This window comes from Mauremys mutica, chromosome 4, assembly GCF_020497125.1.
Source record: "Mauremys mutica isolate MM-2020 ecotype Southern chromosome 4, ASM2049712v1, whole genome shotgun sequence".
Lineage (NCBI taxonomy): Eukaryota > Metazoa > Chordata > Testudines > Geoemydidae > Mauremys > Mauremys mutica.
The window spans coordinates 146,116,432-146,188,225 of NC_059075.1; the positions used below are offsets into that span (position 1 = coordinate 146,116,432).

Below are 71,794 nucleotides of genomic sequence, written 5' to 3' on the forward strand. Positions count from 1 at the left end.
GCACTGGTGAGGTTTCAAAAATTTAAAGTCCCGTTTCTAACGGCATGACTTCAATGGAAAGGAAAACAGAAACACAAAGTTAGGCACCTGCTTAAATGTTATGTTGAACAAGGATCTCCTGATGAGTCGGGGTTTTAGTAATATGCCTGACATCTAGGAACTTACATAATTCAATGTACCTAAGGCACTGAATAGGGACATCCAAAAAATACATACTCTGGGTGATACTTTTCACCTCTTTGTGGAAATGCCCTGGTTTCACATTCCATGGCTCTAGTGAGATTCCTCTTTTCAACCACCCTTCCCTACTGGTTACTCTGAATTACACTATGATAGGAATTCACGGAGTAAACATTTTTCTCTCTATCATTTTCCTTACAGCACATTTCACCTCCTTGTTTCTCAGGCTGTAGATCAGGGGGTTCAACATGGGGATCACCACTGTGTAGAACACTGAGGCCATTTTATCTGTATCCAGCGAGTAGCTGGAACTGGGTCGGAAATACATGAAGAGAATCGTCCCGTGGAATATGGCGACAGCTGTCAGATGGGAGGCACAGGTGGAGAAGGCTTTGCGCCTGCCCTCGGCAGAGCGGATCCTCAGCACGGCTACGATGATGAGAATGTATGAGACAATGATGATCAGAAAAGTGCTTATTTCAAACAAACTGCCAAAGACGAAAACCAGCATCACATTCATATGGATGTTGCTGCAGGAGAGTTTCAGGAGAGGGGTGAGATCGCAGAAAAAGTGATTAATGATATTGGAGTCACAAAAGGATAATCTCAACAACCCACTTGTGTGTATCAAAGAGTTCACAAAGCCCCAGAAATACGACCCAATGACCAGCATCAGGCAGACCTTCTTGGTCATAGTGACTGTGTAGAGTAGTGGGTTACAGATGGCCACATAGCGATCATATGCCATAGCGGCTAGGAGGAAAATCTCAGTGGTGGCAAATATGGCAAAAAAGCCATATTGGATAATACACCCGCTATAAGAAATGGCTTTGCGCTCCACTAAGAAATTGACCAGCATATTGGGAGCAATGGTGGAGGAATAGCAGGCATCTAAGAAGGACAAGTTGCTGAGGAAGAAGTACATGGGAGTGTGGAGTTGGGGGTTGATCTGAATGACCAAGATCATCCCTAAATTCCCCAGCAGGGTGATAAAATAGATTAGTGAAAACACTACAAAAAGCGGGACCTGAAGCTCTGGACGATCTGTTAATCCGATGAGAATGAACCTAGTCACCGTTGTGTCATTGTTTCCAGCCATTGGCTTAGCTTGATTCTTAGCTGCTGGGATAATAAATATGATTATGTAATATTTGTATTGCATTAGCACCTAGGACCTGATGGCGCTAGGTGCTGTGCAAACACAGAACAAAAGGACAGTCCTGAAGAGCTTACAATGTATTTATAAGACAAGAGACAACAAATGTTTATAAAAAGATAGATCAGGGGAGCACAAGCAAACAATGATATATTGGTCTGCATGATAGGCAGTGGACACAGTATGTCACTCTCCTGACCTTACAATAACTGATGTTTGTTTACATAGTACTGTGGGCTGGTGGCAAACTCCATTCAGCTGGTGACCTCTCTCTAGGAGTTGGCAATGCCTTCATAATTGAGTCAGCAGCTGCACAGAGTGTAGAATAACTTCTGGGCATTTATTAAAGGAACAAACTAAAGATTAAAACTGGTGTATGTCTTTTTAAGTTCCATACACCCAACAGTGCATCACTTACCCCTAATCCACATCATCTGTAAACAGCCCAGGGGACCTTCAGCTGTGCCCATTTGTTAGGTGACATTTTATTTACACCTGTGGAGTTATGCAGAGCTCCATTTACTTGAACTTGTCCAACTAGAATTATACCGATTGCTTTCAAAACAGCAGAGTGCAAGGGTCAATTCTGTGTACAAGCTCTCCCCAGTTTAGCAGTAGAAATTAAGTCCATTAATCAGGAAACATAAGCGACAAAAGTTATGCAGACTGAAAAATAGAGGATAGTTTTTCTGCATCGGGACCTGATCCAAAGTATATTTAAGTCAGTAGGTAGATGCCAATTGACTTCAGGAGGTTTTGAATCAAGCACCTCCAACTCTCATTGTGCTCAATGGGTCAATGATGGTAATGGTTAGAGCTGTTCAGGCAGGACCGGCTCCAGACCCCAGTGCGCCAAGCGCGCGCTTGGAGCGGCGTCCCGCTGGAGGGTGGCAGGCGGCTCCGGTGGACCTCCTGCAGGCATGCCTGCAGAAGGTCCGCTGGTCCCGCAGCTCCGGTGCACCTCCTGCAGACGTGCCTGTGGAGGGTCCGCTGGTCCCGCGGCGTCGGTGGAGCATCTGCAGGCATGCCTGCGGGAGGTCCACCAGAGCTGCGGGACCAGCGGACCCTCCGCAGGCATGTCTGCAGGAGGTCCACCAGAGCCGCGGGACCGGCGACTGCCAGAGCGCCCCCCGCGGCATGCCACCGTGCTTGGGGTGGCGCAAATTCTAGAGCCGCCCCTGTATTCAGGCATTTTTCAGCAAACCATTTTTCTTCAAAAAATATCAATTTGTCAAAACCAAAGTTTTTGTCAGTGTCAGGTTCAACACATTTCCTGATTCAAAAACACCAAGACAAAAAAGTTTAGATGTTGTTCAAACATCTGGCTTTGACATTTTCAGAATGAAAAATTCTGATTTTTCTGGTTTGAAATGACATTTTGTTTCAAAATCAAAGCTAATTAGACTGAATAAAGGTTATTTTTAAAGGTTAACATCAAAATTAAATGCTTTAAAATTATTGTTATTGTTCTGAAATGAAAAAAAAGAAACAATTTTTTAAAAAGAGGGTTTTTCAGTTCAGAATTATTTTCAAGATTTCAACTTTTTATCCTGAGTTGAGATGGGAAAACATTTAGAACTCTCAAAAATATCCACAGAATGGGATCATACTTCTCCATCTGGCATTATAGCAGTGCCATTGACCCTCAAATTATATTAGTCCATTATAAGAACATGGAACGTACGTGTGTGTGTGTGTGTGTGTGTGTGTGTGTGTGTGTGTGTGTGTGTGTGTGTAAAGAAGAGGCTGAACATGTCTATCCAAAACTGTAGAAAGTGGTATGATATTCATACAATAAAACATCAATCTAGTATTACAAAATACGGTATTTTTTGAGAAATAGCAATAGTTGACACAAGAACAGATGGCTATAAACTGGCCATCAATGAGTTAGGTTTGAAATTAGATGAAGGTTTCTAACCATCAGAGGAGTGAAGTTCTGGAACAGCCTTCCAAGGGGAGCAGTGGGGGCAAAAAACCTAACTAGCTTCAAGACTGCACTTGATAAGTTTAGGGAGGAGATGGTATGATGGGGCTGACTACAATGGCATGTAGCCAATCAGTGATTGCTAGCAACAAATATCTCCAGTGGCTGGCGATAGGACATTGGGGAGGGCTCTGGGTTACGACAGAGAATTATTTCTTAGGTGTCTGGCTGACATGCTCAGGGTCCAATTGATTTCCATATTTGGGATCAGATTGGCAGAGACCCTGGGGTTTTTTGCCTTCCTTTGCAGCATGGGGCCACTTGCTGGTTTAAACTAGTGTAAATGGTGGATTCTCTGTAACTTGAAGACCTTAAATAATTATTTGAGGACTTCAGTAACTCAGCCAGAGGTTATGAGTCTATTATAGGAGTGGATGGGGGAGGTTCTGTGGTCTGTGATGTCCGGGAAGTCAGACTAACGAGGTGATCATGATGGTCCCTTCTGGCCTTAAAATCTATGAGTCTATGAATTAAAAATGTAATTGTAATGCTCTTGTGACAAGAGGCAGTGTTAAAGTTGTGTGTGCAACCTAGCGTTGGCATTTCCTGACAACTGAGTGCTTAACTATGCCCAACATTAATATTCATTTACTATGGTTTTTTTTTTAAATGAAACTTCCTAGAATTTTAAAAAGAAAAAAAAGGAGGGAGGGGATCCATCCAATTCCATGCAATTTATGAAATCCTCTCCTCTTCCATGCACCTTAACTGCTAGACCATCTGTTTTTTCTCTCTGTTGGTTTTCTTGTTGCCTCCTTCCTGTTGCATTTTTATCTTCTTCCCCCGCCATTTTTCCGATAGCTATCTGTCCTTGCCCTTGTCATTACCCAAGCAGAGTTGAATGGGATGCCCACAAAAGCCTTCTGACACTAAGCTTTTGTTTGGTCATTCCAAGGAAAGGTGGCCACAGCTTACAAAACTGACTAATGGCTTAGGTGCCTTGACTTTTATGTGCAGCTTTAACTTGTGACAATTTAAAAGGGAGGGATATTCAGAAAGTGCCGAGTATCTGCACTTTGAATATCAGATTTCTTTAAGGTGTTTCAAGGTGTGCGCCCCAAAATGGAGACATTTAAAATAACTTTTGAAAATCTAGATTGTTATATTGGTCTCCAAGCTCACCAAGAGCTGAACATTTGCCTCTACAGCACAATCCTAACTGCTGCAAAGCCCTGGGAGTGAGAGGTTGGTATTAGCTGTCAAACCCAGGCCAGCTTCATCAGCTGTGTGGGATACTGTCCCTAAATCACTGGATCATCCAGCAGTCTCCTGGTCACCATCCATCTCGGTAGGGAAAGCAGCACCATCATTTAGTTGAGGCTAAATGGATACATTACTCAAGAGCTAATGTTGTGATGTGTCTCTTATAATCATACTGTATCATCAAAACATCACACAGATCTCACAGTATCCAGAAGAAAGGGGCTGTAAAAGGCCTAGAGAGCTCATTTACTCACATAGGGTCGCTTTGTTCTCCTTTTATTCACTTCGAGTAGTACTTTATGAAAACGGCCTTTTAGCGTCAATGGAATTCTTCAGAAAGACTCCAAATCAGGAAGATACTTAAGCATGAGCCTTACTTTAAACACACGCGTAGTCCCAAATTAATGAGATTATTCAGGTGCTTAGCAGCAGGATCACAGTAAAATATCACTCAAATTTTAAAAAAGGGTGTCACTATGTAACCCACTATTATTATTATTATTTATTTATTGTATTATTCTAGCACCAAGATTCCAATCATGGATTAGGCCCCAATTGTGGTAGGCACTATACAAACACAGAACAAAATGCTTATCAAATAATACAAGAAAAGAGTTTGCTAGTGGATACAGAGAGAGAAATGGAGGAGCACAAGGAAACAATGAGACCGTAGTTGTCATTTTCTGAGGCTAAATATTACAGGTGGAAGATTCTGTAGGTTAGACGTATACACATTAAGTTGTGATAATTTATGGCCTGGCGCACTCACAGATCCATGGATACGTTATTCTGTAAAAATATTTCTCCCATGTCACTAGTTTTACACGATCATTTAGAATTATTTTTTTTATCCTAACGTAGCACTACTTACTTCAAACTTTTCGGATCACATTAACAATAATTACTTTTCACATTCTTTCTTCCAAACTAAAATAAAATATAAAATTAAGATACTTCAGGCCAGTGATCCAGCCGATGTAAATCGGCATTGCACCACTGGAAAACATCAGCTAAGAATCTGGCCCTAAATATTTCCACCTGAGGAAAACAGATATTTATCTCATTATATATCCCAGTTTAGTCCATACTAGAGCTAGTAAGAATGTTTTTCACCTAAATATTTTTGTTCACCAGAGAATGTCATTGACACAGAAATGTTTCATGGAGATGTGTTGATTCTGGTGGAGTTTTCAGCCAGAAGTTTTCTGAGGTTTAAGCTGCACTTTCTGATCAATTCCCGAGAGAGAAGGAGAGGGGAGAATTGAAAACCTGACCTTTTTGATCATCAAATGGACATTTTGACAAAATTCCATTTTGTGAAGCCTTTCGAAAGGTTGTATTTTCATTCCAATATGGAACGAAGACAAATTTTGAAACCTTGAAGATTGTCACAAAACATTCTCTGGCTGTCTCTAGTCCATATATAGTGCTATGAACCCTACCTGCAGGAAAAACAGACCAACTTACTGAATGACTCCAGAGGATCCACATTAAAGAAATGGTAAGATAAAAAACTGCTTATATATATATGGCTTATATTTGTCTTTCAAGGCAAGTCACTTGAAATCTCCAAACATCCCTCCTACTCCCAAACTTCCTCAAACTAAGCAATTAAGACTCCCATCCTAGATCTTTGTTTTGGCTGCAGAATAATTGCCCTCAGAAGAATTGTGCCACGAGAAAAAGAAACGATGCTGATCCATTATTTCTATTGTGTAGTGAGCTAGAGGACTCTTTCCACAGAGACCCAGCTGGGACGGTTGTAACCATGGTGATATAACCTAAAGCATATATCCCTCAAGTCTTTTGTGGCCACAGACTTGAGCTATGGGTGGTGCTCTACCACCTCTCATTGGTCACAGGGCTTTGGGAGCTGTAAGCAGGGAGAAGCCAAGCAGCCACACAGCCAGGGAGCATCAGGGAGACTCAAGGCCTCCGAGCCACAGAATAAAGGGCAAGGTGTAGATCCAGCAGTTACAGGCCCCCCTGTGCCAGATATACAGGAATCTTGTGTTGTAGTTAAGAAGGGTAGAGATGGACCCACTCGGCCCCACCGTACACATCATTATCGCTTCCTCCCACCCTGCTCTGCGTCATGCTGTTTCCACATCAAACTGCAAATAATCCTGCTGCCTTCATATCCTCATGTGCCATGGGATGAGTTGATGATGAAGGATCCCTATCCATCTTGTATGTCCCCCTGAGTCCTCTTGGAGAGGGGAGGGCACCCACATGAGTGCTTCCACCAGTGGTGGTGGGGAGCCACAGTTCCACAGATCAGCTGCAGCTCTGTGGGCGCTGGCCCTACCCCTGGGGTCCTGATTGTATGGGGATGGGCAGACAGATGAAGCTGGCCTCTCTGCACATCCCTCCAAAAATCCCAGCTTGGCTTGACAGCTGGCAAGAAATCCCTTCCTTATATCCCTGCTCTCTTCTGACTGGGACAGCCATTTGAGAAAGGACTGCATGGTCTGCTGCAGAAGGCAGGTGTTACCATTGCTGTGACACAGCAAGCCCAAAGGGACATTCCTACCACACAAGACATCTGTGGCATGGGATACAGAGGGAGGTGGAACTGCCTCCTCTGGATCTTTCCTTACCAGGGGACAGGCTTATCGCAAGTGCCACTGGAGCCCTTCCACAGCTAGTCATCTGAGCAGTTCCTTGCCCTCTCTCTTAGAATCATAGAATATCAGGGTTGGAAGGGACCTCAGGAGGTCATCTAGTCCAACCCCTGTTCAAAGCAGGGCCAATCCCCAGACAGATTTTTACCCCAGTTCCCTAAATGGCCCCCACAAGGATTGAACTCACAACCCTTGGTTTAGCAGGCCAATGCTCAAACCACTGAGCTATCCCTCCCCCCATAAATATAAACCTACCACTACCAGTAGTCAGTGCTTTGGTGACATGAGGACCTTATACAGAAGCAGGTTACAGATGGCTACATAACGGTCATACGCCATTACTGCCAGCAGAAGGCATTCAGAGATGACAAACAATATGAAGCTAAAATACTGGATGATGCAGCCTATATAGGAAATAGCTTTCCTCTGTGCTAAGAAGCTCATCAGCATCTTGGGAGTGATAACTGTGGAGTAACAGATATTCACGAGAGACAAATTCTTGAGAAAGAAGTACATGGAGGTGTGAAGTCGGGTGTCAATCCTGATTAAAACCATCATCCTCAGATTTTACGCCAGGATGATAACATACGGTAGATGACTAGAAACACCACGAAGAGGGGGACCTGCATCTCTGGACGATCTGTCAGTCCTGTCAGAATGAACTCAGTCACTGCTGTACAATTTCCTCCAGCCATTCATTCAGCTTTATGTGCTGGCTGTGGGATCAACCATAAAGGAAGACATTAGTTTTTAGAAACATGTATGCTAATATAAGGAACTGTGATCATATGTGCAGAGACTGCTGAGTCATGGAATGGAACCTGGAACATTTGACTGGAAAACCCAGAACTCCATCATTTCTTCTGAAGGAAAAAAAAATCCATCATCTGTCAGAAAGTTCATTATCCTGCCATTTAATCTGATTTACATGTTTAGACCCTGATTCAGCTGACATTTTAATTTCACTCTTCAGTGTAGTCTCTCAGGCCTGGTCTACACTGTGGGGAGGGATCGATCTAAGATACGCAACTTCAGCTACTGGAATAGCGTAGCTGAAGTCGACGTAGCTTAGATCGACTTAGAATTACTTACTTGGCATCCCTGCGGTGCAGGATCGACGGCTGCAGCTCCCCCGTCGACTTTGCTTCCACCTCTCGCCGAGCTGGAGTTCAGCAGTTGATGGGAGAGCGATCAGGGATCAATTTATCGCATCTACACTACACGCGATAAATCGATCCCTGATAGATCGATCGCTACCTGCCGATCTGGCGGGTAGTGTAGACATATCCTCAGACTCAATGGAATGCCTCAGATGAATAAAATTAAGGAATATGTGCAAGTTTGAGGGACTGGGGCCTAGTTAGACAGTGGTAGGATCAGTGGAGCTCCATTATACCTGGAACAATAACATGGATAGGAGGAACGCACAGTTTCCATCACACTCTCTTGTTATTAGGTGACAGTTTCCCCCACCGAAATATGCTTCCATGTTTTTAAATTATCAGCTACCAGGTAGGTTGGGGTTGATCCTGCTTTGAGCAGGAGGTTGGACTAGATGACATCCTGAGGTCTCTTTCAACCCTAATCTTCTATGATTCTACAATTCTATGTGGTACACATTATACACATACATTCATTGAGGAAATGTTTCAAAACTTGAGCTTCCAAATTAACCCCTTCTGGACACTACAGCCATGCTACCTTCTGACTAACTCCTGCAGCTTCTTGATCTTTAGCCATAGAAAAATTACAACACATATATTTCTTAAGGTGAGACTAAAAGTGTATACCCAGGGCAGGGCCGGCTCCAGACCCCAGCGCGCCAAGCGCGCGCTTGGGGCGGCGTCCCAGCGGGAGGGCAGCAGGCAGCTCCGGCGGACCTCCCACAGGCATGCCTGCGGAAGGTCCGCTGGGACCACGGCTCCGGTAGACCTCCCGCAGACGTGCCTGCGGAGGGGCCGCTGGTCCTGCGGCTCCGGTGGAGCATCCGCAAGCATGCCTGCGGGAGGTCCACCGGAGCCGCGGGGCCAGCGGACCCTCCACTGGCACGTCTGCAGGAGGTCCACCAGAGCCACGGGACCGGCGACCGCTAGAGCGCCCCCCGCGGCATGCCGCCCTGCTTGGGGCGGCGGAAATCCTAGAGCCGCCCCTGACCCAGGGGTGGATATTTCTGAGAAAATAAACAACAGTGAACATATTGTTAGAAACATATATTTATAATTATAAAAAAAATATTCTCTGACTAGATTGATCTTTTAACCCGTCTTTATAGAAATAATAAATAATAATAATAATATTTTATTATGATTAGTGGGTTGGGATCAAACTCCCTGTAAATGTTTCATCATATGTCAATATCCTCAATGCAGCTCTTTCCTCACCACATGTCACAACAGTGATTGCCAGATCATATAATCGTTAATTGTATTTAGCTCATGTCGCACATTCCAGTTTGTGAAATGATGAGGTTGGCTTGGTTTTCATTCATAACACCCTGTCAATGTAAAAGGTTATATAGAGCGAACTTCTACTCTGATCAGGAGATATATATGCATTGTATGTTTTCTGTGGCCAAAGATCAAGAAGATATGTGTGTGTGTGGGTACATATTCATACCCATACCGTATATACACACATGTATAATTTATTTCTTTACTCACTCTTTGGTTTTAGCCAAATAGCATCTCAGTCAGTCAGTAGTCAGATAAATATTACAAATAAGCCAAAAATGCTTATTCAACTTCAAAGACAGCTTGCTTAATGTGCAGAACTACAGAAGTTACCAAGGAAGAAGGACTTGACTTCTTTCATCAAATGCATCCACGCAAATAATGATAGGTCATTTCGGGCTTGATCCTGCATGGATCTGAGCATTCTTGCATCAGTCCAGCAGAACATTTAAGGAGCTGCATAGTTTTTCAAAGAATCATAGAAATGTAGGTCTTGAAGTGGTCACCTAGGCCATCTCCCATGCTGAGGCAGGACCAAATAAACCTAGACTATCCCGGAGAGAAGCTTGTCTTATCAGTTCTTAAAAAAAACTCCAGTGACAGGCATCCCTTGGTAACCAATGCTTAATTATCCTTATAGTTAGAAAGTTTTTTCCAACTTAAATCTCCCTTGCTGCAGATTAAGGATACTCTTCTGCTCCCTGCTGCTCAGTAAGGGAATCAGCTGATCCCAGCTCAGGTGTGCCTTCTTAGCAACCAGAGCTGACTGGGCCCAGGCCTCACAGGCAACTTGAGGGGTCAGCAAACGTGCACTGTGTTGAAAAGAAATCTGGCTTTCCCAGTGTTCCTGTTTTCCCAAGTTTCCTAAAGAAACCAACAATATACCAATGCAGAATATACATTAGTGACCATTCCTCACACATATTAATTAGTAGCTGAAATTCAGTTCAAATTCCTCATGGCATGTTTAGAAAAAATGGGTTCCAAATAGGCGAGACCTTGTAAAACAGAAAATTCTGCTGCCCTGGTCTATTTGAGATTATGTTAAAATTGTAAGCTGTGTCTTTAAATTTCAGGGGGAGTTACTGGACCCTGTTTGCATGCTAGGGGGCTCAGTATGGAAGCACACAATAGGGGCCTGGCAGCAATCAGTGAACAGGCACATAGCCTAGAGTAAGCTGGGGTGAGTCGTGCCTTTCTGTTATAGAGAGCAGCCTGCTTTCTCTCCCTCTGTTTTTTGGGTTCTTGTGTGCTATTGATCTGGAACTTAAGAAATAAAGTAGTGTGATATTGCAAACTTCCAGGAAGAATATTTTATGTTTTTCTCTAACTTCTCTGCTTGTTGGCTGTGAAATGTAAAAGATGCTACCTCAACTGTAGTCTCACTACTGTGAGATCATATCATCTAAAATAAACTCTGAAGCCAAAAGTCATTTTGAAACAAAAAAATGAAACATTTCTTTTCAGTAAGTTTGATCTTATTTAAACACTTTATTTCATTCTCTTTCCCAAAACCAAATGTCATTGAAATTGAAATGTTCACAAGGAATGCTAAAATTTCAAAAAATCAGCATTTCCCAACAGAGAAAATGTTCTGCTGGAAAATTTTCAACCAGTTTTAGTTTACCAGTTTGCAATTATTGCTCTTTGCTATGGCACCACTGCACGGTGCATTCATTTAATTTCACACAATTAATGAGAATGTGGTTTATGAAACTGAATAATATTTATCCCTTTAGTTTGTTAAACTATTTCCACTGCACCCCCCTGCCCCTCAAATTCTTGTTTATTGGGCCTGGTGCTGTGATTCCTCCTGCGGTTATATTTTTCTATTGTCCAATAAATTAGTAAATAAATGCATAGATTCATAGATTTTAAGATCAGAAGGGGCCATTTAATCATCTAATGCGACCTCCTGTATAACAAAGGCATATAATTTCATCCAGTTTATTCCAAAGATATGTACATATAAGCAAAGAAATTTCTGGAGACCTTCATTATAGGCCTGATCCAATGTCCATCAATGAGAGACTTTCCATTGACTTCAAAGAGCACTGGATCTGCTCCTTTGGTCTCACACACTGATTACACCACTATCAAAAAGGGGAACCAAGGCGATCTCATGCTTGGGATGGGGATCAAGGAAATTAAATAAATCCTGACACAATATAAGGGACTGACCATCCCACTGGGGTCCTTCCCAACCCATATGAGCCATTAGTCCTGCATATTTAAATATATGTCATCACAGTTTCTATACACAGACAAGCTATGTGGCTTGGGTTCATCTTTAAAACCTCTTGTGACTTTGCTGTGTGACGCACCAGGGACATCACTGTCCCTTTTCCTTCCCAATCATGTCACTGGGAAAACTGTTTTCTTTCTAAAATTCTCATCAGGGCGTCCTTCACTTCCTTGTTCCTTAGGCTGTAGATCAGAGGGTTCAGCGTTGGAAAGACCACAGTGTAAAACACAGAAACCACTTTGTCTGCATCCAGAGAGTAACTGGAGCTGGGCCGTAAATACATGAATAGAAGAGTCCCATAGAATAAGGCCACAGCGATCAGGTGAGAGGTGCAGGTGTTGAAGGCTTTGTGCCTGCCCTCGGTGGAGTGGATCCTCAGGATGGCGGCAAGGACATAGGCGTAGGAGACGAGGATGACCAAAAAGGTGCTGGTCTGGATAAAGCCACACAAGGCGAAGAGGAGGATTTCATTGATGTGAGTGTCAGAGCAGGAGAGCGCTAGCAGTGGGGGGATATCACAGAAGAAATGATTGATGACATTGGAGCCACAGAATGACAGACTGAATGTCAAAGAAGTATGGACCAGTGAGCTCACACTGCCACTGATATATGCCCCTGCTATTAGAGAAACACAGACTCTACGGGACATGATGGGCATATAGAGCAGCGGGTTACAGATGGCCACATAACGGTCATATGCCATTGCAGCCAATATGAGGCACTCGGCATCTGCAAAAGCAGCAAAGAGATACATTTGCATTGCACAGCCAGCAAAGGAAATGGTCTTGCTTTGTGCTAGGAAGTTCACCAGCATTTTGGGAGCAATGGCAGAGGAGTAGCTAAGGTCTAGGAAGGCCAGGTTGCTGAGAAAAAAGTACATGGGGGTCTGAAGGCAGGAATTGATATAAATTAGCATGATGATGCCAATGTTCCCCACCAAAGTGGTGACATAGATGGCTAGAAACAGAACGAACAGGACCACCTCCACCTCCGGACAATGGGTGAGGCCAAAGAGGACAAACTCAGTCACTGTAGTGTGGTTTCCCCTGGGCATTGCCTCAGCACATGCATTGTCTGTTGCCAGCTCAGCACAAGGAAAATCAGGGAGATAGGATGATCTTGGTGGATGAGTGAAACAAGAACAAATTTCATCCCTCTCCTATAAACACAATAAAGACAAAGTTACTATAGGCATTAGCATCTCACCAGACATCACTGCTCACAGAACGAAATACAAAGACCTAGCTCATGTCTGTGCAGAAGGAAAGGTTGGGGGGGCATTCAAAGATTGATAGTATGAATGTAATTCAAGATGTAGAGTTCCTCTTTCTCAAACAGATATATAAAATGATGCCTGAATTAAATGTGGCCTCATGCAGCATTTTTTCCAAAAAGCAGCAGGAATGGTGACAGAATTGGAATGTCCATCTTTGACCCATATATGTCATATCACTCTGAAAGCCATGCCACTTACCATATAAAAGCTGGCCCATACATATCCCACTAATTCAGTCTAGAGTAGAGAACTCAGACACATCTTCCTAAAAATAGCACCATTGCGTCAGATAGATATGCACCCCCGCCCCAGAACTAGTGCCTACTGTGGGTGGCATAGACACATCTTGCTCACCCCTGAGCTAAAGTCATCTACTAAAGGAAAGGTAGATACTATCCAGGAAAGTAATCCTTCAAATGTCTGTGCTTCTTCGACAAATGGAAAAGACATCAATAAATACAAGGAAGATGCTGCTCCATTAACACAGAGCTTTGAATTAGGTTCATTAATCAGCATCTTTAACTCATAAAGGTGGTTTCATATATTAAAGTACAATTATTTTATCGCATCTGTGAATGAAGACATCAGACTTCGCAACAATGCAAATTATTGAAATAATAGAAGCTAGTAGATTCTATTAATTGAAAATTAGTAACAGTCTGACAAATCTGCAGAAACATTGCACCCTTTTTGGAAATGTAAAACACAAGGCAGAGATCATTAATGCACCATGCTTAAATCTCAGACCTAGGGCCAGATTAACTGGAAAGCATTCATAAACATAGTTTGATAAGTTTATGGCTGCTTTACAACACCAGAACATTGTGAGAAAGCCAGCGCATGCCAATGATTTTCTTCTTTTATAGCCAATCTAGGCATATATTAATAGGGCTGGCTGGAAAACAACAATTCCATTTTGTGAAACATTTCAGGGTTTCAAAATTTGTTTTCATTTTGGCGCAGAATAAAAACAAGACTTTTTTAAATTTTGAGATGAAAAGCAAAGCAAGAAAGAGAAAAAGCCCCCACAGAAAGTTAGGACAGCCACCTAGGTCGTGGGAGATGCCCTGTCCCTAGCCCTCAATTTGAATCAAAATATTTCCATCTACTGATTGCTGCACAGAGAAGGAACAATGTTATTATTTATACTGCAGTATTGCCTTGTATCCCCAATCAAGTTGGAGATCCATTGTCCCAAGCCCTGTGCAAACACATCTGAAGTGATTACAATGAAGGTTTAATTGGTTTTAAACAACATCTTGAGCTCCACTCAAAAATTCTAAGCCAGGGGTGGCCAACCTGTGGCTCTTCAGAAGTTAATATGCGGCTCCTTGTACAGGCACCAACTCTGGGGCGGGAGCTACAGGCGCCAACTTTCCAATGTGCCGAGGGGTGCTCACTGCTCAAACCGTGGCTCTGCCACAGGCCCTGCCCTCACTCCACCCCTTCCTGCCCCTGAGCCTGCCATGCCCTCGCTTCTTCACCTTCCCCCCAGAGCCTCCTGCACGCCACAAACCAGCTGATCGAGAGGGGAGGGGAGGGAGCGGGAGGCGTTGACCAGCGGGGCTCCTGGTGGGCGGACGGTGCTGGGAGCAGGAGGATGGAGCTGATGGGGGCTGCTGATCATAGAATCATAGAATCTCAGGGTTGGAAGGGACCTCAGGAAGTCATCTAGTCCCACCCCCTGCTCAAAGCAGGACCAATTCCCAACTAAATCATCCCAGCCAGGGTTTGTCAAGCCTGACCTTAAAAACCTCTAAGGAAGGAGATTCCACCATCTCCCTAGGTAACCCATTCCAGTGCTTCACCACTCTCCTAGTGAAAAAGTTTTTCCTAATATCCAACCTAAACCTCCCGCTCTGCAACTTGAGACCATTACTCCTTGTTCTGTCATCTTCTACCATTGAGAACAGTCTAGATCCATCCTCTTTGGAACCCCCTTTCAGGTAGTTGAAAGCAGCTATCAAATCCCCCCTCATTCTTCTCTTCTGCAGACTAAACAATCCCAGTTCCCTCAGCCTATCTTCATAAGTCATGTACTCCAGCCCCCTAATACTATTTGTTGCCCTCCGCTGGACTCTTTCCAATTTTTCCACATCCTTCTTGTACTGTGGGGCCCAAAACTGGACGCAGTACTCCAGATGAGGCCTCACCAATGTTGAATAGAGGGGAATGATCACGTCCCTCGATCTGCTGGCAATACCCCTACTTATACAGCCCAAAATGCAATTAACCTTCTTGGCAACAAGGGCACACTGTTGATTCATATCCAGCTTCTCATCCACTGTAACCCCTAGGTCCTTTTCTGCAGAACTGCTGTCTAGCCATTCGGTCCCTAGTCTGTAACAGTGAATGGGATTCTTCCGTCCTAAGTGCAGGACTCTGCACTTGTCCTTGTTGAACCTCATAAGGTTTCTTTTGGCCCAATCCTCTAATTTGTCTAGGTCCCTCTGTATCCTATCCCTACCTTCCAGCGTATCTACCACTCCTCCCAGTTTAGTGTCATCTGCAAACTTGCTGAGAGTGCAGTCCACGCCATCCTCCAGATCATTAATGAAGAATTGAACAAAACCGGCCCCAGGACCGACCCTTGGGGCACTCCGCTTGAAACCAGCTGCCAACTAGACATGGAGCCATTGATCACTACCTGTTGAGCCCGATAATCTAGCCAGCTTTCTAGGCACCTTATAGTCCATTCATCCAGCCCATACTTCTTTAACTTGCTGGCAAGAATACTGTGGGAGACCGTATCAAAAGCTTTGCTAAAGTCAAGGATGTATTACTGTGACTCTCTGGGAATGTACATGGGTAAAGTCTGGCTCCTTCTCAGGCTCAGGTTGACCACCTCTGTTCTAAGCAGATAACGATGATCATGGAGCAGTGATGTTCTGTACACCCTGCACAACAAAAATTAATTATTTAAGGGCAGGAAGGATGGTCCAGTGACTGGTTATGGTGGTATCTGCAGATTCAGAAAGTCGGGGCCCACTTCCTGGCTATGCTGCCAATACTCTCTGTTACATTGGGAAAATTGGGTTGTAATTTTCAAAAGTGCCTAGGTTTCTTAGGAGCCTAACTCACATTTTCAAAGTTACTTTCAGTGAGATTTAGGTATATAAAATATTAAGCCACTTTTGAAATTAGGATGTAGGCCCAGATTTTTAATGGTTTTTAAGTGCCTAACTCCCATTGATTTCAGTGGAAGTTATTTCGTAAAGGGAGCACTCCATGCAACAAAAATAACACTTTACTCACAAGACTGAAGGCTGGGGAACTTGCTTCCTTATTCAACTGAGCGAGATATGTTGTGGGCTTCTAAAGTGCTATTGTGGTTGCATTGCCAGAACAATGATACATACATTGGATTCCACGAGCAAATGGAGAAAAAAATCTTGCTTTGTGTAACTTTTTAAAAGGAGGAAGGGTCATCAAGGAAACTTGAAAATATTTGAAACTATTTGGCAAATTTGTGTCAAATTCAGCAAAGGTCACAAGCCTAGGCTTAACTTTAAACATATGAATAGTTCCAGTGAAGTCAGCGGGACTACTTACATACTTAAAGTTAAGCACAGGCTGGATTTGGACTATAGTTTTGCTGGACTAGGATTATAGTCTGAAATGTGACTGCAAAATTGTCATTCTGGGGTACAACATTTCCATATTGCATTGGCTGATCGATAGATAAAGGATCAGATTCTCCACTGGTGCAAATAGGCATTGACCTCTTGCTTTCAAAGCAGCTGCACCAGTTTACACCAGCTAAGGATCTGGCCCATGCTGTCTGCTCTGCAAATTCTGCCTTGTCACACCTGTATTATTTTCTCGCTCATATAAAAGCACCCGGCAATAGATGTAAGTTAGCCAGCAAACCATTGATGATTCATGAAGAGAAACTAGCTCTCCGACCAATTGCAGCATTGGCTCTGTAAGGCTAGCATGTATGAAAAAAGTACGAGTTTTAGCTGTCATTGAGGTCAGCTGATCTCACTCTGTTATACAGAGGGAGCAGAACCAGAGAGAGTACAAAAGATACCATGAATACCTGGTAATTCTTTTAAACCATAACTGTGCTTAAAATATGTCTTTCACTGCATCTGAGGGTAAAAAGAGAATGATTTTGTCCTACAAAACCCAGAGCAATTATGAAAAATCAGGTGGCTTTCTCCTATCTGTAGCTGGGTTGACAGGTAGCATAAGATAAGTCACAATAAAATCATAGAAGATTAGGGTTGGACAAGACCTCAGGAGGTCATCTACTCCAACCCTCTGCTCAAAGCAGGACCAACCCCAACTAAATCATCCCAGCCAAGGCTTTGTCAATATGGGCTTTAAAAACCTCTAAGGGTGGAGATTCCACCACCTCCCTAGGTAACCCATTCCATAAAGAATCAAACATCCCCTAAATCTCATTGGAGTTTTTGGCTGAAATTAACAAAGGTATGTAAAGGAAATCGGGGCCCAAATTAGGCTCTTTTGTAGCTCAAACCCAGCTTTCATTTTGAAACTTAACTTCTAAACATTTCCTTTCATTATCCGTATTTCATCAAATAAACAGTTTCACTCCAAGCTCACCTGGATCATGGCCAGTTAATAGCTCATCCCACTTGGAGCCATTTCTGCTTAGCCCATCAAATGGACATGAATTGTTTCTCATCTATATTTATTCAAACTTACTTGCTGAGGAAAGTCATTCTTTCCCTCAGTGCAGAAGATGCTGCTGTGTGGCATGCAGGAGATTTTGCAATCACATTTATGACATGTGGGACACAGTCCCTAAAGCATTTTGAGGCTGTTGATCTCATGAGGTGGAGGAGTAGAACAAACAATTAAAATGTTCTTGTCATTTCAGTAGGGGGTAAATATGCATGATGAAATGTGAGCTGTCACGGAGTTGCTGTTTTTTATTTTCCCTTTGACTATGAACTGATTAATGGTGGTTTTAAAGCTCATCGGCTATTTTTTAAAAAGACCATCCGCAATTTGGGTGGAAGTGACTATGAAATGATAGATTTCATTGTTCTAAGGAAAGACAATGAAGGCAGCAGAATAAGGACAATTGACTTCAAAAAAGCAAATGTTAAACTCAGAGAACTGGTAGGTAAGGTCCCATGGGAAGAAATTCTAAGGGGAAAAGGAGCTCTGGAGAGATGCTTAACATTGTAGTTACGTTCCTGAAAAATGCTACTTTAAGCTAAACGATGTGAAGCAAATCCAATTTCCCCATAAGAATTAATGTAAATAGGGGGGTTAAGACTATATATATAGTATAAGTTTTAAACAATTTAATACTGTATACAGCAATAATGATTGTGATTCTTGGTTGAGGTGGTGAAGTCAAAGGGTGGGATATTTCCCAGGGAATGCCTTACTGCTAAATGATGAACTAGCACTCAGTTGAGCCCTCAAGGATTAACACATTGTTGTTAATGTAGCCTCACACTCTACAAGGCAGCACGAATGGAGGGAGGAGACACAGCATGGTAGTGGCTGCAAACATTACCTGTGGAAACTGAATGTGATGATGAACCCACGCTATCCCACTGGAGCACCCCACTCCCTCCACTTTCCAAAGGGCTGGGGGGATGTGCATGTGTGTGTGAGACAGACACACACCCCGTGTGTGTGTGTGTGTATGAGAGAGAGAGAGAGAGAGAGAGAGTGTGTGTATGTGTGAGAAAGAGAGAGAGACAGAGGCCTGGTCTACACTAGGACTTTAATTCGAATTTAGCAGCGTTAATTCGAATTAACCGCACACCCGTCCACACCAGGAAGCCATTTAATTCGACATAGAGGGCTCTTTAGTTCGAATTCTGTACTCCTCCCCGACGAGGGGAGTAGTGCTAAATTTGACATGGCCATGTCGAATTAGGCTAGGTGTGGATGCAAATCGAACTTAGTAGCTCCGGGAGCTATCCCACACTGCACCACTCTGTTGACGCTCTGGACAGCAGTACGAGCTTGGATGCTCTGACCAGCCACACAGGAAACGACCCGGGAAAATTTGAATTCCTTTTCCTGTCTGGGCACTTTGAATCTCATGTCCTGGTTGGACATCGGGGCGAGCTCAGCAGCACCGGCAATGATGCAGAGCTCTCCAGCAGAGGAGTCCAGGCAATCCCAGAATAGAAAGAGGTCCCCAGCATGGACTGACCGGGAAGTCTTGGATCTGATCGGTGTGTGGGGTGATGAGTCTGTGCTTTCGGAGCTGCGCTCCAACAAACGGAATGCGAAGACCTACGAGAAGGTCTCCAAAGCCATGACAGACAGAGGATACAGCCGGGATGCAATGCAATGCCGCGTGAAAGTCAAGGAGCTGAGACAAGGCTACCATAAAATCAAAGTGGCAAACGGACGCTCCGGAGCCCAGCCCCAGACATGCCGCTTCTACGAGGCACTGCATGCCATTCTCGGTGGGTCTGCCACCACTGCCCCACCAGTGTGCGTGGACTCTGACGAAGGGATAGTGTCGACGGCCAGTTCCTCGTCGACGTTCGCAGATGGGGAAGATGAGGAAGGAGATGAGGAGGGGGAGGCAGTCGACAGCGCTTACAATGCTGATTTCCCCGACAGCCAGGATCTCTTCATCACCCTCACTGAGATCCCCTACCAACCCTCCGCAGCCGTTACCACGGACCCTGAATCAGGAGAAGGATCAGTCAGTAAGTGCTTTAAACATGTAAACTTTTATTATTAATGGAACAGGAAAATAGACTAGGCGAACAGAAGGTCTACATGCAGGGGAATGGAACAGGAATCTTCTGCGGAGATCTCCACGAAGCTCTCCTGGAGGTAGTCGAAAAGCCTATGGAGGAGGTTCCTGGGGAGAGCTGGCTTATTGGGTGCTCCGAGGTAGCACACTTTTCCGCGCCACGCTCTCAGCTGGTACTCCGGGACCAGTGCCTTGACGAGCATCGCAGCATAGGGCCCTGGCTTGTGCTGGCTTTCATTCAGCATGCGCTCCCTGTCTCTCCGTGACACCCTCCTCAGGGTGATCTCGCGCGCAGACTCCTGCATGGAAGTAGAGTGATTTGTGTACTATTACTATTGGTAGTGCTTCACTGTTCCTTAAAACAACAAGAAGCGTCACTTTAGAGCCACGTGCTGGAGGCTACAGAGTGGCAGCATACAGGGATCTTTTCCAAGGGACAACCGCGAGGGGGTGGAACAGGGGCAGAGTTTATGCTTTCAGGATTGCCTGCAGCAAGAGGACAGAGCTGGACATTGACTTTTAAGCAGCCAAAAGCCTTTGGCTTACCATGCCTGGCTGCTCCATGGATTCAGCTTTCCTGCCCCGCTTGTCTGGTCTGCAGTGCAATACCCCAGGCAATGAAAGCGAATGCAGATAAATCGAACTTTCCCTGAGTGAGTGCTCAGGAGATAGGTGCCGTCCATGGTCTGGTTCACAGGCAATGAGTAGACTATGTTTCATTTTTAAGAAAAGGCATCTTTGTAAGCAATTCACTCCCTTTTCCCCCTCACACAGCTGCAACAGTATCCCGACCTGCTCCACCATGCCCCTCACAGAGGCTGGCACAGATTAGGCATCGTAAGAAAAGGACCCGGGACGAGATGTTTGCAGAACTTATGGGCTGCTCCAGAGCAGAAGCGGACCAGCAGAGCCACTGGAGGGAGAACCTCACACAGCAGCAGCGCTCACACAGCGAACGGGAGGACAGATGGCGTCAGGAGGACCAGCAAGCGACTCAAACGCTGCTTGGACTACTGAGGGAGCAAACGGACACGCTCAGGCGCCTTGTCGATGTTCTGCAGGACCGCAGGCAGGAGAACAGAGCCCCCCTGCACTGTTTCTGCAACCGCCCTCCCCCGCCACACACTCCAATACCCACCTCTCCCAGAATAACAAGAAGGAGGGGTACCAAGGGCCGTGAAAACTGTCACTGCACCACAGCGGACTGCTAAATTACCCCAAAGTTCTCAGTCCCTAGATTTTGAAAAGTTCTCACCTTTACTGTGTTGTCGAGTATTAAAAGTAGTTTGCTATTAATTACTGTTTCTGTCATGTTTGTTTGCTGAAGACTTTCTGTGAAGGGGGAGAGGGGTTTGGTAATTGCATAGGACAGTCACCATGAACAGGGTACAGACATGGGGGCAGGATCAACAGCAGGTTACTCACTGAGTGCAGTCACTAGGCACCCTGGTCAGTCTGTGAGGTGTTTTTAATGTTCTGTTCATAGGCGGCAGGTGCCCTGCTCCAGGTATACTTGGAGGTGGGTCTCTCCCCCGGCCCAGCCTGGATCGGGCCCTGGCCCACGCGGGTCTCCCCCCGCCCCGTCACTTCCCTGCCTGGAGCAGGTCCCAGCGCCCACCTGCCACCCCTCCCCCAGCGTGTCGTCTCCCCCCCTCCCGCGCTGCGTCCCTACCTGACAGTAGAGCGGCTACCGGCACAAATGCTGTCTGCTGCCCCAGGGTACTAGCGCCTGCCATCCACAAATGGCAAGGCAGGTTGCCATCACCCTGCCCTTCTACCGTTGCCCTGAGCCTCCACAATGCCCCAAACCCTCAGCCCCAGCCACAGCCCGCAACCCCCTATGCCTCCTCCCCCTTCCCACACACTCCTCACCCCTTCCTACGCCCCCACCCCCAGCCCTGAGGCTGCACCCAAACTCCGTCCCAAAGCCTACACCCCTCACCCCTTCCTGCACACCCACCTGTAACCATCCTCCCCCCAGAGACCCCTGTAGGAGCAGTAGCCTATCATTCCTAGAGTCTAGAAGCGGTCTCTACATCACTGCACACCCTACCCACCACAGTCCGCGTCCCTGTTTCAACCCTTTGACGCGAAATCATTATTAAAGAAAAGGTTTTTAAATAACTATGCTCCATTACCTTTATTTTTACACGTGTGTTGGAAGGGGGCAAACGGGGTATGAGACTGCAGAGGAGAGTCAACAGTAAATGGGTAAAGAAACAGGGGCAGGTTCAGCTTCTCTGTAAAGCAACTGGACAGTCATAGGTTACCCTGCTCTCTGAGGAACCTAGCTTTCAAAGCCTCCCGGATGCACAGCGCTTCCCGCTGGGATCTTCTAATGGCACGGGTGTCTGGCTGAGCGTAATCTGCAGCCAGGTGATTTGCCTCAACCTCCCATCCCACCATAAAGGTCTCCCCCTTGCTCTCACAGAGATTGTGGAGCACACAGCAAGCTGCAATAACAATGGGGATATTGTTTTCACTGAGATCCGAGCGAGTCAGTAAGCTCCGCCATCTCCCCTTGAGACGTCCGAAAGCACACTCCACCACCATTCTGCACTTGCTCAGCCGGTAGTTGAAGAGTTCCTTCTAACTGTCCAAGGCGCCTGTATAGGGCTTCATGAGCCAGGGCATTAGCGGGTAGGCTGGGTCCCCGAGGATCACTGTAGGCATCTGCACATCCCCAACAGTTATTTTGTGGTCCGGGAAGAAACTACCTGCCTGGAGGCGTTTAAACAGACCAGAGTTCCTGAACATACGCGCGTCATGAACCTTGCCCGGCCACCTGACGTTGATGTTGGTAAAGCGTCCCCTATGGTCCACCTGTGCTTGCAGCACCATTGAAAAGTAGCCCTTTCGGTTAATGTACTGGCTGGCCTGGTGGTCCGGTCCCAGGATAGGGATGTGAGTCCTATCTATAGCCCCACCGCAGTTTGGGAATCCCATCGCGGCAAAGCCAGCTATGACGACCTGGACGTTTCCCAGGGTCACTACCTTCGAGAGCAGGAGTTCAACGATTGCGTTGGCTACTTGCATCACAGCAACCCCCACGGTAGATTTGCCCACGCCAAAGTGGTTCGCTACTGACCGGTAGCTGTCTGGCGTGGCAAGTTTCCAGAGGGCTATGGCCCACTCACTTCTGCACTGTCAGGGCTGTTCGCATCCTGGTGTCCTTGCGCTTCAGGGCAGGGGACAGCAAGTCACACAGTTCAAGGAAAGTGCCCTTACGCATCCTGAAGTTTAGCAGCCACTGTGATTCATCCCAGACCTGCAGCACTATGCGGTCCCACCAGTCCGTGCTTGTTTCCCGGGCCCAGAATTGCCGTCCCATAGCATGAACATGACCCAGTGCCACCATGATCTCCACGGCGCGGCGTCCCGTGCTTTCTGACAGGTCTGTGCCAGTCTGAGACTTCATGTCCTCCCCGCGCTGCCGTTGCCTCCTCGCCTGATTTCTCAGCATCTGACTGTTGAAGAGGTGTACGATAAGGTGCGAGGAGTTGACAATGGCCATAAGTGCAGCGATGATCGCAGCGGGCTCCATGATCGCAGTGGAGTGCTGTGGCGTCCGCGCTGTCACTTATAACAGGAAAAGTGCGCGAACTGATTTCCCGCCGGTGGGAGTGACGGTTGAATGCTGACAGTTACCAAGGACCACCCTCGACACAGTTTTCCCCCCCAGCATGCATTGAGGGGAAATCCCAGAATTCCAATGGGCAGCGGGGAGTGCGGGAACTGTGGGATAGCTTCCCACAGTGCACCGCTTCCAAAGTCAACGTTTGCCCCGTTACTGTGGACTCACACAGTCGAATTAGTGTATTTAGTGTGGATACACAAATTCGACTTCATAAGGTCGATTCCACAAATTCGACTTAAGTTGATTCGAAATAGTCTTGTAGTGTAGACATACCCCAGAGACACACACCATGTGTGTGAGAGAGATGTGCATTGCCCCTTTAAGTACGCTGAACCCTGTGGAAGCAGGGAAAGAATTAACAAGGATTTGAAGGGAATTTTAATGCATGTCAGACAGTTAGCAAGAGTTAGGCTAGCTGTGACCCTAATGATGTGAGATTTGTAGAAGCAAGGATAGTGTGAGACATAGGGAAAGAACTGTGTACAAAGTTATTACGACCTTGTAACTGATAACCAAATATGCAGTCTTGCTTTTTCTTAGGAGTGAGACAAACAAGATAGCAGAATGGCTTATGTATAAACAAAATGTAGTTGTTGCTCTCTATTGTCTGCATTATTGCTAGTTATTGTCTGTAACAAAGGTATAAAGGCTTGCTGTAATTGTTTACCAGTTGAGAGACCTGTCCAGGACTGAGGCGACCCTGTGTCCTATGGCACTCTCTCCCTCCATGGTAATTACTGGAGAAATAATAAAGTATTTGATTTTGCTGCACCCAAACGAAAAAGCGAGAACTGAGTTTTTCTCCGACAACCCACTCTAAGTACACTGCCTTTTTAAGTAGATCAGCAAGTTGAGAAAGCAGCTGCAGCCAGCAAGTTCCCTTCGTCCTGAGCCCTGTCCTGTCTCCCTGCCCCACCACCCCATCCGCCGCTCTGTGAAGTTGGGGTACAGGAGCAGGGGGCAGAAGCGGGGAAGGGGGACACCCTGACATCAGCACCTCTCTTCCCCCGAACCCTGCAGGACCAGCTCCAAGGCAGAGGGCAGGAGCAGCACACAGCAGTGAGGGGAGGGACAGTTGAACTGCCTGGAAATTGATAGCCTGCTGGGCGGCTGCTGCACAGGGAACTTAGGGAAGCTGATATGGGGGCTGCCGGTCCACGCTGGTTCCAAGCCCCCACCAGCTAGTTCCAATGGGCTGCTCTTTCTGCAAGCAGTGGACAAAGCAGGCAGCTGCCAAACAGCGTTATAAGGGAGCATTGCACAACTTTAAATGAGCATGTTCTCTAACTGACCAGTGACGTAACAATGAAACAACATTAACTGGGACAACATTAAGTGAGGCGTTACTGTGCTTCAGAGGGAATGAACAAAATAGGGAAATTATCAAGTGATCCATCCCCTGTCATCCAGTCCCAGCTTCTGGCAATCAGAGGTTTGCATCCCTTACCATCTTGGCTAATAGCCATTTTTGGACCTATCCTCCATGAACTTATCTAATTCTTTTTTGAACCAAGTTATACTTTTGGCCTTTACAACCTCCAATGGCAATGAGTTGCACAGGTTGACTGTGCGTGGTATGAAGAAGTACCTCGTTATGTTTATTTTAAACCTGTAGCCTATGAATTTCATTGTGTAACTGCTGGTTCTTGTGCTATGTGAAGGGCTAAATAACATTTTTCTATACATTTTCTCTACACCATCATGATTTTATAAATCTCTATTTCTTTTCTAAGTTTAACAGTCCCACTCTTTTTTCTCTCTCCTCATATGGAAGATGTTTCATCTACCTAATCATTTTTGTTGTCCTTCTCTGTACTTTTTCCAGTTCTAATATCTTTTTATTTTTATTTTTTTTTAGATGGGGTGACCAGAAATGCATGCAGTATTCTAGGTGTGGACATACCATGGATTTATATAGTGACAATATGATATTTTCTGTTTTATCATCTATCCCTTTCCTAATGGTTCTCAACATTGTTAGCTTTTTTGACTGCCAGTTCACCTTGACCAAATGTTTTCAGAGAACTATCCATGATGACTCCAAGATGTCTTTTTTGAGTGGTAACAGCTAATTTAGACCCCATCATTTTGTATGTATAGTTGGGGTTGTGTTTTCCAATGTGCATTACTTTATACTTATCAATTCAATTTCATCTGCCCAGTCACCCAGTTTTGAGACATCCCTTTATAACTCTTCACTATCAGCTTTGAATGTAACTATCTTGAGTAATTGTCTATCATTTGCAAATTTTGCCACCTTGCTTTTCCAGATCATTTAAGAATATGTTGAACAGCACAGGTCCCAGTGCAGATCCTTGGGGGACCCTGCTATTTACCTCTCTCTATTGTGAAAATTGCCCATTTATTCCTCTGTTTCCTACCTTTTAACCAGAGACTGACACATGAGAGGTCCTTCGCACTTATTCCATGACTGCTTACTTTGCTTAAGAGCCTTTGGGGAGGGACCTTGTCAAAGGCTTTCTGAAAATCTAAATACACTATATCCACTGGCTCCCCCTTGTCCACATGCTTGTTCACATCCTCTAAGAATTCTAATAGATTGGTGAGGCCTGATTTCCCTTTGCAAATGCCATGTTGACTCTCCTCCAACATATTGTGTTCATCTATGTGTCTGATAATTCTACTCTTTACTATAGTTCAACCAGTTGGCCTGGTACTAAAGTTAGGCATACCAGTGTGAAAGTTAATGGTAACCCCCCTTAACAACTATTCAGGCCGCCACTAGGGGAAAGCAGAAGCCTCACGTACACAGTAACCTGAACTTTTGAACTGTCTCTTCTCCTCTGCCTTGAAGCAGAAGAAACCAGCTCCAAACTGGTTTTCACTGACCAGATAACGGTTTCACGGGGTCTGGCAACCACCAATGAAGTATTAATACGGCATGGTCTTTGTCTGAAAGTGTATAAAAAGTTTGTGAAATTTGTGTGCAGCAGAGTTCTTTGTACCTGAGTACAGAATTCTCCTTTTTTCTGCAGAATAAAGCAAACTTTCCTTATCCCTGTCAGGCTGTTATTGGCTCTCAGCTACACGGACCCGATATTTCAGTAACACCAGTTTATAATTGTCAGGATTGCGTTTGGAGTCTTTTTTTAAACAATCTCAGATTAATTATACCTATGTCTGAGGTGAGGAAGAGATTTTGAAGTTGGATCTCGTATGTTTCAGAAAAGTGCACTAGCCACTGAAATATAAGTTATTGTGGTGTGAATCATTCTCAGTCTGTCTTGTGGAAGCTGTACCATGGTGTATGAATCATTAGACTATCGTTGGAGCAGGGACTCTGCTTTGGGTCTCATATCTTAGGTGAGTGCCCTAACCACCTGTAGCGGAGTGGCTATCCGCTCCCGCCTGGTGGGGCTTTAAAACAGCCCTGGGAAGGGGCTTTTGGCTGAGCTGACTAGGGAAGTGGCTGCAGCTGGAGGCCACGCCCCAAACTGAACAGGGATTATAAGAAGGCAGGGAAGCCAGGAGCAGGCAGTCTCTCTCTGTTTCTAGAGGGAGATGGGCCTGGCTGCTTAGGGCTTGAGACTAGATACCTGAGTGAAGCAGGGCTGGGGGACAGGCTGAGGAGCTAGGGAAGCTCCAGCCTGGAAAGCCCCAGGCTGCGGCCTAGCAAAGGGCCAAAGGTACTGGGAGTTGCAGAGGGCAGCCCAGGGGTAGGACAAAGCAGCAGGTCCAAACCCCTTTGCCTGTGATGAGTGGGCTGATACTGAAGTCTGCCCCAGGGTGTGGGGCTAGACCATGACTGTCAGTGGCCACTACTGAGGCAAAGTGGGGATAGTAGGGTGGGGGTTCCCCTGGGAGGGGGAGACCCAATTATAGTAAAAGGGGCACCGGGTCCTGGGAGGGACACGGCGCCGATAGTAAAAAGGGGGATCACCGGCCTGCAGAGGGCGCTCCGCGCTGGAAAAGAGCCAATTCCCCAGGAAAACCCGCAGGAGGCGCCGCAGCGGTGAGTCGGCCCGTTTACACCACCAAACTAAAGAGCCATTCTCAGTCTCTTTCTGGCCCAGTGACCATTCATTGTCATTCACAGTGGCAATTCTTTCAGAAACAGACATCATCTCCTCTTTTTCCCACCATAACCTCCCTGCCATTTTGTGAATGGCATCAAAGTCCTGGAGGAGATTGCCTGAAACTATTTGCCAAAATAGTTTCAGGTTAACCAAAACTGCATTTTTGGATGAATAAACTATTTGTGCTAAAATTTCATTCAGTTCTAATACAAAGAGAGTTAGAGGCTACATTGGACTGGGAGAAGCAGGCAGAAGACAGTGTCCTGGCAGTTGGCTGCGGAGTTGAAGCCAGGACTGCAATGCTGAGAGGTGGGCAGGAAAACAGGCTGTTGCTGGTAGGAAGCCAGAATAGCAGGAGGTTACATCACAGCAGCCAGCAAGCAGGGGATGTGGTAGCAACTGCATGTGTCACAGCAGGAGAACAGCATGGTCAGGCCCCAACAAGACCATGGTCAAGAACTGAGGTGGCTGGACAGTCCAAGACACCAGTGCCTCTGAGGGAGGCTGTGCAGGAGGATGTGTCCATGACACAAGGCCTGAGGAGCACCTCTGGTTACTGTATCTTTATACACTTGTACTGGATGAGAGACCCTTGGGACTGGGTTATGAACTGCAGGGATAATCTTATATCGTTCTACAATTTAAAGTAACTTTCCTGAGGGATTTGGCAATTCTTCATTTCTCCCTCCCTTAGTAACACAACCCTCTGCTCCTTAGAATCCATGAGCACATATGGGAACCCAACCGGCAGAAGCCTGTAGAGCCCAGTGCTTGGAGCATCTACAATGCTTGTCTCCAAGGTCATGGTTTGCCTGAACTTCTAACAGAGAGGGGTGTGCCACAGCACTTGCAGTGACACCTTGCACTGGGGTTGGTTACAATTCTTTGCACGTCACCTTTAAGGCTTCCCTTCGCTCATTAAAGAGGAGCTTGTCTACATGGTGCTATGCTGTCTGCCAGAGGCGTAAATTGTAGAGTGCTCCAACGTGTCACGCATAGGTGCTAGAACTAGGGATGCTAGGGGTGCTGCTGTACCCCTGGCTTGAAGTGGTTTCCATTATATACAGGGTTTACAGTTTGATTCATTGGCTTTCAGCACCCCCACTATAAAAACTGTTCCAGCCCCCCGGCACTATCTGTCCCTGTAGATCCTGCTAACCATGTTGAAGCACACTGCACCTTACACCCTTCTGGTGTGCATTACTGCACCATATAGACAAGCCCGAAGTTATAATCACACTGAAAGTCCACAAGGAGAACTGCACATATTGGAGCAGCATTGCCCAAACTTCAGAAAGAAAACACCCTCCATTCAGAAAAAAAAAATCTGCCCCCATTCAAGCTATCTATCTTGGCATTTTATACTTCTGCCCATCACTGTAGTATCTAAGCACCATTCATATAAAAACACTTGTAATAGTGAAACCCTCCGGGGATTTCATGGACCTCCTGGCACCATTTTGGCACAAACTCTGCTTGTGATGGGTTTTTTGTTTTTGAATTTTATAGTATTTTTATTTATTCCCTCTTTTATTTATCCATTCATTTGTCATTTATTGGTAGGCATTTATTGGATAGAAAGGAGTTTGACAGTAGTGAGGGTTATTCTTCTGGTAGAAAGGCCGTGTGGTGTTAAAGATGCCCACATATTTTAGGTCTTCATAATATATTTCATCTACTTTCTTACATGCTTTGCTGAGCAGTGAAATAGTTAAAAATACTGACAGTTTGAAGTATCATCATTGATATCTGAGTGACACACTGTAATGGGTTGGCACCCACCTCTCACAAGCATCCCTTCTGGTTGGTGTGTCTGCATTCTATCACTTATGCTGACCCCTCTTGGTGGTTCTCAGGAAGCTTTTTCAGCAACTCAGACCTCCAGCCGAGTCACGCACACTGTCTGCATGTGAACCAGAACAGACCCCTTCCAGGGTATACAGTCCACCAGGGTCTCCCTCAGTCCCCCTCTGGTGGTGTCTCTCTAGCCCTCCCTGGGATCAGCCTTTAAGTAGTTCTGGCCCTGGTATAGGGCTGGTTACATTCTGTACCCCAAAGCAACACCCTCATATTTGCCATGGTGATATAACTATGATGTGTTTTGTATACCTTATGCCTTGTAAGGTGTCATTCTAAAAGTCTTGATCTATTAAGCATTAATATCCTGTTGGATCATATGTGCTGTCATTGTATCTGAAGTTATGAATATTGACTATGTACAAGAATTTCAAATGTGTTTGCTCCTGGGTAACACCCACAAGGTGGTTTATATCCCATCTAGCCAGCACATTTTGGATGAACCATTCAAGGTAATGGCCCATTAAGAAACACAATAGGCCATAGAAGAAGTATATAAAAGAAATTCTGATTTAGTTTAAAAAATATGCTAGCTTATAGATTATTCTTACTATTTCTTATTTGTAATGTAGTAGCACTTACCGGTCTAGTCATAGACCAGGACCCCTTTGTGCTAGGTGCTGTAGAAACACAGAACAAAAGATGGTCCTCTACCCACTAGATCTCACAGTCTAAAGAAGGTGTCCAATACAAGTCTGATTGCCTAGAAGTGAAGAGAAGGAATCTATCTAAAATGGTCAGTAATTTTTAGGTTCTCTGAAGCTGGAGCTGGTTGACTATTATTAATCAAACTGCTTATCAATCTATTTGGGCATTTTTCACTTCTTGCATTATTTAACAAATAATTTATCCCATTATTTGATATACTGGTTGAACAAGATTTATGATTAAATCCATGATCCGTTTATTTTTTGCATTAATTGTGAAATAAATTATTCATTTTTTTATGTATTACCTCATTCAAGCATCTTCAACCAAAATATTTTCTTCCCTTTCACAGTGAGCTTGTGAAGCTCTGTTCATGACCATTAGCAAATGGCCAGCTGAGCAGTGAGAGAGGTTTAATAGTAAGCAAAGTATTAGATTTTTAATTAGCAAGATTTTATTGTACTTTCACATAGAGTGTAAACAAGGACATACATTAAAAATTGGAAGGTGCATCAAGAAATGTCAACCTATACAGTCTGGGAGCACAATACTGTAAAATCTCATGCTGTGGACAAGTTAGTGATAGAAAGGTAAGGGAGGTGTCATTTAATTAATAAAAATCTACCGAATTAGGAGGGACTTGATACACCCCACCACCTACCCCCACATTTTTCTCAAGTTGTACCAAACTGGACAAACCTTGAACAATTATATAGATATATTCGATACAATATTTAAAAATCAACTTTTTTAAAAGAAGGTTGGTCTGGGCATGCATGCTTTACATAGAGAGGTGTTGATATTTGCTACTCCTAGGGAAGTTAGCCTTCATATATAGGACTGAAAACATTTTTTATCAAAGTCATTACCAGAGAAGAGGCAATATTTGGCCTAAATATTAATGTTCTACATACAGTTACACTTAGTGGTGACAAGCAGGAATGATACATGGCAATGGTGCTCTGCTAAGGAACATAAGTATGGAAGAAAAACATTCAGGTGCCGTGTGTAAGGACAATGCTTCTAAAAAAACAAGCAAAGTAAGTCACCATAACCAGAAAAAGAAAATTCCCCACTTTAGGGTATGTCTACAGTGCTGCTGGAGGTGTAGGTCCCAGCTCCAGTAGATGGGTAGACATGAGCTTGAAATGAGCTAGCACACTAAAAATAGCAGTGTAGCCATGGCAGCATGGACGGGTTGCTCAGGCTATCCACTTCAGTAAGTACCTAGGATAGGCTAGTACTCAAGCAGCTAGCTTGAGGTGCCACTTCTGCTACCATGTCTACACCATTAGTATGTGTACAGAAGCTGGACCTTACAAAACTAACTGCCAAGCAGACATACTCTAGGACTCCAGGCAAGTCCTGTAACAGGTTTGGAGCCCAGTCTTCCTTCTACTTTATTTCCCAGTCAGCCACTTTTGTAGGTGAAAAAGCTGCACGTACAGAAGTTCAAGTCCTGGGAAAATCTTGTACATTCTCAACTCCTGACATATCACTATCTTCTTGAACAGCTGACTCCCTACCCCTGAAATAACCAACATAAAACCTGCTCCTTTCCCATCTACGAAACTACACCTCTGTCTTTCAAGCTCAGCTCCTGGTCTCCGGGCAGAACCAAGAGCCATAACAATTATCTCAATACTCTAACCAGTTTTTGAAGTGCACCAATCTTTCAGCAGTGAGTTTTACAAAGAAATCCTCTTGCTGATGGTTTTCCTGATGGCTCGCTTCACCTCCTTGTTCCTCAGGCTGTAGATCAGGGGATTCAGCATGGGGATCACCATGGTGTAGAACACAGAAAGCACCATGTTGCTGTCCAGTGAATAGCTGGCAGTAGGGTGTAAATATATAAACAAAGTACTCCCGTAAAACACAGTGACGGCCGTCAGATGAGAGGCACAGGTGGAGAAGGCTTTGCTCCTGCCCTCAGCAGAGCGGATCCGCAGGATGGTGGAGAGTATGTATGAGTAGGAGACGAGGATTTGCAGGGAAGTGGGCAAGCCAATGACCAAGCTGAATGTAAAGAGCACAATCTCGTTGATGTGGATGTCAGTGCAGGAGAGTTTCAGCAGCGGGTGGATGTCACAGAAGAAATGCTGGATCTTGTTGGAGTTGCAGAATGATAAACTGAAGGTGCAGCTGACTTGGACGACAGCAGTGGTGAAGCCAGCAGCGTAGGAACCAGCGACGAGCCAAAGGCAAACTGCATGGGACATCACTGTATTATAAATCAGGGGATTACATACTGCGACATAGCGATCATACGCCATCACTGCCAACATGATGGCTTCCAGGGATACGACCCCTGAATAGAAGAACTGCTGTGCCATGCACCCAGAAAGAGAAATGATCTTCTCATTGCATAAGGTCGACAGCATCTTGGGGGTGATGGTTGAGGTGCTGCAAATATCTATGAAGGACAAGTTACTGAGGAAGAAGTACATGGGGGAATGGAGTCGTGGGTCAGTCCTGATTAAGATGATCATCCCCAGATTTCCCACCAGGGCGATAACGTATATGGATAGAAACACCACAAAAAGAGCGACCTGCAGCTTGGGCTGGTCTGTGAGACCCAGGAGGAAGAACTCTGTTACTGCAGTATCATTATCCCCAGCCATTCCTTTCCTGAGATTTACCTGCTGGGGACAGAGTGACAACATGACAATCAGAGAAGAGAAGGTGTCTTGTAGCAAACTGAAAAGACCCCTACGTGATCTTTTTTAAAATCCAATTTAGTCCTTTGCATCTGTTCCCACTAGATCTGCCCAAGGGAATGATTCTAAGAGTAGACTCTAAGGAGCAGTGGGGGTAATAAAAAAAGATGAAGTCCACGTCCAGCACTCAGCACTAGGCTGAGTACAGAGCTAGGAAGATTTCTGTTTATTCTTTTTTCAGTAATGTTAGCTGGTTTCAAATTCTTGTTATGAATCTTTCTTCCTTGACTCCAAGGCATTCCCACGTCCGGACTAGGACGTGGGACTAGGATTCCTTAGAACCACATTTCTAAAGGATTTTAGGCACCTAAAGATGCAGATACCTGCTCAGCCGAATTTTCAAAAGCACCTTTGGCACCTAATCAATGGGGGGTTAAGGTATCTAGGCCGCTTTTGAAAAAATCCCATTCAGCACCTGTCTGCAGCTTTAGGTGCCAAAATCTTTTAAAAATGGCCCTTCATACCTACATCACTTGAAAATGGGACTAAGGTTTCTAACTCACCTAAGCTATTGAATTTTTTACCCTGTCTATTTAGCCTTCATTTATAAATAGGCCATAAAGAGTTAAGAAATCATAAATAAATGTGTTGCTAGTGGTTAATAAGGTTATACATTTTATGCAGTCCAGCAGGTGAATGAATTGCTTATTACTATGGCCTATATCCATCTATAATATCTGCTGATGTGTATATAGAACCAACTGTATACAACTACTCATATCTGGGGCATATTTATAAGATTTGTAGACTTCAATAAGCTGTTTACAGTTATAAACTTACTATTAAGTGTGACCCAAAAGACCTTGCTGCGAACTAAAGAAACAACATAAAATCTTGGGAAGCGGCATAAAATCCAGAGGAGGAAACCAAAGGGGAGAGCAGTAATTGTGAATGTATATAAACTAGAAAAGAAAAGACGAAGAGGGGAAAGCTCACATAAAAGGACTTCAGTGGAGTTACCTAGCTTGAAAAAAGGGAATTGCAGCCAGTCCCAGAAGAAGGTAGGACAAAGAGGAATAATATGAAGTTGAAGGCGGAAAAAAACAACAACAACTCAAGACATTATTACATTGTTCTTAAACCTCTCAACAACTGAGCAGTGCAACAGCTAGTTTTTGGGCTGCGGCAGTGTCACGGTGACAGCAGAATTTGAAGAACAGGTCATAGAAGACATTAGTTGGGCTGATAGAGGGGGAAACATCCACAGTGCAAGAAGAACACAAAATAATGCAAAGGATTCTATCTACCCCAACTGTCTAGGACTCGGCAGTCATGAACATCCAGAAATATTAAGCTACTCACCCTTGGTTTGTCATGGACTTTTAGCAAACCAATATTTTTGTTTCTTGCAGGGTGGTTTATGATCCTAAGTGTGCAACCATCAAGACAATTGCCTAGCAGAATTCTGCCAAATGACTTTGACTTTTTTGGACTGATGAGAGCCTCCAGCTAGGAAGTCGGATAATATTGTTTGTATTATCTGGTTATATTGAGATACTGAGTTTCCTAAGAGGATGCACATCTGTTTTTTTCTTAGCAGGGATGTCCAGGCTGTTTGATATGGGAGCCTTTACATATATTTTTCATATTTCCCTGAGAGACCTCATGGGAGTCCATCATCCCTGAGCTCATTATCCCCATTGTGCTCGGGAGGATTTATTAATAACACCATTAAAAAATAAATCAAAGCTGCATAATCAAGTACTCAAGTGATGCCAGCTAAGATTACACAGACACTCTCAGTCCTGCCCCATGTTCTATGATGTATAACACCGTAGTGCCAGCTAAGAGCCCCTTCTGTCAGGAACTGTACAAACATACAGCAAGAAACAGTCTTGGCCCCAGCTTCCAACCTATATTTAGCCCATAGAGTAGGAGGGGAAAGAGTAGCGTTGAGTGACCTGTCCAGTGTCACATAGGATGGTAACGGCAGAGTTTTGAACAAAGCCTTTGTCTCCTGAGTCTCAGCCCAGTGCCTTATCTGCTACACTAGTGCTTGTTAACCTTTCTGGCTGGGCAGTACCTTATTCACAGTCAAAAATTATTTACTTACACTAATAGGCCGAGCAGAGCCTGGCCCTCCCATCAACTTGATGGCATTGATCTGTTTGTCTGTCCGAATGTGTTGCGATAACTATTGAAAACCATATCAAATCAATTCCAAAATGTCGGGTAACAATCTAGGCATCAATAGACAGAACCCTATTGTTTTTGATGAAAAGAAGAAAACCCGAAGACTGGAATGGTGGCCTACTTACTTTCACCTCTGGCTGCCAGTAACTTTATGATCCCATTTTGAATTGTTTTTCCAAGGTAGTGGTGTGTGTACATTTCTGGGGTGGTGACTCTTCTTAGATGGTCCTAGAGTACAGCATCGAACTCACCCATCAGCTCCACAATTTTAAGGAAGTTTCCATTGTTTGGCACATACGGCTGAGCTGAAGTGCCACGCAGAGCTAGGTTTTGGGTAGCAGCATTCTCACAATGGCAATGAGCCTTTTCAGAACATTTTGCTAGTAAAGAGACTCTGATGCAATCTTCTCTTGATGCTGATCATCTATAGTGGCCTTTAATCATCTATGGCGGTCTCATCTCAAGCTCTTTCCAACTATGGAATGTTCTCTGGTGGTTTGCTGTCTTCTCATGGCATGCCAGATTTTTAGACAGATTTTTCCAGTCCTTTGTTCCTGTAGAACCCAATGTGGCTGGAACATTAGACTGGAAGTGTTTGCAACAAAAACAGTATGCAGCGTTCTGGGTTTTTGAGTACATAAGCCATGGCCTCTCCACTTTGTCACCATTGAGGATTTCACGCCAGGAATGTGTTGGATGGAAACGTCTATTTTCATTGTCTTTGGGGAACATGAAGTTTTTTACTTGCTGTGGCCCAGGCAGTACAAGGAAGTCCCTCAGGCTACTGCTCAAGTGAGTCCACAGTCCTGGATCATCTAGACTTAAGGAATTAAACTCGGCAGCAGCTGTTTCTTGCGCCTCCATCACACTCTTCACTGATCCTTTTCTTCAGGAATGTGCATGGTTACATCCATCTGACTAACTGGAAGATCATGCATCTCCTCACCACTCACATCCTCACTGGGGCCGGAAGGCTCAACGTGAACATTTGTATCTCAGGAGAGCTCCTTCCTGCTTAGATAGAAAAGCTTCCTTTGCTTTCTTTCTTTTTTTGAATGCTGCCCCAGAGGGGCATTTTCTTCTTTCACTCATGACTGCTGTTCTGTGCCAGCTAGAGTGGCTCTTGACACTCAGTTGAAGGGGACAAATAAGCAGGCTGGTAGCAGGGCCTGAGTGAGGGAAGATATCAGTGTCTTAAGGGCCTAACTGGCTCCTACTACTTCAGTTGACTGCCTGTTCTCCTCAAGTGGGTTCAGGGAAGCAGCAGGAAACAGAAAGCTCCCTGAGAAGCCAGTGTTAATCAGTCCAGGCTCCTGGGGGGTGCTCAAGAGGTACAAAAGAGGTTCCTCCTCCTCTCTCTCCCTGCAGCTCTGGCTGCTTTCTGTTATTCCCTCTCCTCTTTTCTCCTGCCTGCCTGTTATGTCTCTTGTGCCCCCCTTCCTCCAGCACAGCACTCCACCATCTCTGTGCATCTAGAATGCATATGCCCCAGCACCAGACACAATTTTCTACACTCTAGGTCCTAGTGGCGCCCCCACCCACACACACAGTCTGGCACCTGAGGCGGCCGCCTCAGTTCACCTCATGGTAAGGCCAGCCCTGCCATGAGGCTCCATTGTGGGTCAGCCACATAATATGCAGGATTTATTTCTTACGGCCTATTTCATTTCCACACAAATGCATGGAAAATGTCTCTTCAGAATCACACTGTGGTGTCTGAGTTCATGCTTTCAGGATTTATGAACCTTCCAACTCTGCAAGTCCCTCTTTTCATTGTGTTCTCTGTGATCTATGTGATCAGGGTGGTGGGAAATCTCGGGATGGTCGTGTTAATCAAGATTGATCCACAACTTCATACAACCTCTCCGCCATACTGAGGATCCGCTCCACTGAGGGCAGGGGCAAAGCCTTCTCCACATGCGCCTCCCACCTGATGGCTGTCATTATGTTCTATGGTGCTATGATCTTTATATATTTACGACCCACCTCCAGCTACTCACATGATCAAGACCAGGTGGCCTCAGTGTTCTATACAGTGGTGATCCCCATGTTGAACCTCCTGATCTACAGCCTAAGGAACAAGGAGGTGAAGGACGCCCTGAGGACAGTGATTGGATGGAAAATGGGTCTTTGATGGACTATTAGGCCCAAACTCTGGGTCATAATGGACGATCTGAGCTCTGGGCTGTCACTCCCTAGGAAGGGTGGTGGTGGTGGGGATTAAAATTATGTTCTGCAGTAGCTTCCCTGGCCTTCACCAAACCTCTTCTGAAGGGGAGAGGATCAGTTTGGTAATAGGTCCACTAATCCTACTCCACCCATAGCAGCATGGGTATCTCCTATCCCATATCTGAGCTTCATGAAAGTATATACAATCCCTGCACAATCTTGACCACCCCTGTATTCTGCTCCCCCCGACCCTTCCCAGTACAATCCCACTGTTTCTTTTGCCAGCGAACAGCCATGGATCGAGAAGGAGGATTTATGTTGTGTCAGATAAATGAGAAGGAAACTCTGACTAGGCTGAAAACTGTGACCACTGATCCACTCTATCAAGACACACAGTTCTGCTGTTGTTTTGTCACTACTTTCCTTACCCCACACCCTAGTTTGTCTATTTTTTTCCACCTGTGGTGTGTCATCTAATTCCTAGACTGTAAACCCACTGGGGAAAGGACTGCATGTGTGACTTGTTTTCACAAAGCACTGAGTGCAAAGATGGTCCAGCATTTAAAACAGTAGTCTGCGTATCATTAGACCTAAGTTCGTTTCCCATAAGCTTCCTGTGTGATTTTTCTTCTAGTCATTGTGTGTCACAGTTTTCCTATCTGTAAAGTGAGGATAACAGCACTTCCCTACCTTACAGGGCTGTTCTGAAAATGAATACATTAAAAATTGTAGGGTGCTCGGCTATTACAGTAAATGGGTGTATATATGTAATTTTGATGGGTGGAGTATAATGGTGCTGTTATTCTTGTTTGGGGTAGCACATCAAAAATAATAATGGAATATGTGCTAATTTTTGTTTTTAGTCAGAAATCAGGAGAGGTGTGGGTGTGGAACACAGAAACTGAGAATCTCTAACAGGAGGAGGAATGGGTAAAGATGAGATTGCAGGCATGGAATAAAAAAAGTCTTTCATCAAACCACCATCGCAGCTGACACTTAATTGGATTCATTGGCCATGTCAGCAGAAAGCATAAGGATCAACTAGACAGCAGAGGTTATACTTTTAGGGGCAAGGGAGAAGTGGTTCCATTGGATCAGTAATGAGAAATATTGACAAAGGTAGCATTTGTATGTGGGAAACTGGAACAGCGTTGATTATGACCCAATACTTTGATTCACCAGTGTTTGATTATTTTTATTCTTTTGGTCATCTTCCCTGTCAATAAAATGTAATTATTTACTTCTAACAAAAATGCTCTGTTTCTTTACCTACAAGCAGTACATCTTTGTCTCTTCCTCTTACATTATCTTTCCTACCCTGAACTGTATGCTGTTGTACTCTATTGTGCTGTGTGCTCTTTCCCCTCACTGGGCTTCTCTTCCTTCACAATTTTCTACTGTGAATATCTTTTGGTAAATTCTGCATAGGATATTTTATTAATCATTTTAGTTTGATGTATCTCTCTAGGGTGCCGCACTGCCACACACCCTTTGCAAGCTTCACTGTGTTTAAACCCACAATTGCTGCATTTTAGTTCTTTTCCTCCAATACAGTTCTCCTACGAATGTTCTCCACATTTAACTCACCTTCTTTTCCACTTACAAACAGTCACCATATGCCCAGACCTTTGACATTTATAACATCTCAAAGGGGCCAGGATATATGGGTTTAACCCAGAAGAGTGGATATCTATTAACCTTCTCAGGTAGCATTGCACCTTTAAATGTGATTCAGATGTTGTGGATGGATTGTGTTCTCCTCCTCTTTTGCTAATCAGTTAGTTAACAACCAGCACTTGGTCCTCACCTAGACACCTTTTCATTTCATCCTGAGTCAAGCCTAGCGGAACCAAATACATTACCCCTCTTGCGTCTGTTATAAGTTTAGGTAGCTGGCAAGTTGCTTTTATTGTCTCTAAAATTGTAGTTTTAAGAAATGTCTTAGCCTGTTCCTTATGTGTACATTCTACTAATCAATCTGCACCCTTTCAGCTGTTATGTCTTTTATGCTCCATCTAATCCATTCTGCTCTTTCCAAGGGATAAACATCTCCTATCTTTGCATCTTCAGCTAGTGATTTGATAGTTATAAGAGGTCAGTCCTTTCCCACATCACTGGCTCCTCCCTCTTCCTCAGATACAAATATTTCTATTTTTTTTCTTCTTAATCTGAAGCCATTCTTCATCCCTTGCTGCTGCTTCTTCCTTATTTTCCAACATAACTTTCAGCCTTTCCCACACAGCCTATACTATCAGCTCAAGGCACCCCTGAGTTCCAAGCCCCAGCTCTCAGTCTTTCAACCAGTCTCTAGACAGTGGACAGCTGCTGCTACTGAGCTTAAAATGAGCCTGCTGATTCCTGCAAACAATCAGGGGGCTCAGTCAATCAGACAATTTCTATCAGGGATGCCTGTGCTCATTATGTTGCCAAGAGACTTGCTGTGCTGCAGGCTGGTTCCAGACTGTCAACATATTTCATATGGGCCACCAAATAACTGCAGACTGTGATTACTGTAAGGAACAATGAATTGTCTGCCTAGAGTGTCAAGGCAATAAGTAACCAGGGCTCAGTCACTCCTTCTGGATTCTGCTGCTTCAATTTTGGTTACATAAACTCAAACCTTCAGATCACTCACTCCCAAGGAAAAAAAAACACTAGTGCTCATTCAGGATTTCCAATTAGACTCTCTACTCCAGAGCTACAAAAATCACAGGTGTTTTAACTTGTGCAATGATTGAAGTCCGCCCTGGGAAACAAGACATGTTGATTGTGAATTCTGCATTATCTTATCCTTTGAGACTTTTATATTCCTCAGGGAGCAGCCCTCAAAGGTCAGAATCATGGATGCAGTTATCACTCCCCCATTCTGGGGAGAGTAACATAGAAATAGCCCTTTAGTTTCCTCAGGTAGATAGTATAAGGCTGCAGTTGGGATAAAACCTAGCAGTCAGCCAGTTTACACATCAACACTGTGTGCAGACCCCATATTACCATGGGTGAAACACAAAACAGCGACTCTCATGAGGATCATGTAGGGAGCATCTCTACTGAGCAATCTTCTCTTGGAGAAATCTGGGAAGAACTGCACTAGCATCTCAAGCAGAAGATGGTCTCTGCAGCCCTGCCTCACATTTATCTTCTTATGTGTGGGACAAACAATATATTTTAAAAAGCAGGTGCAATGATATCAAGATTCAGTCTTGTTCTCCTCCATATGTCATCAGCCATATGTCAAGTGGTAACATGCCTCAGACATGAGAGGAGAAGCCTAGATCTTAAAACTCACTGCCCCAATCCCTGCTTTTATAATTCATCTATTTGTCAAGTATCAGAGGGGTAGCCGTGTTAGTCTGGTTCTGTAGAAGCAGCAAAGAATCCTGTGGCACCTTATAGACTAACAGACGTTTTGCAGCATGAGCTTTCGTCCGAAGAAGTGGGTATTCACCCACGAAAGCTCATGCTGCAAAACTTCTGTTAGTCTATAAGGTGCCACAGGATTCTTTGCTGCTTCATCTATTTGTATATCTCATAATAAAACGAATGTGAGAGAAGCATGATTTCCATGAAGCTGCCCCGCAGCATCATATGGGGGCATCACAGGGAGTTGGCAGTCAGACCAGAAAGCCTAAAATTCAACAAGACTCTAGAGATTATGCTTCTGACTCATCCTTTGAACTGAGGCATATTGTCAGGGAAATCACTGGGTATTTGGGAAACTTGAAATCTTTTGGTTAGTTACACACCAGTGCTGTGAGTGTGATACCTTGTACCAGTGCCAAGTATTGTCTATTTATTAAACAAATTAAGGTTTAATTGGTGTTTTGACATTAGCACAGGGATTCATAGGTTACAAAAAAGGATATAGTACAATCCAAACAGCAGAACATCCTAGTAAAATAAGGAAGTTTGGGAGATCCTCTAAAATTTCCTTTAATTGTAGTAAATTTCAAGCCTTTAAAATGTTTAAAAAATTTTAAATGAAACATTTAGTTTTGGGTTGAGCAAAACATTTTGTTTGATTCAAAATGATTTTTTTTCTTTTTGATTCCCCGACATTTTTTGGAAAAAATCATTCAACCACCTTTCATCAACCACCTCCGTCTTCCACCAAGACACCTTCACAAACCTAGTTACCCTGTCTATTTCCCCGATCCGCCCAGCACCCACCTATTTCTCAGATACCTGCAGCACCCACCCACTGGCCACAGCTGCCAAGTTTTGTGCAGATCCATGTCCAACCCCTGCCATTACTTGGGGTAGGATGTAGTGACCTTAAGCTGAAGTATATGCTCATAAAAATATTTTTTGGTGGTGAAAATACAGATCTGGGTTAACCAAAACATTTTGCAAATTTATTTAGTATTAAGTGAATTGTTTTGGTAAAAAAAAGAACTAAAAATAATACCAAATCCCCCAGAAATATTTAATTTGATTTCTTCTAAGCAAACTGTTTCATTTTTTAATTCAAAAAGACTTTTCATTCAATGTTACTGTTTAAATTAAAAACAATCTTTAAAAAAGCTCAAACTTAAAATATTTCATTTCAAGTCAAGCAAAATATTTTGTTTGACCCAAAGTGATTTTGTTTGGCTAATTTTTTGGTTCATTGATCATTTAAAAAACAATTCTTTTTAGGTTAACCCCAAAGTACTTTTTATTTTATTTTATTTTATTTTTCAGAACTGCCACTCAACTGAAAAATCAGCTATTCCTAAGCACTGCCACAATACAAAAAAGTAATATTGTTAGATGAAAATACCTGCTCAATGTGCAGCAGCAGCCAAAATAGCAAACGGGATGTTAGGAACTATTTGGAAAGGGATAGATGATAAGACAGAAAATATCATAATACCACTAGATAAATCCAAGGTACATTTAAACCTTGAATACTGTGTGCATTTCTGGTCACCCCATCTCAAAAAAGTAGAATTGGAAAAGGTGCACAGAAGGGCAACAAAAATGATTAAGGGTATGGAACAGCTTCCATACGAGGAGCTATTTAAAAGACTGTGATTGCTTGTCTTAGAAAAGAGATGACTGAGGTGGGATATGTTAGAAATCTATAAAATCATGAATGGTGTGGAGAAAGTGAATATGGAAGTGTTATTTTACCCTTCCACATAACACAAGAACCAGCGGTCACCCAATTAAACTAATAGGCAGCAGGTTTAAAACAAACAAAAGGAAGTATTTCTTCACACAACGCACAGTCAGCCTGTGGTAGTTGTTGCCAGGGCATGTTGTGAAGGACAAAAGTATAATTGGGTTAAAAAAAGAATGAGAGAAGTTCACGGAAGATAGGTCCGTCAATGGCTAATAGCCATGATAGTCAGAGACACAAGCCCATGCTGGGTGTCCCTAAGCCTCTGACTGCCGAAAGCTGAGACTGAACAACAAGGAATGGATCACTCAATAATTGCCCTGTTCATTCCCTCGGATGCATTTGGCACCAGTCACTGTCTAGGATACTGGGCTAGATGGGTCATTGGTCTGGCCCAGTATGGCCATGCTTATATTCTTAATAATCATGCCTATACTTAATAAACAGCAAAAGAAATGGCCTAGGGCCAAATCCTTGGTTGACTTAATTCTGCACGGAAACACTGCCATCAATGAGGATACACCAGTTGAGACCATTGGAGAATCTGACCCACTGTATAGACAAGGCAGTCAATACATGGTAAAGGGTTTGATTTCTGGGAACCTAAGGCCAGTTTGTTTTGATTGGGACTGGTTTTGTTCTACGTCTTTATTAATGATCTGGATGATGGGATGAATTGTACCCTCAGCAATGGGTTACTTAGGGAGGTGGTGGAATCTCCGTCCTTAGAGGTTTTTAAGGTCAGGCTTGACAAAGCCTTGGATGGGATCATTTAGTTAGTGTTGATCCTGCTTTGAGCAGGGGATTGGACTAGATGACCGCCTGAGTTCTCCTCCAACCCTGATATTCTATGATTCTCTGATTGCTTTAAAAGGGCTTGACATTGTTGCAGGCTCGATGCAGGAATGGGGGACTGACTGGCCTGCGCTGCACAGGAGATTGGACTAGAGGATTCAAATGTTTCCCCTTAGCCTTGGAATCTATGAACCAATAAATCTACAAATGTTTTACTCTATGACTCTGAGGGGTAAAAGCCTCATGACTGACTGGCAGGCCGGCACCAGCTTTTTTGCCGCCCAAAGTGGCGAAGAGAGGGGAAAAAAGCCGCGATTGGTGGCTGCTCTACCACACTGCTTCATGCTTTGGCGGTAATTTGACGGCCCGTCTTTCCCTCCAAGAGGGACTGAGGGACCCACTGCCGAATTGCCGCCAAAGACCCAGACGTGCCACCCCCTTCCACAGTGTGCTGGTGCCTGGAGCCAGCCCTGTTGACTGGAGGGAATGTTCTAAACTGAGCATGATACCAGCTGAGCTGTCCTATCATCTTACACACATTAAAGAGTGTAATCCATTAGTTCAATGTTTTAATATAGGCCTTAAGAAAGGGTGGTTGACTATGGGAGGATAGGACTAGCACTGAAGTCTCTGGTGGCAGCACCTGAGAATCACTGGCCTCGATGATCCAATTGAGATCAGGGCCCTCTTGTGCATTTATCTTCCTTTAACTTTGATTTAGTTGAGGATTGGTCCTGCTTTGAGCACAGGGTTGGAGTAGATCAGGGGTAGGCAACCTATGGCACACGTGCCGAAGGCGGCATGCAAGCTGATTTTCAGTGGCACTCACATTGTCCAGGTCCTGGCCACTGGCCCGGGGAGCTCTGCATTTTAATTTAATTTTAAATGAAGTTTCTTAAATATTTTAAAAACCTTATTTACTTTACATACAACAATAGTTTAGTTATATATTATAGACTTATAGAAAGAGATCTTCTAAAAATGTTAAAATGTATTACTGGCATGCGAAACCTTAAATCAGAGTGAATAAATGAAGACTTGGCACACTACTTCTGAAAGGTTGCCGACCCCTGGACTAGATGACCTCCTGAGGTCCCTATGATTCTATGACTAGACTGTGTTAGAATGTATGTGTGGTGTGATCACACCAGCAGGACAACCATGTCCAACAACAGCTGAAGTGGGGCACTGGGAAACTGTGTTTGAAACTCACTGTCAACTGTGGTTCAAAATTCTAGGAGAGATACAGTCTCCAAGCCTATGGAAGTCAATGGAAGGTTTTCCATTGAGTTCAATGGGCTTTGGACCATGCCCTCAATGACAAAGAGCTGCCTTGAATTGCAGAATCAGGCCCCTGGAGCAGAGATTTCCCTCGTCGCTGTGTACTATGAGAGAGAATCTACTTTTGGAAATGAATCTTGCATACACCCATAGAGGAGAACTGGCAATTGAAGTTAGAAAAGTCATCAGGCCCTCTGAGCCTTCACCCAGTGCTCCCCAACCTCATACACACACTTCTAACTCCACTCTCTGGTGTGCTCGTTAAGGTAGTTTTCTCCAGGGTGTTAGTTATATGATGCTGATGCAATAATGAAAAACATCCTCTTTTAAAAAAACATTCTGACCAGTGTGGAATGGACACTGCAGATCTATACAGGAATGGTTCAAATTGGGTACACCAGAAATACATCAGTTTTGTCAATAAGACTATGGTGATCAAATTGATCTATTTACTCAGATGAGGCATGGCTTGTGAAGAAGCAAATGTGGCTATTTTACCACTCTAGCTGCCTTTTTTTTTTAAAGCCTCTGCAGTATGACACAGTGCAAATTCTCTCTGGATACAAACATCACTATTAATCAGGCATGCTTTTTAATGAGCTGCTCTGGGTATTGATTGCAAACCAATTATGTCTTTGTTCAAAAGTTTGTAATTGCCCAAGCTGCCAAGAGAAAATGAGGAAATGCTGGGGTTTAAGGAGCTGGCAAATAAATGGTCAGTGTCTCTGTAAAAGGACAGACAAAGATTTTACAGCAGGGTCTCAATGCTCTGGCTATTAAAAATGTATTTTGCCCCTACTGCCCTGTCTTCTGACATCATCTCACTTCCCCCTTCCCACAGAACAAATCAGTATCTTCTCTTCCCATTTATGCCCAGTGCTTGCACCTTTCCCTAGTAATATATTCCATAAGAGCTATGCATATTAATTAACCAACCCCATCAATGCAGCATTGTTCCTTAGAGGATATTTTACAGAACTTTTTCCAGGCTGGTTTTAAATGGTTCAAATGACAGGTGTGCTTCTGCTTCCCTTGGGAGGCTGCATCACAGCCTACAATGAGATCCTACAAGAAGATTCATGAGGACAGACTATTAGTCCAGCATGGAATATCACTGGCTTCAGTGTAAGGGTCTGTCCAGAGGGATCTTTCTGAAGGATGTCAGGTCTAACACAGCTAACTGCAACCTGCCTTAATCATAGAATCATAGAATATCGGGGTAGGAAGGGACCTCAGGAGGTTATCAAGTCCAACCCCTGCTCAAAGCAGGACCAATCCCCATCTAAATCATCCCAGCCAGGGCTTTGTCAAGCCTGACCTTAAAAACCTCTAAGGAAGGAGATTTAACCACTTCCCTAGGTAACCCATTCCAGTGCTTCACCACCCTCCTAGTGAAATTTTTTTTCCTAATATCCAACCTAAACCTCCCGCACTGTAACTTGAGACCATTACTCCTTGTTCTGTCATCAGGTACCACTGAGAACAGTCTAGATCCATCCTCTTTGGAACCCCCTTCAGGTAGTTGAAAGCAGCTATCAAATCCCCCCTCATTCTTCTCTTCTGCAGACTAAATAATCCCAGTTCCCTCAGCCTCGCCTCATAAGTAAGGTGCTCCAGCCCCCTAATCATTTTTGTTGCCCTCTGCTGGACTCTTTCCATGAATGTAAGGCTGGGGAAGGGGGTGTGGTGTGCAGGAAGGGGCTCAGGGCAAGGAGTTGGGGCAGAGGAGGGGTTCAGGGTGTATGAGGGGGCTCAGGGAAGGGGTTGGGGTGCAGGAGAGGTGTGGGATGCGGCAGGGGGTTGGGAGGCAGGCAGGGTGCGGCAGGGGGCTCAGGGTAGGGGGTTGGGGTGCTGGAAGGGCTCAGGATGCAGGCTCCGGCCCGGCACGCTTAACTGGAGCTGCTCCAAGGTGGCAGCAGCACGCACCGGGGCCAAATTAGCAATTTCTAAACAAATGACCAGTTATGAATAACAATTACAAATGACCAGTTAGAATATCTGAAGGAACATAAATGCACACCATGTAGAAGTCAAGCATAGGAGTTTATTACATACAGCGCTGATGGAGTGTCACCTTGCTTATTAGGCTCAGAGACACTGTCAATCAACCATTTTGATTATGAAATGCTGGGATGCCTCATGGGTGTAGTAATTGGGGTGCCTAATATTTCCATTCTCCTCTAAGGGCAGGAATTCGTGGTCAGAGTATATCTGCCATCATGCCCTGCGGTCTCCCCTTTTGGTGGGGGGAGATGGTGCATCCTGGGAACAAAGTAAGGCTGATTGCATTCATGCATCCATGGGGCCCAAACCAGTCATAAGGCCAGTTGAATGCACAGGGTTCAGACCCTAGTACAGGGCCTGTAGACATGCAAGAAGGACTATATACATGCATACAAGGGGCTAATTCTATGCATACATGCATGAGGCCTAAGCTTAGCATGTGGCCAATTGGATGCATGGGATTCAGAGTCTAGCATGGAATCATTATAAGTGGGCCCAGCCCACCAGGGGGCCAAGAAACCAGAAGGGGATGTACAAAGGGGCACCTTCCCAATAAAACCTACAGCCGCCACCCCCTCCCTCCCTCCTGGCCTGAAGACCCGTGGCTGATATCTTGGGTCCCACTCCCAAGAATAAAGCAGGGACAGTGACAAGAGGTTAAACTTATAAATTTCTTCATCCTCCAGGTACCAGAGATGATGAGGTTATAAGCTGTAGAAGGGATTTAATAAAGTGAGGGACTTCTAGGTTACTTTTGAGTTCTCCACTGAATGAGTGGAGTCTGTTGCCTCTCCTCTCACAGTGTAGTCTTTCTGCTCACACTCCAGTGAGAAAGGGCACAGATTGGTGTATAACAACTGGCAGTGTTCAGACCTAAATTCTCAGTGTGCTAACTAACGAAACGCAGGAGGATGTACCAGTGAGAATGTGTACAGACCACCACATCCAACTAGACAACAGGACAAATTACTCCTTAAGCACCTGCCTGTTACACGTGGAAAGAAAAAAGGGTGTGGTGTAGTTATAAGGGATTTCAATCTGGGAGACATGCTGGAGGTCGTAAAACGTCATCAGAGTTTCTATAAGTTATGGATAATATTTTTAGAACCCAAAAGGTATTGCACCCAATATGAGGTAACTATATTTTGAAACTCTTTATGAAGGGTAAAGACAAAGTAATCTAAGAACAGGAAATTGGTGGTTGCTTAAGGACTGGTGATCGTGACCTGTTTACATTCAATATGGACAAACAGAGGAGTCCCAACCATTAATAGATAGACTTGGTACTTCACAGAGGTGCTACAGATCAATGCTGCATGGAAAAGGATCTCTCTATGTCAGGGTGAGGTGGTGAGGTTTGCGGTGTTGCACCTTTTCTATGAATGCAGACGGCTATGTGATAAATTATGAACTCCATTTTGTATTTTGAGTTGAACACATGTCTAAACTTGTCCAAGGCAAACCTACTGAATTGCAATCCAGACAGCGGCCCTGCCCTGGAAAGGGGCTTGAAACCTCCATGAAGGACTTATCACTGAGAAGTCATCAAAATTGCAACACGGAGATATTGACTTTAAATGACTCTCAGGTACTGGCCCACCCCAACAGCCATTTTCTATACAGATAGAACCATTTTCTATACAGATGGTGACAGCATGACTTGGGGAGGGGAGTGGAACATCTCAGGGAAGCACATGGCCAGGAAACAGAGTCTCTACTGGGGTGCTGCTCTGAGCATGGGGCCAACCATTGCCACATATAAGGACGTGCCGAAGAGATGTCAGGAGGGACCTTTCCCAACCTGCAGTGCTGAGAAGTCTCAGACTCACAAGATGAGATAAGAACAGACCTAGGGGAAGGTGGATCTCAGGACTTTTGTTTTTTCAAAAGATCTGCAACTCTTGAGTGGTTTAATAGCAAAATCTCTGCCGTTTAAAAAAAATCTGCGTCCCTTGCTGTCCTTCCATGTTGTCCCTGAAACTGTTAAACTAGAAGCCCAGAAAGTCCATAGCCGAGGGCTGGCCATATCATTAGGCAAACTGAGGCTGCCGCCTCAGGTGCCAGACTGTGGGGGGAGCGCCACTAGGACCCAGAGTGTAGAAAATTGTGTCTGCTGCTGGTGCATATGTTTTCTCTCTGCTCTAGATGCACAGAGATGGTGGAGTGCTGTGCTGAAGGAAGGAGGGCACAAGAGACATAACAGGCAGGCAGGAGAAAAGAGGAGAGGGAATAACAGAAAGCAGCAGGAGCTGCAGGGAGAGAGAGGAGGAGGAACCTCTTATGTACCTCTCGAGCACCCCCAGAGCCTGGACTGATTAACACCAGCTTCTCAGGGAGCTTCCTATTTCCTGCTGCTTCCCTGAACCCGCTTGAGGAGAACAGGAAGACAACTGAAGTAGTAGGAGCCAGTTAGGCCCTTAAGATGCTGATATCTTCTCTCACTCAGGCCCTGCTACCAGTCTACTTATTTGTCCCCTTCAACTGAGTGTTGAGAGCCACTCTAGCTGGCACAGAACAGCAGTCATGAGTGAAAGAAGAAAACGCCTCTCTGGGGCAGCATTCAGAAAAAGAAAGAAAGCAAAGGAAGCTTTTCTATCTAAGCAGGAAGGAGCTCTCCTGAGATACATAGACACAAATGTTCACGGTGAGCCTTCCGACCCCAGTGAAGATGTGAGTGGTGAGGAGATGCCTGATCTTCCGGTTAGAGTGCAGGTGACCTGGCAGCTACTGCAGCATCCATATCTCCATCTCAAATGGATGTAACCATGCACATTCCTGAAGAAAAATGTAGATCAGAGAAGAGTGTGATGGAGGCACAAGAAACAGCTGCTGCTGAGTTTAGTTCCTTAAATCTAGATGATCCTGGACTGTGGACCCACTTGAGCAGTAGCCTAAGGGACTTCCTTGTACTGCATGGGCCACAGCAAGTGAAAAACTTCATGTTCCCCAAAGACAATGAAAATCGAAGTTTTCATCCAACACATTCCTGGCTTGAAATCCCCAATGGTGACAAAGTGGAGAGGCCATGGCTTATGTACTCAAAAACCCAGAATGCTGCATACTATTTTTGTTGCAAACTCTTCCAGTCTAATGTTCCAGCCACATTGGGTTCTACAGGAACAAAGGACTGGAAAAATCTGTCTAGAAATCTGACATGCCATGAGAAGGCTGCAAATCACCAGAGAGAATTCCATAGGTAGAAAGAGCTTGAGATGAGTCTAAGGTTAAATGCCACCACAGAAGATCAGTATCAATAGAGGATTGAATCAGAGTCTCTTTACCGGCAAAATTGCCATCGTGAGAATGTTTGCTACCCAAAATCTAGCACTGCGTGGCAGTTCAGATCAGCTATATGTGCCAAACAATGGAAACGACTTTAAAATTGTGGAGCTGATGGCTGAGTTTGATGCTGTACTCCAGGAGCATCTAAGAAGAGTCACTACCCAAGAAATCTACACACACCACTACCTTGGAAAAACAATTCAAAATGAGATCATATAGTTAGTGGCAACAAAAGTCAAACAGAAGGTTGTGGCAGATCTGAAGTCAGCAAGATATTACTCTGTTATTCTGGACTGCACACCTGACATCAGCCATACGGAACAAATGACTTTAATGCTGTGTTTTGTAACAACAGAACCTAGTGAAAATGTCCCTGCAATGGTGACTGTCAGAGAGCATTTTCTAGAATGTATTGACATTGATGATACTACAGGAGCTGGTATAACAAATGTTAAAAAGATGGAAGATATGGGAATTGCGATAGCTGATGTGAGAGGTCAGGGCTACGATAATGGTGCCAACATGAGAGGAAAGACGTTCTGAAGAGTGCATAGAAGTTGGCAGAGGAACTTCACACTGAAGCTATTTTCCCACCCATTCAAGAGTCATCGAGGAAGAAGACATTTTGATTACGAGGCACAGGATAATCCCATAAGAGACCCCAAACAACAATTCAAAGTTGAATTCTTTAACCAGGTGCTAGATTGTGCAATACAGTCAGTTGAAGAACGTTTCATGCAGCTCAAGGAACACAGCAGTATATTTCGGATGTTGTATGATACTCCAAAACTCCTCACTATACCTGAGAAGACCTACATCAGCCATGCAGGGCACTAGAGACAGTGTTGACACATGATGACATGTGCGATATTGATGTTAGTCCAAATATCTTTGACTAGCTGGTCAGTATCTTGGGTGGTGGCTTCTATTATTTCAGCTATCTTACTTCATAAAGGACCTTAACTGCTTCCTCCATTTATCCTGAATGAATGGTGGCTAGCACACCCAAAAGATTTAGCATGGTCTGGATTGCCCATAGATTAAAGACACCCTTGTTGGCAGCCACCAGCATAATTTTATTTATGTTATTTTATTTTATTTTATTTTATACATTGGTAATTGTTGGTTTGGTAATTGGCTCTCTCATTGATTTGGCAATAGGTATTTGGTGTGCTCATTAGTAATGGGTATTCTAAATGGTTGTTTATAATTGATATATTAATTGGTGATTGGCAATTTGGTATTGTTATTGGTAACTACTTGTTCTAATTTGTATAATAAAACACATTATTTATTATTTTTATTATACAAATTGCAGTAGCAAATTAGCAGTTTCTAAACAAATGACCAGTTATGAATAACAATTACAAATGACCAGTTAGAATATCTGAAGGAACATAAATCCACACCATGTAGAAGTCAAGCATAGGAGTTTATTACATACAGTGCTGATGGAGTGTCACCTTGCTTATTAGGCTCAGAGACACTGTCAATCAACTGGTTACAATGGGTTATATGGATTTATCATGGGAGGGGGAAAAGTGACGGGGTAGGTAGACCCAAACCCCAGATAGGTCTAGCAGCAAGACAAGAGAGCACAGTAGCCAATGGTCAAAGGTTACATAATGTCTCCGCCCATGGTTTCAGGTTAACAAGTTAACATTTAATTAGTTCTTTAATGAAATGCATTAATATAAAATATATTATATGGGGTCCATAGGAATGAAGCAACTCCTCTGATTGTCCAACAGGTACATACCTAGGGGTTGAAGCAAAGAAACAGTGAAAGTACATGGCAATAAAGATTGTCTTTCAAGTTGCTCATTTTAAGGCAGGCATTGGTCCCTGGGAAAGAGAGGTGGGAGGAGGCCATATCTTATACGGACGTGCTTGAACCTTTCATAAACTCAAGGTTGGTGTGTGGGAAGAACTTCTCTCTACAGAAGAAACAAACACAACAGAAACAGGATTTCTTTGTTCTGTTCTGCAACTTTGAATAAGACACAATTATTCAGTTATTGCTCCAACATCTGGCATTTTGCTGATTAGGCTTTTTTTAGCAAAGCAAGGTTATCTTTTGTTTATTCTGCTTTCTCTTAGCTAATCACTATTTGCTAGGCCTCTGGTCTCTTGACCAAACTCTGGACTTCAGGTCTGGAAAAGAGCTGGCACAATCCATATACCAAGTTATTACATAAGCTGCACATGGATTTTAACCCTTCAATATCAGCCTCCCACCCCCCTGTACCCTGTTACAATGTAATAGCAAGCATTTGTATTGTATATTCACCTGTAATTAAGTAAGCCAGCAAACAGATATAAACCTTGTGTAATGCAAATGAATGTTAACAGGAGTGTTAATTCCTGCACATTAAAAACCCGTGGTGTGTGAGATTAAAGATCAAACTCTCTAAATGCATTCCTCTTTTCCCATCACGAAGAAAGAACTCACATGGGGGCCATCCTGCCAACTTGGTTTCTGTGAGAAGAAGCAATAGATATGGAAACAAGGAAAAATTCTTCATCTCTTGGCTTTTTGGATGCTAACATGGCAGAAAACTGAACCAGGAGGTGGAGATCCCCAGAATTATTCTGAGTAGCCCTGAAAGACTTTTGGGAAAGAGACGGAACTCTACGTTTCTTCTACCTTTTGAAATTATGGGCTGTGACTCACCTGTACATATATTTTTTTATCTGCTTTAACCTCTCAATAACTCTCATTTCCTCACGTCCTCTTCCTGGTCCCAGATCACCTTTAGGACATGCTGGAATGCCTATCTTGGCTCCCTTGCTCCAAGATGAACAATATGTAGAAGTCAGATGCCTCTGTTGAATATGCTTGCGGGTAGGTACAGATTTGCCTATCAAAGTTGCCCAGATTGGGTATAGGTTCTGAGATTACTGGGTTGGAATTGAGCCTCAGGTAAGCAAATCAGAGAATTTCCTAGGAAGAAGGATTCGGCTTTTGTTGTTGTCAATGCTGTTGACAGAAGGGTTATACATAAAATTCATTAAATACATTACACAAGTGAGAAGTTGATACATTACTTCCTTTGAAGCCATGCATTCTTTATTGTTTTATAAAATTGTTAATTATTAAATTTATTGGCAAACAATTTTATCTTAATTAAGGCTCTCAGGGCATCCTTCACATCTTGGTTTCTCAGGCTGTAGATGAGGGGGTTCAGCATGGGGATCACCACGGTATACAATACAGAGAATATTTTGTCTTGGTCCAAAGAGTAACTGGATGTGGATCGGAAATTCAACAAGAGAATTGTCCCATGGAATATGGTGACAGCCGTCAAGTGGGAGGTGCATGTGCTGAAGGTTTTCCATCTCCTATTGGTGGAGGGGATCCTGAGGATGGTGCTGAGGATGTAAATATAGGATACCAAGACTGATAGAATAGTTATTATTTCAATTAGTCCAGCAAGGTTAAATATCAGGAGTTCATTCGTATAGGTGTCAGAGCAGGAGAGCGATAACAATGATGTAATAGCACAGAAAAAATGATTTATCTCAGATCCACAGAAGGACAAACTGAATGTGAAACCTGTGTGTACCATGGAATGCAATAGGCCAATTATGTACGACCCAGCTACCAGTGAGACACAGACTCTAGGGGACATGATAATTGTGTAGAGCAGAGGGTTACAGATGGCCACATACCGATCATAGGCCATCACAGCCAAGAGGAAACATTCTGTAGTGCCCAGGGCTAGAAAGAAGTACAATTGTGCTGCACAGCCAGCCCAAGAGATGGCTTTTCTCTCCTCTAGGAAGCTCACAATTGTCTTGGGTGCGGTCACAGAGGAGTAACAGATATCCAGGAAAGATAAATTACTGAGGAAATAGTACATGGGGGTGTGAAGCCGAGATTCAATCCTAATTAACATGATAATTCCAAGATTCCCCACCAACGTGATGGTATAAATAGCTAGAAAGAATGCAAAACTGATGGTTTGAAGTGTTGGGTTTTCTGTTAATCCCACAAAAATGAATTCAGTGGCCTCCGTGGTATGGTTATCCACAGCCATTTTGTCTAAACGGAGTTACCTATATTTGACAAAAGAGAAGAGACAGACATTAGATGAGATTATATAGGCAGCTAAATTAACTGCATAGACATGAACCATTTGTGTCAATCACTTTCTTGCTTTGTAGTCATAACTCCATGTGCATGAAGAGCTATGTTAGAAAATGTTTCCATACCCCAGTAAGAGCCGTTTACACCACATCCTGGTGCTATTTGGTGTTTTTTAAACATTAGGACTGGAGAAAACTCACTTGCCCAACACAGGCTCAAAACCACAGAGAACACACATTCTCTGGGTATGTCTGCACTGCAACAAAGGTGTATTCTTAACTAGGGTTAAAATAGCAGTGAAAATGTGACAACTCAGCTTTTAATTTGGTTTAGCAACTTGAGTTAAAGCCATATGGAAGCCTGGGATTTAAATCAAAGTGCTAACTCAAGATAGAAGTCCAGTTGCCATATCCTCACTGCTATTTTCACTTGAGTTAGTTCATGCAGGTTAGCTAACTCATGGCAAGAACACACATTTTAATGCAGAGTAAACACGCCACCAGACCTTTACAAACAATCACATTAGGAATCTGGCTTTCAAACAAAGGGCTAATTAGAAACAACCCCTCCGAAGCAAAACTTGGCTTTAGAAAAAGTTAATGTTTAACGTCCACCCCCACGCCCCCAACCCCGCTTCTGCTCTTCAGCAATCCAAACACAATAACTATTTCCTCACTTCCTCTTCCTGGTCTCAGATCACCTTTAGGACACGCTGGAATGCCTGTCTAGGCTCCCTTGCTCCAAGGTGAACAATATGTAGGAGTCAGAAGCCGTGGTGTGGGTCTTCATAAAGGATTTTGGTAGGATTTTAATTAATAGTTTTATAGGTATGTTTGTGTTCTATTCTTTAGCCTGACAATAGTGTACATTTAAAATATTGTCAAGGGAACCCAGAACATTGGATGGGCCATCTTTTATTGTAGGAAAAATCAAAATCAATCAATAAATAAATATAGTCCTTATGCATCTAGATTAATCGATTTTAAGTCAAGAAAGGACTATTAGATCCTCTCGTCTGACATCATGTATAACACAGGCCATAAAAATTCACTCCGTTACTCCTGTACTGAGCCTAATAACTTGTTTTTGATTAAGGCATTCAGACCTGAAGACATCAATAGATGGAGAATTCCCAATTACTTTGGTAGTTAGTTCCCATGGTTAATCATCCGCACTGCTAAATGATGCACTGCTTGTTATTAGCGCAACAGATTTACATGAAACAATAGACATATGAAATCATGAGTGGATTATTTTAAAAAAGAGTTTTTCTCTAAGAAATACATGTACATATATTTACATACAATTATACTCGAGGAACACAGCCACTATCAATGTGACACTAATATATACTGCAGAAATACTCACCACAAATTAATATACATTTCTTACACAATAGGATAAGAAATGCCAGATCACAGCTTCCACAAAACACATTCATACACCTGAGATGCCACATCACTGATATTGTTCACATTGTCTAACAGATCATTCATATCATTTCCATTCCTAGAAATAATCTTCTGCTCCACCAACACATCCTACTGTGAGAAACAATAGTGCCTGATTCAAAGCTCCATTGAAGTAAATGAAAAGAATGCAGGGTACAGGATGGAAAGAAAAATTGGAGCTGTGTGCAGTAGAATGTAGAGAAGTGCAGGAGGCATGGGGAATTTGGGGTGTGTGCTGTGTAAAAGAATGTGGAGGGGAGGAAGGAAGGGGAAAGTGAGGGTACACTCCAGATGCTATGTGCTCTTCCAGAGTAGTCAGAGAGTAGCAATGAATCTGTCTATAAGAGAAAATTTAAAAATATCTCTCTTTAAATCATCAGAAATATCACCATGGTAACATTATCATTGTGTTTTAGTGCTCAAGTATAAAAGTAAAATAAAACAAAAACAAACAACCACCAACAAAATTCCCAGGGAAACGTATGTTAAGATGGAGTTAAGTTTCAGAATATGTATCAGTAAAATAAATTAGAAGGATGGTGTGATTATCCCAAAATAAGAGAAATCCTGGAAAATGTAAGATTTAAATCCAAACATGTCAAGGTATGGACAGTTAAGCCACCCAATAAGCCTTAACTCTACTCTGCAGTGACACCATGAAAGGAGAAAAAACAGGAAAAAAGTATTCAAAAATTGGTTAAATCTCATCCAACCCCCACTGTGTTCTCTCCCAAATGTTTCTCTCTCTTTTGCTCTCTCTCTCTCTCTCTCTCTCTCTCTCTCTCTCTCTCTCTCTCTCACACACACACACACACACACACACACACACACACACACACACACCTTTTCATTGTGCATCAGAATGGAAGCACATTTCAAACCTTGAAATATTTTGCCAAACAAGAATTCTTGTTTTCTGACTTGGTGTTGGTGGATCCAAACAGCTTGGGAAATTCAGTGTCACTGCCCTCTGAACACCAGATAGGTGGGCTGTCACAACACTAGAGCTGGGAAAATAACTGAGTTTTCAATTTAGCCAGCAAACCAAAAAAATGAGGAAAATAAATTATCAGATTGGTTTAGAAAATGTCCAGAATCTGTCAGCAAATCAGAGGAGGTGCACATAAGGGTGACCAGCCAGCAAGTGTGAAAAAATGGGACAGGGAGTGGGGGGTAATAGGAGCCTATATAAGAAAATGACCCAAAAATCAGGACTGTCCCTTCAAAATCGGGACATCTGGTCACCCTAGACATGAGTGTAACCATGCTCCCCTTTGTAACCTATTGCCCAGCATGGTTTTATCTGTACCTGGGATGCAGGAGACATCCCCTACTCTGGAATAGGGGCTTGAATTCAGTTCTTTTTCCTTTGTGAGGCACCAGACTTGTAGGCTATAGGCCAATGTGGGATGAGTTGCTCTCAGACAGTCCTGCTGAAGTTGTTCTACTGTGTACAAATAAAGAGTAGGACAGAGAGAATGTCCCTAGAACCTGGTGATTAAAGGACTCATCTAGCCAGTAGAAGATGTTATTTCAAATCCCTTCTCTGACTCAGAGAAAGGGGGCTTGAAGCCACATCAGCTGCTTCCTCGGTGAGTGTCGTAATCACCAGGCTTCAGAGCTGATTGTGTGCTCTCTTTTCCACCCGATGAATATTGAAGTATTTATACACAATGGAATAACTTCAACAAGAGAGATGGAGAGCCATCCATTCCAGAATAGCCTATAGTCTGGCAGCCAGACTGCTCATGGTGGTAGGGAGAGCGCTGAGTTCACATCCTTGCTCCAGTGTGAGAATTGAGACCTTGGTCTACTGCACCCCTGGCAGGTGGAGGTTGTTAATGAGATGCACACAAGCATTGTTTGCTGGCTATGCAAAAAAACTGTTTCCCAGGTGAAGCTCTTTGGGGATAAACTATTTGCCTTCAAATTTTCTCCCAGCTCCAGTCACAGCAAATACGTAGATCTCCAGCCAGGGTAATTGCATCATCAACCTTGACATCTCATTCTGGTGCCTGAGTTGCAAAAATCAATTCCTGATTCTGAACTTCCCCTGCTGCAGCTTAAGCCCCCTTTTTGTGACCTCAGCAGCTTTACTGAGAGTAATCAGTCCCCATCCTCTTTATGACATACCGGTCTAGATCCAGGAAAGTTCTATTGCTTTTCTTGTCTTTTCTCCTCACTTTTCATGCCCTACTCCCTTAAATTCTCTCCCCTCTTCCCCCAATAATAAAAAAAAAAGAATTTAAGCTGTCTATTTTCCTTTCTTTGTGCTCTGGGCCTTACATCTTACCTGAACTACCGGAAAACAATTCTTCAAAGACCAAGGGAATTTGGTGTACAGATGAGATGCTACTGGAGCGTTTTATTTGTTCTGAAACCTTCTGGGAATGAGCTCTGTGTCTCAGATGGCTCTTCAGAAGCAATCACAATTCTCCTCTGTCTTTCAAGAGAATGAGAATGTGGCTCAGATTATGTACATTTATATTTTTAATGGTTTGATTGTATGTACTGTTCCTCCTTTCTGAATAAAAATATTTATTTCCGTGGAGAAGGTTATGGCTAAGATACTTCCATTCCAACATAAGAAGGGAAAACAAACTCACAAAGGATGCTGCCAGTCAGGATTCAGGCACATTTACTGAGCATCTTGGGGCTTCTAGACTGACATGGGAAATCACAAGGCCTTGAAGGGGGACAGGATAACTAAAAACAGACCACTGGCTATGAAGTTACATCCATTCTAGCTTTTTTATTGGATTCTTATGGGTGGGTTGGGGAACTGGTGTTAGTGGTGAAAGAGTCAACTGTGAAACAAAGATTCTAAAACATTCTGGGGTCAAGCCCTGGAAACTTTTCAGATTTGCATCTGATAATGGTGCTTTGGACCCACTCTATGTCTTTCTGAAGAACATAAGAACAGCCATATTGGGTCAGACTAAAGGCCAGTGTAGCCCAGTATCCTGTTTTCCAACAGTGGCCAATGCCAGGTGCTTCAGAGGGAATGAACAGAACAGGTAACCATCAAGTGATACATTCCCTGTTGCCCACTCCCAGCTTCTGGCAAACAGAGGGTAGGGACATCATCCCTGCCCATCCTGGCTAGTATCCATTGATAGACCGATCCTCCATGAACTTGTCTAGTTCTTTCTTGAACCCTGTTATAGTCTTGGCCTTCACAACATCCTCTGACAAAGAGTTCCACAAGTTGACTGCGCACTGTGTGAAGAAATACTTCCATTTATTTGTTTTAAACCTGCTGCCTATTAATTTAATTTGGTGACCCCTAGTTCTTGTGTTATGAGAAGGAGTAAATAACACTTCCTTATTTACTTTCTTCACACCACTCATGATTTATAGACCTCAATCATATCCCCCTTTAGTTGTCTCTTTTCCAGGCTGAAAAGTCCCAACCTTATTAATCTCTCCTCAAACGGAAGCCATTCCGCACCCCTAATCATTGTTGTTGCCCTTTTCTGAACCTTTTCCAATTCCAATATATCTTTTTTGAGATGAGGCAACCACATCTGCATGCAGTATTCAAGACGTGGGCATACCATGGATTTATATAGAGGCAATGTGATATTTTCTGTCTCATTATCTACCCCTTTCTTAATGATTCCCAATGTTCTGTCTGCTTTTTTAACTGCTGCTGCGCATTGAGTGGATGTTTTCAGAGAACTATCCACAATGACTCCAAGATCTCTTTCTTGAGTGGTAACAGCTAATTTAACCCCCTTATTTTATATGTATAGTTTGGATTATGTTTTCCATTGTGCATTGCTTTGCATTTATCCACACTGAATTTCATCTGTCATTTCCTTGCCCAATCACCCAGTTTTGAGAGATCCTTTTGTAGCTCTTCGCAGTCTGCATGGGACTTAACTATCTTGAGAAGTTTTCAACCATCTGCAAATTTTGCCACCTCACCGTTTACCCCTTTTTCCAGATCATTTATGAATATGTTGAATAGGACTGGTCCCAGTACAGACCCCTGGGGGACACCACAATTTATCTTTCTCCATTCTGAAAACTGACCATTTATTCCTACCCTTTGTTTCCTATCTTTTAACTAGTTACCAATCCATGATAGGACCTTCCCTCTTATTCCATGACAGCTTACTTTGCTTAAGAGCCTTTGGTGAGGGACCCTGTCAAAGGCTTTCTGAAAATCTAAGTACACTATATCCACTGGATTCCCCCTTGTCCACATGCTTGCTGACCCCCTCAAAGAATTCTAGTAGATTGGTGAGGCATGATTTCCCTTTACAAAAACCATGTTGACTCTTCCCCAACAAATTATGTTCATCTATGTGTCTGACAATTTTGTTCTTTATTATAGTTTCAACCAGTTTGCCTAGTACTGAAGTCAGGCTTACCTGCCTGTAATTGCCGGTATCACCTCTGGAGCCCTTCTTAAAAATTGGCATCACATTAGCTATCCTCTAGTCATTTGATTAAATGATAGGCTACAGACTACAGTTAGTAGTTCTGCAATTTCACATTTGAGTTCCTTCAGAACTCTTGGGTGAATGTGATCTAGTCCTGGTGACTTTTTACAGTTTATTTTATCAATTTGTTAAAGAACCTCCTCTAATGGTGCCTCAATCTGGGACAGTTCCTCAGATTTGTCACCTAAAAAGAATGGCTCAGGTTTGGGGATCTCATTCACATACTCAGCCATGAAGACCAATGGGGCAGAAGCTTCAAGTCCTGGCACCCCCCATAGGGCAGTAGCACTCCAGGAAATACACTGTGAGAATTTAAACTGTGGTAAGGTGGTTAGGTGTGATGGTGATGGAGGACATAGATAGTTAGCAAAATGCTCTCTCTAGTTTGCATTTCAGACCTCCTGAGATCTCTTCCAACCCTAATCTTCTATGATTCTATGCCACAGACTGACAATGAACTATTCCCAGAAGATTCAAGAGTTTGTCCAGGCACAGGTCATCTCCTACATGAGCAGGTTTTTTTATTTTGTTTCAGAACTGGAGTTTACAAGCAATCCCCCTCATGATGCTGGGTCCAAAAGGGCAAATCCAGGGGAATATTAGGGATTTCGAAATACGTTCAGCAGTTCCCATATGCTCCACCAGGTATGGCTGCTCTAGCCATGTCAGCGTGACAAAGTAGGAGGAAAAAGCTAAATTATTCAAGTACCAGACACTCATTGCTTGGTAAAGGACTGGATGGCACTGTAGAGCTGTCTTAGTCCCTAGCTCCTGGAGTCATGCAATGATTAGAATCAGAATCTTGGCTTCTATTTTTAAGGAAGTTTCTAATCTTCATGAAAATTTGGAAGGAATATCAAAAAATTTGGAAGGAATATTAAATATCTTGGCATCTCTCCCATGATGCACCATAGTCATATCTCATGGTGAGGAGACCAAGTTTCATTTTGGGGGTCCTTGGCCTGCGGTGTCATGGGAGATGTAGTCCAGCTGAGGATATCCGCACATAAAGGAGAATGAGGATATAAGAGAATTGATTACAACTCCCAAGAAGTGCTATGTCAGGATATGCAGAGTGATTTTTTAAAAAAAATAAAATTTGAACATCTCCACTGAAAACAGACACTTTTGAGGGAAAAAGATTGTCAAGACCCCAATTTTCTTTTGCAAAACATTGTTTCTCCCCCCCTGCCCCGTCAACATCCCAAGTTGGAGGCAGTAATAGACTCATACACATGTATACATGGGGTAACAACTAGAGAGGGGACAAAGAGGCAACTGGCATGGTTTCACTGGAAAGCTGCTTGTAAATTTTCCAAGCAGAACAGTTCTCAGTCAGAAAATGCTGATTGGACAAAATCACTTTCCATGGGAACTGGCAATGAGGCAGGCAGGCGGCCTAGCTGGCCAGATCTTTGGCTCCGTGCTTGCTGGGTGGGGTGCCTGGTTTCCCTGTTGAGTGGTCCTTTAGGCTCCATGGCTGTCCGGGTTACTTGCTTCTCCAGCTACTGGGAAAAGAAGCAGACTGCCTGGCTCACTGAGCCCCCTGGCCTCACAGAGAGAGTTGGCTTGCTGGTTCCCTTACTGCTGCCCCACTGGTGGTCAGGCAGGATGCCTGGCCCCTCAGCTCCCCAAACTGCCAAGCTCCTTGGTTGGCTGGTTCCCTGAGCTGCTCTTTCCTAAATGTTTGTAGACGTGCGGACTCACCCCTACGGTGCCTCCTGCTGGTCGTCCTCAGGAATTAGCTCATTCCAGCCAGGAGCGCCCTCTACAGGCCGGTGATCCGCCCGTCCTCTTGGCCCCTGTGTCCCTCCCTGGACCCCGGTGCCCTTTTAACTGGGGTGCTGCCCCCTGGCAGTACCCCACCAATCTGGGTCTCCCCTCCCTGGGGAACCCCCAACCCACTATCCCCACTTTGCCTCAGTTTTGACTACTACCCAGTCTCCATCTAGCCCCCGTTCACTAGGGCACTGCAGTATCAGCCACCCATCATAGGCAAAGGGGTTTGGACCTGCTGCCTCTGCCTACCCATGGGCTGCCTCTTTGCAACCCCAGTACCCAGCTGGCCTTACCCTAGGCCTGCAGCCTGGGGGGTTTCTAGGCCAGAGCTCCCCAGCTCCTCTTGCCTCCCCCCAGCCCTGCTCCACCTTGGGCACCCAGGTACACTCCCCAGCAACCAGGCCCTTCTCCCTCTAAAGGCAGAGGAAAACTGTTTGCTCCTGGCTTCCCTGGCCTTTTTATACAGGCCAGCTGTGGCCTGATTAGGGTGTGGCCCAGCTGTGGACACTTCCCCAATCAGCCCAGCTTTTAGAGCTGCAGCTTTTAAGCCCTTCTTGCCCCAGCCACAGCCCTCTCCTGGGCTGTTTTAAGCCCCCAAGGGCAGGAGCGGGTAAGCACCCTGCTACAATGTTATTTTTTACTTTAATATCACATTGATTTTACCTTATTTTTTGTAATCTGTATTTTATTATATATACAAATAAAATGAAAGAATACAGTTACATTTTGTTTTTCTATTTTTGTTTTATTTTAATGGTTTTATATTATATCAGTTGGTAATAGGAAATGACCAATTATCAAACCAAGTATTAAACGTGACAGCAATTACAATGAAAATGTCAAAAACAAATACTAATTACAATTTATATAATATAACATAGTCGACTTTTGACATATTATGTCATACCAATGTGTTGATTAGGTCAAAACCTCCTAAAACAATGAGTTTACCCAGACACCCTTCGTTCAGTTTAAATGTAAGAAACAATAGTGATCTCCAAGGCAAAGGTACATCCAGGGCTCCCCAGGAATTATAACAACTCAGGTATTGTGATGGCTCAGATGTGTGTCTTTGTGTGAGGGATAGACATAGCAGAAACAGAGAGACACAGGGACAGAAGCAGAGAGAGAAAGCCAAGCAAACATAGCATTGAAACACATTAAAGTAGCCCTAAGATCATAGAATCATAGAATATCAGGGTTGGAAGAGACCTCAGGAGGTCATCTAGTCCAACCCCCTGCTCAAAGCAGGACCAACCCCAACTAATCACCCCAGACAGGGTTTTGTCAAGCTGGGCCTTAAAAACCTCTAAGGATGGAGATTCCACCACCCACCTAGGTAACCCATTCCAGTGCTTCACCACCCTCCTAGTGCAATAGTGTTTCCTAATATCCAATCTAAACCTCCCCCCTGCAACTTGAGACCATTGCTCCTTGTTCTGTCATCTGCCACCACTGAAAACAGCCTAGAGAACAGTTCCATCCTCTTTGTAACTCCCCTTCAGATAGATGAAGGCTGATATCAAATCCCCCCTCACTCAAATCCCAGTTCCCTCGGCCTCTCCTCATACGTCATGTGCTCCAGCCCCCTAATCATTTTCATTGCCCTCCGCTGGACTCTCTCCAATTTTTCCACATCCTTTCTTTAGTGGAGGGGCCAAAACTGGATGCAATACTCCAGATGTGGCCTCACCAGTGCCAAATAGACAAGAATAATCACTTGCCTCGATCTGCTGGCAATGTTCCTACTCATGCAGCCCAATATGCCTTTAGCCTTCTTGGCAACAAGGACACACTGCTGATTCATATCCAGCTTCTCGTCCACTATAATCCTCAGGTCCTTTTCTGCAGAAATGCCACTTAGCCAGTCAGTCTAAGCCATGCACTACAACAGATGGATTCTGGATGACTGTAGACGACCCAGATGCCAGCCCAAAGAAAGTCTGGGAGGGTGAGGGAAATGGGAGAGGGGAAGGTATAGATCTGTGTATTTCTCATGCTAGTAAAGGAAGAGCAATTGTGTTAGAACCTGTGCAAAGTGCCTGGTGTGTATTATATGCTACATCTATCACATGCTGCAACAGGAGATAAAGCAGAAGGTTCAGCTTGTCAGCTGGAGTTCTGGGAAAGGTTAAATGTTAACTGCAGAAGGAGGCTAAGTCAATTGTACCTAAACCAGCTGAGAGGCCTAATAAAACCAGCGCCACCATTTGGTCACTTCTCTCTATTGGGGCTGGTTCAGACAATTTGTGTATTTGGACTTAAATAATAACAGAAAAGCTCTAGGCTCCCTAAAACATAAATAATCCAACATCAAAACCCAGCAGCATTAAAAGTATAATAAAAAAGGAACTCTGCAGGCCTGTCACCTACAATAAAAGCTCCTTTCCATCTCTTCATCATTCTGGGAAGCACACCCTCAACCCTTTCCAAAAATCCTGTCATATAAGGCTGATCACAGTGGTATAATATTTTCTGATCATTTTCCAATGCCATGAGATATACAGTACGACCTGCTTCATGCCACATGTAAACTCCATGGTCATAACATAGGGCCTTTGCAGGGATCAGAATGCCAACTACTTTTTTCTTGTCTTGATCAGATCGCACTAGAGGTTCCCACCTGCTCCTTGTAACAAGAGACTTCTAAGTGCTAGTCCCATAACTAACTGTACAAATACCTTCATGCATTACCTAACTCCCATCCACACCTATCCACCATCCAGCCTTCCTATTGCACACAGAAATTCTTCAGCACTACATAGAACAAAGGACGGGGACCTCCTGGGTCATCGAGTCCAATCTGTCATGCTGTCATAATATCTCATTTACACACTTATTAGGCTCCATATTAAAACTAGTTGTTTGCCCAATTACTCCTATTGTGAGGCTGTTCCAGAACCCCACTCCTCTAATGGTTAGAAACCATCTAATGTTCAGCCTAAATTTAATCAGGGCCAAATGATCTCCCTTTGTTCTTGTGCCGATGTTATCCAATAGCTCTTTTCCTTCCTTCCTATTTACTTCCCTGATGTATTTATAGAGGGCAATCAGATTCCTTTCTTGGCCTTCATTTTTCTAGGCTACACAAGACAAGCTCTTTTAGTCATGAAAGAAGACTCTCTATTTTCCTGATCATCCTAGTAGTCCTACTCTGCAGCTATTCCAGTGTGAATTCCGCCTTCTTGAAAATGGGAGACCAGAACTGCACACTGTAATGGCATAGGAGTTTGGAACGGGTGAGAGACACACAGAACCTTGGTCCCTAAGATTTAATGGAATAAAAAGGAATTGAAGGTGATCCAGATATCCTTGTCTGGACTGGTCTCAGATCCCCACCTTCATTTTATATGCCCTGGTTTTACTCAATATTCCTTACATTTGGGGACCAGAATAACCAGCTGTAGTTAACTAACTTCAGACACACAACATTAACTTGGATGATCATGAGTTTGTCATTTCACGCAGATCTTCCAGGCACTAGCCTTGCATATTTTGGTGTTGAACCGTCAAACATTTCAAAGGTGTTGATTGCCTGCAATTTCACTGACAGAGTTTCAGTTTGAACTTTCACTCACTGGTGGCGCTGTAGCATAATAACTTGAAACACTATTATAGTTTCTTCCTTTGTTCCCCTGTGGAGCTGGGAGTTAATGGCTTGTCCAGAGACTTTGTCAGGTGCCAAGCTGTGAGATGCTTCACAAAACGTTCTCAAAAGGATAGGGATTAAGTAAGGCCCCCAGCACCAGGCAAGCTTGAATCCATTGGAGTGAGTGAGGAAAAGCTGCTTCATTTGCATGGGTAGATGGAAGTATTTGAGATGCAATAACATTGCCCACTTGTGTAGCTATTCTCATCCAGAAGAGATGCTAAAGTCAATGAGAGCCTTTGAATACAAGGCCCCTGCCACAAAAGTGCCACTGGGATGGGAAGGCGGCATCCGTCCAATGTTTTTGAACTAAACCTGTTTACAGTTCCAACCTGTGCTACTGTGAGTGTTAATAAGAGTTGTAGCACCAATGGGGGCCAGTTGTTGATGTTTGAAGTATCATCTAATTCTGATCAGAGCAAGTTCAGATATCATAGTTGTTAACACACCATTGCACACTGCTTACCTTCCTACAATAGTACTCCATTCATTGCTAATATAATTTGTAATGATTGCAAATGGTCTGGACTTGGATTTCACATCTCATCCAGGCCAGCATTCCCAGCAACTCAGTCATATGCTGGAAGATTGATTTAGTACTGACCCAAAGAGAAAGTTGCTCCCTTCTTTAATACCAACAGCTCTTTCTGCAGTGAGTAGGGTTTTGGGGTTCTTTTTGGAGATTTCCCATCCAGAAAAAAAAATTAACACTGTTTAATTTACAAAATCTAAAATAAGACTAACATGAAAAGGACTATATCTACAGGCTCTGGGAAAACAAAACTTTATTTCATAACAATTACAAATACCTCATTTAGACTGTGATATTTGTCATTCAAGTTAATATTTTATCTCTACAATAGTATAATTAATAAATTAATTGCATTTCACAATAGTTAATAATTATAAAGGGTATTTTAAAATTGCAGTTACAGAGACTGGTCCAAATGCCTTTGAAGTCAGTGGAATGACACCCAAAGGACTTTAACAGACTTTGGTTTAGGCTTCTCGTGCTTTAGCATTTCCAAAGTTGTATGCAAACCTTAGCTAATCACTTGGCTAGCGCGTAATTTTTACAGAACGCTGAAAAGATATGCACTAAAGTTGAGTAACTGAGCAATTTTTGCTGGCACTGCTTATAAATCAAAAAGTATACCTTTGCAGGAAGATTATCTCTGACACCAATTGTTCCTTTAATTAGTGGACAGAGGCATAACAAGATCCAATGTATAGCAGTGAAGCTAGACAAATTCAGTCTTGAATTGAGGTGCAAACTAGGAGCAGAGATAGAAATTAACCATTGAATAACCTTCCAGATGGATGCGACAGATACTACATCCCATGAAGTTTTAAATCAAGATGGGGTGTGTTTAGTAGTTAAATTCCAGTTGAACTGCAAGTTATTGATCTTGAAATCAGAACCACTAGGTTACATTCTATGTCCTAACTCCTGCAGAAGGGGAGACTAGATGATCGTACTTGTCCCTAAAATTTCAAACTAATGGAATCAAGTATCAGAGGGGTAGCCGTGTTAGTCTGGATCTGTAAAAGCAGCAAAGAGTCCTGTGGCACCTTATAGACTAACAGACGTTTTGGAGCATGAGCTTTTGTGGGTGAATACTCACTTCGTCGGATGCATGTCGGAACTAATGGAAGTAATTGCCCAGGTTAACAGGACACTTTGACTACAACTGATTGAGAAGAACCAGTTGTAGTCGAGGGGATTATTTCTACTAGTTCGAGTTTTTAGGTGGTCCCACCATGCACCCCATGCTCAGTGTATTACAGCCTTCTAGTACTGAGGTTTAAAAGTAATAGATAATGGCATCAAGGTCTGCAGTGGAAAGGAAAGGTTTCTTCTCCCATCCCAACAACATCATATTGGTCATGTAAGGATTAAGCCTCAGCCTTAAACTCATGAGCTACCCAATTTCATAAGGACACTGGGTAATTAATTTTACAGCATTATCTGGATTTGATGCAATGGAGATATAGATCCAGATATTCTCAGTGTATCAAATGCACAGCAGCCCTTGCTCTCTCATTAAGCACCCAATAAAACTAAGTATGCATGTTTCATTATTATTGTTTATTTACAATACAGTAATGCTAAGAGGTCCCTTTGTGTTGGCTGATGTACAAACACAGGACAAAAGACTGGCTTAGGTGGAAGAGCAATCTAAACATACAAGGTGGACAAAAGAAAAGAGAACACAATTATCTTTATTTGCTGTTGGGGAATTAAAGCACAAAAAGATTAATGGTAAATTTTTCAAAAGCACCTCAGTGGCTTGGGAAGCTAAGTCCTATTTCCAAAAGTGATTTAGGAACTTTTGTACCTAAGTCGATTGATGTTCACTTTCAAAAATGTATCTTAGGGTCCTACACTACTGAGGTGCTTTTGAAAATTTTACTTTCAGTGACTTGTCCAAGATCACACAGATACCTTGAGCAGAGCCGGGTATTGGACCCATATCTTCTGAGTCCCATTTGCAGAGTCTTTTTTTTATACTACATAAATAGTCTGTCCATATAAGGGATGATTATTACATGATATCACTCCTGTTCATTTACTTAGAGTTCGTGCCAATGTAACTCCAGCCACTTCAGTGGAGTTTCTTAGAATTCTTGGGCTTCTAGGAGCCGCTCCAAGAGGAAATCATGAAAGCTGGGGAGGAAGGGTGTGAAGGAGATCACTCACTTAGTGTTCAAATAGGGCATTGCAGACTCTCTTCTTTCCTGGAGCTCTCTGTTGACAGTTACTCCAACCATGTGGTGGTCTCCACCTTCTGTAATTCTGCCCTCCAGCCAAGTTTTAACAGCACTTTAAAATCTAAGATGTGGAGATATTTTGTCCCTACATGCTTGTGTTGGTTTTTTTATATTCATCCTCTGTAATTTGACCTAGTTTCCACTTTTTGTATGAGTTCTCCTGGTCCAATCACGCTTTAATTATGTAACCAAAGTGGAACAACTTCAACAGGGGAAACTGAGGCAGCCCTATATCAGAGCATCTCATTGCACAGTGGTTAGAGCACTCCTGAGAAGTAGGAGACTCCTGTTCAAATCCTTTCTTCCTATCAAGCAGATAGATGAATTGAACCTGGGTCTCCCACATCCCAGGTGAGTACTCTAATTCCTGGGCTAAAAAACTATAAGGTGGATACCACTTGCCTAACTCATTCTCAGAAGAAGCATCTTAGGTGGCTAAGCTTCCTGTCTCCAGGATAGTGGGTCCCGACTGTGGATCACAAGGAGAGCGAGGCACTTCCCTACAGCCTGGACTGAGGCACCTGTCTCCCTGAGGGTCATCTTCCATTGGCTACCTAGTGTGCTGGCTTTTGTGGATCCCAGTCTCAGGCATCTGCTTCTCCCCATTCATTGTTTAGGAGCCTAAGCACCTAACTCAGGCTTTGTGAATTAACATCTGTTCCTCTGGTTTTCTAGGTGACTAAAAGGTAAACAGAGCAACACAGCCTTTCAACGCCTGAGTACCTTCGTGAATCTGGGCCATGAAGCATGCAACACCACAGTATAACTAAAATAAATAGAATCCATTTTTAGAGCAAAACCCATGCTTTAAAGCTAGACAATCTATAGCTAGTTGGCATTCCCTAAAGCTGAGAGCAAAGAGTTACCTTCTCTCGATTAACCAGAATTCTGATTTCCATAGAAGGTTTCAAGTTTCCTCCAACACCTTTATATAATCAGGAATTCCCTGCAATTGCTCCTCACTGGCTTCAACCAAAGGTCACTGAATCTAATAGGAGTCTTTCCATTGACTTCAGTGGGCATCAGTCCAGCCCCTATGTGTCTTCATGTCTGCTTCAGTACACGTCAGCATTCAAATGATTTTTCATAGCAGCCTAGCTCTGCAGATACAAACTCATAGACTTTAAGGCCAGAAGGGACCATCATGATCATGTAGTCTGACCTGCTGCAAGCCACAGAACCTCATCCACATTACAGAATCCAGAGCATGAGTTCTAAGTATTAGAATAAACATCATTTTTAAAAATGCCATCTTCTATCTGATTTTGGATTTTGGTCTTCTTGTTTATAGATCAAACGAGAGTTTATGTGATACAATGAATACTACAATAGCAATCAGACTAGGGTTCATAATGCCACTGCAGCAACATGAAACGGGAGTGGGATTGACACTGCTGCAGAGGAAATGGAGACAGCATCTAACCCAGATTCACAGAACTCAGCACATACACACTCCAGAAACCAACACTGTCAAAAATGCACCTTAGCTCCTACACATATCCAAATGCACTCACAGTGACACACTCATATTCATAAGGACACATGCTGCCATAACACTCATCACACAAAACATACATGCACTGGCACAAATGCACCACAAACACACTCATATCCAGAGACACTCATTTGCAAACACACACTCATGTACACAAACACACATTTGCTAACATCCCACTCACTACATTTAACATAGACCCATATAGACAAAGACACACTTATTCACCTATGCACACAATCACATTCATAGAAACACCCATTGGCTCACCACATGCATCATACAGCAATAGGCACAACACACCATAAACACACACAGTTACCTTGATATGTACTCACAAACATGTACACCCACAGACACAAACATACAAACGCCACCACAACACTCCACACACAGAGCAGACAGCCATAGACACAAACATGCCAGAGACACACACTGATTACCTCAGGGTATATATATATGCACACACCCATGCTAATATAGACAACCAGATAAACACTGCATCCACAAACACAACAACATACTTATAACCAGATACATGTGGCACACTCTCAAACACAACACATTGGGAGATGACTAATCTGCCAGCAGCACCGTCTGGCTTACAGCACACATCGCCTCATCTGTTGTGCATATCTATTTAATGTATACCAGCACTAAATAGACAAACTACCCTAAAGCCATAGAACCCATCACTCCAGTCTACTAGTACAGCATATCACTAACTTGCATCTGTCCCAATGCCTTAGTCCTTGGTGAAGCATGTTTCAAAGTCTTTCCCTAATTAAAGATTTTCCTCCCAAACCCTCTCCTCAGGGCGTCCTTCACCTCCTTGTTCCTTAGGCTGTAGATCAGGGGGTTCAGCATGGGGATCACCACTGTGTAGAACACAGAGACGACTTTGTCTTGGTCCATGGAGGAGCTGGAGCTGGGTCGCAGATACATGAACAGAGTTGTCCCAAAGAAGACAGTGACGGCCGTCAGGTGCGAGGCACAGGTGGAGAAGACTTTGTGCCTGCCCTCAGTGGAGCGGATCCTCAAGATGGCAGAGAGGATGTACAGGTAGGAGATAAGGACGGCGAGGAGGCAGCTGATTTCAATTAAGCTGGCGAAAGCAAAGATCACCACCTCATTGATGAAGGTACTGGCACAGGAGAGCTTCAGCAGAGGAGGGACGTCACAGAAAAAGTGGTTGATGATGTTGGAGGCACAGAAGGGTAACTGAAACATACTGATGGTGTGTATCATCGAGTTGACAAACCCAGCTAGAAAGGAACCAGCCACCAGCAGGACACAGACTCTGTGGGACATGATGACTGTATAAAGCAGTGGGTTACAGATCGCCACGTACCTGTCATATGCCATCACAGCCAGCAAGAGGCACTCAATACCCACAAATGAGCTAAAGAAAAAGAATTGGGTTGCACAGCCATTGAAAGAAATGACTTTGTTCCCAGCTAAGAAGCCCACCAGCAGCTTGGGGGTGATGACAGAGGAGTAGCAGAAATCAACCAGGGACAAGTTAATGAGGAAGAAGTACATGGGGGTGTGAAGTTGGGGATCACTCCTGATTAATACAATCATCCCAAGATTCCCAATCAGGGTGATAAGATAGATCACTAGGAACACCGAGAAGAGTGGGACCTGCAGCTCTGGATGATCTGTTAGCCCCAGGAAAATAAACTCTGTCACGGTGGTGAGGTTTCCATCAGCCATTTCTTCACCGTTTGTATTATTTACTGAGATACAATAGCATCACAGATGTCACAAGTGCCTAAGACCTGTTAGGGCTTCCAGTCCATCTCTCTGAGGCTAGTGGAGAATTGATATCCAGTGTAATTTTAAAATATCCCATGCATTGTAGTGTCAACCACTTCCCTTGAGAGGGAATTCCACAGCCTGATAGACCTCTCTGACATGAAGATTCAGCCTAGATCTTTCCTTTTTCATTTTCATCCCCTTACACCTAGCAACACCATGCCTATGCATTGCACTAAAAAAAATTCCTTTCTACTGAGAAAAATATTTGCCTAAACCCTTAAAATATTTGCTCACTGCCATTGTGTCTCCTCTTCACACATTCATTATTCCTAACCTCAACCAGACGTATTAGTTCTTTTAACTTTTCTCATTGATCGCCTTTGTTGTTGATGCTTTTCTTGGAAATCTCTCCAATTTGTCTAGCAGATCAAAAGAAGGAAATCAGAATGAGATTGAGAAGGGGTATTTTCATGGCTCAGGATAGATCTAAATCCATTAATCCCTCTGTCTTTCTCTCACTGCATTTCTGTCTTGCTCTCTCATCATGAGGATTCTAAGGGAGGAAAAAAAAGTACTCTTAGAACATGGTGTATTCTCCCTAGGTTAAACACACCCCAATATCTGATCATAATTTTATTCCCTGTGCACCATCCACATTCCACAAAAAGTTTTGATGTAAACAGGAAGAAAAAAGATTCTAGCTCAAAACTGAAAAAATCTTTAGTTTTCAGCCAGAATCATTGAGGTTTCAAGTTTTCTATTTCTTTTCTTTTCTTTATTTTTTTAAGGATAGCAGACACTCTCTGCAAAATATTTTGTTTAATCAAAAATTAAATTTCCCATTGAAAAAAGTCT

The 71,794-nt window shown here is 43.7% G+C and overlaps 5 protein-coding genes across 7 annotated transcripts; all 5 read right to left on the bottom strand.

Annotated features, from left to right (window-relative positions):
* Positions 1-340: 340 nt before the first annotated feature.
* LOC123368044 (olfactory receptor 1052-like) lies at positions 341-4,316 on the bottom strand. Of its 2 annotated transcripts, none has more exons than XM_045012492.1 (2): positions 4,275-4,316; positions 341-1,267 (listed from the first exon to the last, which is right to left on the bottom strand). In XM_045012492.1, exon 2 carries the CDS (start codon positions 1,145-1,147, stop codon positions 341-343), a length of 807 nt encoding a protein of 268 aa, XP_044868427.1. In that variant the 5' UTR covers positions 1,148-1,267; positions 4,275-4,316. The 2 variants fall into 2 exon arrangements, with proteins under 2 accessions (XP_044868427.1, XP_044868426.1); XM_045012491.1 differs by lacking the exon at positions 4,275-4,316 and adding an exon at positions 3,547-3,576 and having other exon boundaries at positions 341-1,282.
* Positions 4,317-11,960: 7,644 nt separating this feature from the next.
* LOC123368045 (olfactory receptor 5AS1-like) lies at positions 11,961-17,338 on the bottom strand. 2 transcript variants are annotated; one of them, XM_045012494.1, is made up of 2 exons: positions 17,328-17,338; positions 11,961-12,891 (listed from the first exon to the last, which is right to left on the bottom strand). In XM_045012494.1, exons 1-2 carry the CDS (start codon positions 17,336-17,338, stop codon positions 11,961-11,963), a joined length of 942 nt encoding a protein of 313 aa, XP_044868429.1. The 2 variants fall into 2 exon arrangements, with proteins under 2 accessions (XP_044868429.1, XP_044868428.1); XM_045012493.1 differs by lacking the exon at positions 17,328-17,338 and having other exon boundaries at positions 11,961-12,899.
* Positions 17,339-30,775: 13,437 nt separating this feature from the next.
* On the bottom strand, positions 30,776-34,998 carry LOC123368047 (olfactory receptor 1019-like). Its single transcript, XM_045012495.1, has 2 exons — positions 34,985-34,998; positions 30,776-32,648 (listed from the first exon to the last, which is right to left on the bottom strand). The coding sequence occupies exon 2, from the start codon at positions 32,628-32,630 to the stop codon at positions 31,698-31,700; it is 933 nt and encodes a 310-aa protein (XP_044868430.1). The 5' UTR covers positions 32,631-32,648; positions 34,985-34,998; the 3' UTR covers positions 30,776-31,697.
* A 17,582-nt stretch (positions 34,999-52,580) lies between these two features.
* On the bottom strand, positions 52,581-56,157 carry LOC123369083 (olfactory receptor 1086-like). Its single transcript, XM_045014449.1, has 2 exons — positions 56,142-56,157; positions 52,581-53,545 (listed from the first exon to the last, which is right to left on the bottom strand). Exons 1-2 carry the CDS (start codon positions 56,155-56,157, stop codon positions 52,581-52,583), a joined length of 981 nt encoding a protein of 326 aa, XP_044870384.1.
* A 13,801-nt stretch (positions 56,158-69,958) lies between these two features.
* On the bottom strand, positions 69,959-70,900 carry LOC123369837 (olfactory receptor 1020-like). Its single transcript, XM_045015854.1, has one exon. The coding sequence runs from the start codon at positions 70,892-70,894 to the stop codon at positions 69,959-69,961; it is 936 nt and encodes a 311-aa protein (XP_044871789.1). The 5' UTR covers positions 70,895-70,900.
* Positions 70,901-71,794: the final 894 nt, after the last annotated feature.

Coding starts and splice junctions, on each gene's coding strand:
- LOC123368047 (XM_045012495.1), bottom strand. CDS start 32,630: ATGGCTGGGGATAATGATACTGCAGTAACAGAGTTCTTCCTCCTGGGT.
- LOC123369837 (XM_045015854.1), bottom strand. CDS start 70,894: ATGGCTGATGGAAACCTCACCACCGTGACAGAGTTTATTTTCCTGGGG.
- LOC123368044 (XM_045012491.1), bottom strand. CDS start 3,576: ATGCTGCAAAGGAAGGCAAAAAACCCCAGG. Junction 1,283..3,546: donor GGAAGGCAAAAAACCCCAGG/GTCTCTGCCAAT, acceptor AATCAAGCTAAG/CCAATGGCTGGAAACAATGA.